The following is a 60,948-nucleotide window of genomic DNA, read 5'->3' as shown; positions in this document are numbered from 1 at the left end:
TTCCTCACGAGGGTTGCGGGGGTGCTGGAGCCTATCCCAGCTGTATGATTATGATTATGATTATGATTATGATTATGATTATGATTATGATTCATTTTCTACCGCTTTTTCCTCACAAGGGTCGCAGGGGTGCTGGAGCCTATCCCAGCTGTGTTATTGTTATTGTTATTGTTATTGTTATTGTTATTGTTATTGTTATTGTTATTGTTATTGTTATTGTTATTATTATTATTATTATTATTATTATTATTATTATTATTATTATTATTATTATTATTATTATTATTATTATTATTATTATTATTATTATTATTATTATTATTATTATTATTATTATTATGTTTAGTCTTAGTAGTACTCACGAAGACACCGCTGGCCTAGTGTCAGTATTCCCTAAAATGCCTTCCAACATGGATGACATTCCTACATCTCCCGAACGCACTTCCTTTGATCTAAACGTAGATGGACGGCTACTAGCATCAGTGTTTCTTTCAGGCTATGAATATTCAAGTACTTTATTCCGGCTGTTGAGTCAGGAAGCACGGGCGGTCAAAAAGCTAGCATTTGTGTGGGATTTGAAAGAAATCGCTTCCGGCCATCTCGGATAGTCATTCCTTGTAAAAAAAACAAAACTGACCTGCTGGCAATCAATAGCGAAATGTAACGGCCTTCACCTCCAAACTGTCTGGAGAACAGACAGCGCACAGACCATTAATTACTTGTATTAGCATCAATTTGAGGGAAATAACGTTGGCGCTTTTGCGCGAACGGCCCTCTCCCGCCCCTCTGCTCTCCACATCATCTGTCAGCGTCTGGAGGTTATCTGCCAAGTTGATGAACAGAGAGATTGGCTATGAAACACAAGGTGGGACGGTATGGCAATATGTTATAGCATGCCCAGAGCACAGCTCATCAGGAAAGAGAGAGGACGAGTGGCTTTGTTCCAAATGTCACCATTGCATATTTATGGGCGCTCTGGAGTGGCTCCTTGTATAAGCACCATTCACCATCTATCAAGTATTAAAAAAAAAACACACACACACACACACTACAACGTCACTTTGACAACTTGGTGGCACACTGACAAAAGCGAACAAAAGACCTCGTCGGCGATCGAGCCACAGTTTGTCACCAAATCAGGGCTTTGAAATGACTTGATGATGTACACTAATAATACATTAAGGACCCAAATAAGGACAAATGCGGGGTAAACAAAGAATAACAGTGACTGTAAAAGTGACTATAGGGGTGCTACTTCATATCTACAGGGCTCTAATCATGGTAAAAACTCTGTACAACTACGAATATATTCTGCTTGTTAAAATCGAATACTACTTTGCAAAAAATTCACTTACCACTCCAAATTGTCCATAGGTATGAATGTGAGTGTGAATGGTTGTTTGTCTATATGTGCCCTGTGATTGGGTGGCCACCAGTCCAGGGTGTACCCTGCCTCTTGCCCGAAGACAGCTGGGATAGGCTCCAGCAACCCCAGCGACCCTTGTGAGGAAAAGCGGTAGAAAATGAATGAATGAATAATTATGGACTGGCTCAGTAGCCAGCCCATAGACTGCTACTTGCAGTAGCAGTCTATGGGCTGGCTACTGAGCCAGTCCATATTGTTATTCCTTGTGGTGTTTACCAATTTTTATTATTCTTATATCTTAATCTTCCACTTTTTGTGCGCGTAATGCGGCCAAAACCGCAAGAAGGACCCCCACACATGTTACACCGTCGGAATCGTGACGCTCGGGACTACAGCGGTATTTATTTTTTGGAACGTTTCGTGTAACCATGGCGACGCTATTCGCGATAGAAAAAAAAATCGGCCACTAGATTAGGTACACCATTCTATTTTTAGAACAGCCGCATTCCAGAGAAAACGAGAATTTACAGACTTTTCACAGCCTTGTAGCTCAGCCATACGACCACGTAGAAACGTGGTTGATGGCTCATTTTTTAGATAAACTTCTGAACTCTCTCTGTGGCTAAATGCTAATTGCTAGCATGTTAGCATGTTAGCATTTAAGCTAATTTACTCATGTTTAAAGGCAAATACACCCATGGCATGATGCAGGGAGGTTCTAGGACAACCCTGGCAGTTTCTAAACTTGAGGCTCTCTTGCTAGGTGCTAGCATGGACCCGTTAGCATGTTAGCATTTAAGCTAATTTACTCACGTTTAAAGGCAATTGCACACATGACATGATGTAGGGAGGTTATAGGACAACCTTAGCAGTTTCTAAACTTGAGGCTCTCTTGCTAGGTGATAGCATGTTAGCCGTTAGCATGTTAGCATTTAAGCTAATTTACTCATGTCTAAAGGCAAATACACACATGGCATGATGTAGGGAGGTTATAGGACACCCTTGGCACTTTCTAAACTTGGGACTCTCTTGCTAGGTGCTAGCATGATGACTGTTAGCATGTTAGCATTTAAGCTAATTTGCTCATGTTTAAAGGCAAATACACACATGCATGATGCAGGGACGTTATAGGACATCCTTGGCACTTTCTAAACTTGAGGCTCTCTTGCTAGGTGCTAGCATAATGACTGTTAGCGTGTTAGCATATAAGCTAATTTACTCACGTTTAAAGGCAAATACACACATGGCATGATGTGGGGAGGTTATAGGACAACCTTGGCAGTTTCTAAACTTAAGGCCCTCTTGCTAGGTGCTAGCATGGTAGCCGTTAGCATGTTAGCATTTAAGCTACTTTACTCATGTCTACAGGCAAATGCACACATGACATGATGTAGGGAGGTTATAGGACAACCTTGGCACTTTCTAAACTTGAGGCCCTCTTGCTAGGTGCTAGCATGGTAGCCGTTAGCACGTTAACATTTAAGCTAATTTACTCATGTCTAAAGGCAAATACACACATGGCATGATGTAGGGAGGTTATAGGACAACCTTGGCACTTTCTAAACTTGAGGCTCTCTTGCTAGGTGCTAGCATAATGATTGTTAGCATGTTAGCATTTAAGCTAATTTACTCACGTTTAAAGGCAAATACACACATGACATGATGTGGAAAGGTTATAGGACAACCTTGGTAGTTTCTAAACTTGAGGCTGTCTTGCTAGGTGCTAGCATGTTAGCCGTTAGCATGTTAGCATTCAAGCTAATTTACTCATGTCTAAAGGCAAATACACACATGGCATGATGTAGGGAGGTTATAGGACAACCTTGGCACTTTCTAAACTTGAGACTCTCTTGCTAGGTGCTAGCATGACAACTGTTAGCATGTTAACATTTAAGCTAATTTACTCACATTTAAAGGCAAATACACACATGGCATGATGTAGGGAGGTTATAGGACAACCTTGGCACTTTCTAAACTTGGGACTCTCTTGCTAGGTGCTAGAATGATGACTGTTAGCATGTTAGCATTTAAGCTAATTTGCTTATGTTTAAAGGCAAATACACACGTGCATGATGCAGGGACGTTATAGGACATCCTTGGCAGTTTCTAAACTTGAGGCTGTCTTGCTAAGTGCTAGCATGGTAGCCGTTAGCATGTCAACATTTAAGCTAATTTACTCATGTTTAAAGGCAAATACACACATGGCATGATGTAGGGAGGTTATAGGACAACCTTGGCACTTTTTAAACTTGAGGCTCTGTTGCTAGGTGCTAGCATGACGACTGTTAGCATGTTAGCATTTAAGCTAATTAACTCACATTTAAAGGCAAATACACACATGGCATGATGTAGGGATGTTATAGGACAAACTTTGTAGTTTCTAAAGTTGAGACCATCTTGCTAGGTGCTAGCAGGGTAGCCGTTAGCATGTTAGCATTTAAGCTAATTCAGTCATGTCTAAAGGAAAATACACACATGGCATGATGTGGGGACACTGTAGGACTGCCCCAAACTTTTCAGGACCTGAGGCTGTTTTGCTACGTGTTAGCACGGTAGCCATTAGCATGTTAGCATTTTAGCTAATTTACTCAAGTTTAAAGGCAAATACACACTTGGCATGATGTGGGGACACTATGGGACTGCATCAACCTTTTCCGTACTTGAGGCTTTCTTGCTAGGTGCTACCGCGGTAGCCGTTGGCGCACCGGGCCCGAGGTTCACAGCGCAGGTGGCCAGTCCATCAAAATTTCCGCGGGAATTTTCTAGTTTATTTTATTATTATATTATTTATTATATTAGAATTGTTATTATATATTTATTATTATATTATTGTTATATAATAATAATAATAATAATAATAATAATAATAATAATAATAATAATAATAATAATAATAATAATAATAATAATAAATTATTAATTCATTCATGTTTTGATTTATTATATTATTATTATATCATATAATTTATATATATATTATATTTATTATTATAATATTGTTATATAATAATAATTATTATATTATATTATATTATATTATATTATATTATATTATATTATATTATATTATATTATATTATATTATATTATATTATATTATATTATATTATATTATATTATATTATATTATATTATATTATATTATAGATTCAAGATTCAATAATAATTAATTAATTCATTCATTTTCTACCGCTTATCCGCACAAGGGTTGCAGGGGTGATGGAGCCTATCCCAGCTGTCTTCGGGCGAGAGGCGGGGTACACCCTGGAGTGGTCGCCAGCCAATCACAGGGCTCAATAATAACAATAATAATAATGTATTTTATTATATTATTATTATTATTTATAAGAATTTATTTTATTATTATATTATTGTTATTATTATTATTATTAATACAAATATTTTATTATTATTAAATAAAATTATTATACTTTCCAGTCCGGAAAATACAGTATTTTGATAGCATAGTTATGGATTGCATGAAAACAAAATGACTTAACACATTTCCCTGATGTTGCAGTTAATTTAGCTTTAGAGCACTAAGGCGGTACAACGTTCCTACCAAGTCGACATTTCAAAATTCCATACTTTTTCCGGACATAATTTGTATGAATTCAGCCTTGGCGGAGGCCTCCATTCAATATAATATGCTATATTTCATGTATGCCACTAATACCCAAACATCCTTTCATATGTTAAAGAGAGATGGTGCAAGATGGGTGGAGGGATGATGCTGGAAAGAAAGGAGCAAAGAAAAGAGCACTGAGCATTCCGTGGAGAAAACCTCAGGAGAATTGTTTCCTGTGTCGTGTGCAGCACAGGACAGCCAGCCGGGCTGTCTGCCTGCACCGATCCTTGGGGAGAGAACGTAGCTCCAGGGTGGTAGCTGAGGCGCGATGGTCCCCTGCATGAGCTGACCCCTTGGGGAACGCCGAGTCGACAGAATTGGATGTCTGAACTTCACTACTGAGGCTTGCCGGGGAGAAGAAGACCAGCTCGGGATAAAGTGGAATTCTTCCTTATTTTAATGACATTGCGCCAAGGGGGTGGGGGGCTGAGACGAAACTGTCAGTTGTCAAAGCTGAGTCATTAAATGGTTCTGGTGCCATGCGTCATTGGCATGGCTGGAATCAGGGTCAAACCCCCCCCAGCCTGATGGTTGCATGTACTACGTACCACATAGTAGTATTTTCCCCTTGGTTATCTGATTTGACAAAACCCCCAGACCTTTGAACTTGAGGCGCCCCTCTCCTGGTGTAGGTACTGTCTCCTGGTATCTTTTGACACGCAGAGATACTGCCTCAATTATTTTAAAAGTTAACACAGCAGCATCAGATTTGTTTTATTTTTAATTTTTATGTTGACCAGTGCAGGGTGTACCCCACCTCTTGCCTGAAATCAGCTGGGATAGGCTCCAGCATACCCCTGCGACCCTAGTGAAGATAAGCGGTATAGAAAACGGATGGATGGATGGATGGAAATTGGTAATACTATAAGGAAAATTAGTAATAACAATAATAATAATAATTTAGTTATTATTATTATTATTATTATTATTATTATTATTATTATTATTATTATTATTATTATTATTATTATTATTATTATTATTATTATTATTATTATTATTATTATTATTATTATTATTATTATTATTATTATTATTATTATTATTATTATTAATGCACTTTACATCAAATAAATGATCTCAAAGTGCACGTATAGCATTGAATGATGGATGGAGCTGACCTCAGCTATCTTCGACCGAGCTGGGAGACCCGAGTTCAATTCCACCCTTGGCCATCTCTGTGTGGAGTTTGCATGGACATGTTCTTCCCGTGGAAGAAATTTTCAGAAAAATTGCAAATTAATTTGTTCTTTTTTTCACATAATAACACAAAAAAAATAATAATTAAATATTACGTATGCTACTGAAATGTTTCCTCATAATAGTACAGCGTTATTTTCGTAAACTTACAACTTTTTCTTGTTAGATGACAACTATTTTGAGTAATATTTTGAATTTATTCTTGTAAAATTACTGCTGATTTTTCCATTTTGGCTGCAGTTTTCTTGTTAAATTATTTTATTAGAGTGTATTTTTTTTAGCCTGAACAGGAAAAGCGGTAGAAAATGAATGAATGAATGAATTTGCCACTGTTAGCTAGCCTGTTTGATTTGTCAAAATACAACAAAAGTGGTGCTTTTTAGTTTATTATTTACAAAAGAAGTTTCGTTTCAGAGCCGACCCGTGTAAAAATGTATGTTCATCCGGCATAGGCAAGAGGTTATGTTTTGATCGCAATTAGCTGGCATAATTTGGTGTTCTTGCCTGTTTCCTGGTATCTCTCGACACAGTACTGTTGTCTGTCGTATTTAGCAAAAAGTTTTTTGTCGAGCTTTGTCGAGCATTTTATTAGAAGCTGCCGGGAATTAAGGATGCAACCTTTTTAGTTTTATCACTTCCGAGCCATTACCCGAAGATTCCCCGGGTTTCTCTCTATCTATTTTTCTGTCCACGCCTGTTTTTATATGAAAACACCCTCAAGCTTTTTCCATTATCCTCTCCATATCAAGCTTGACCTCCAGAGAAAACCTGGCCTCGGAGGGGTCACCGCCGCCCAGACGCAGTTTGCCTCATCTTGCACCGGCACCAAGCCCCACCTGTGCCCCCGTCCCTGCTTATTGCTTTAGGATACAAGACCCCCCACCCGCCCCGATGATGCCGCCCCCTGCACCAGCACCTTGCGCCACCTCTCCTCACCTCAAGCCCCCTCCCCCAATCGATTCTTTTGGTTCCCTATTTCCCACCTACAATGGCATCTCCAGTCAGTGTAATCTTTCTATTTCACGAGGTGGTCTCTCGGGGGGTTAAGGGTCCCGGAGATGGAGCAGAGATTTGTCTCTCAATTGATGGCGCTGCTGTTGCTGCTTTCTGTCTAGCAAGTCTTATCCTGGGTGGTAGCCGTGCTACATGGTTATTATTTTTTTTATCTTTAAAGACCACAAACTCATCTATCAATGCCACAGCAATTGTGGAAATAAGCAAAAATTTATGTTTTTCAAATCCAGCACACTCTCTGCGACGTGAAACTTGAACCTATTTTGGCATGGCTAGCGACTAGCACATTAGCTGCAACTTGGCCGCTAAAACACACTCATTGTTCATTCTGTTAAGTCCAAATGTCCATTTATTACCTGAGCTGCGAATGCTAATTCGGTTAATCAAACAAGCCGGCTAATGAAATGTTTCCAGTTACAAAACACACTCACGCATCGAAACAAATGTTGCAGTTTTTCAACGTTTTTTGAGCAATGTGTACGCTTGCCGATATGAAAGCTAACCAAGTTGATGGCTGCTTCAGCTAAATCCAGGCTAATTTTTTTCATGCTCCTCAATAATGTAAACAAACAAAAGTTTCAGTGTACAGTGTCTAAGAAAGCTAACCAAACTGGTGGCTGCTTTGGTTAACCCCTCAAGCTAGCTGGCCTGGGCGAACATTTTCAGGCTCCGATTAAACAAACAAAGCTAAAAAAAAAAAAGCTGAAAAAAGCAAAGCCGCTAACAAAAGCTAACCACGCTAGCTGCTGCACCAAATTTGTTGTTACTTTGGCAAATCAAACAGGCTAGCTAATCTGGGCTAATTTTTTTCATGCTCCTCAATCATGTAACGGACACATTTTCAGCGTACAGTGTCTAAGAAAGCTAACCAAACTGGTGGCTGCTTTGGCTAATCCCTCAAGCTAGCTAGCCTGGGCGAATATTTTCAGGCTCCGATTAAACAAACAAAGCTTTAAAAAGCAAAGCCGCTAACAAAAGCTAACCACGCTAGCTGCAGCACCACATCTGTTGCTACTTTGGCAAATCAAACAGGCTAGCTAACAATGGCAAATTGTTCAGCCTCCAAAAAAACACTCTAATAATATAATTTAACAAGAAAACTTCAACCAAAATGGAAAAAGCAGCAGTAATTTACAATTAATTAATAATAATAATAAATATAATTTAGAATAAAGTCAAAATATTACTCAAAACAGTTGTCATCTCACAAGAAAATGCTGTAAGTTTACGAGAATAACGCTGTACTATTATGACGAAAAATTTCCGTTACATAATATTTAATTATTAAATATTTGTCTTATTAAGTGAAAAAAAAACAAATTAATTTGCAATTTTTTTGAAACTTTTATAGTGGGAAATCAAAATATTATGGGACTAGAGTGGTAATAATATATAAATGGAACATTTACAAAAATATTGAAAGTTAAAAAAAATTATAATACTATGGTCATAAAGTCAAAATATTCTGCAAATAAAGTTGTTATATTGCAACAAAAAAAATGTTGACAGAAGTTCATGCCTACTGGTGATATACTTTCTTACTGATGTCACAAAACTGAGATACAGTTTTCTCAGTTTTTGCATCCTTTCATTTTCCAATATTCGGCCTTCCGTGGGAAAAATATGGATACCACTGATGTAAACAAAACAAAACAAGCAAAACTGATTTAGTGTAAATTATAAAAGCCACAAAGATTGTTTCACATTTAAGAACAGCTAAAGAGGTAGCATTATTTTAGACTTAATATATCACGGCTTTAAAAAAAAAACACACGCAATGCTTATACTTGCTAAAAGCCTACAAATGCTAAATCTAATATATCGACTGCGGGACTAATTGGTCAGTAGAAGCAAAAATATAAATCCAACTGAACGCCGCGCCGTTTTTTTCCCCCGCTTTTTGAAAACACTGTAGTGTTTTAGCAGCAGAATGCTACCCTCCATCATTGATGCGTAATGTGAAGTAATGTCATGTGATGCAGACGAGTGTCAGCGCATACTATTAACGCCCTCCTATTATATCCTCAATTATTAACAAGCGTTTATGGATTTTCAAGCGCAAAACTCCGGACACTGCTACATGTATTATATTGTGTATATTTTGAAAAACGCTATACAAATAAAATGTATTATTATTATTATTATTTTAAATCACTGGATTTCACAGCTTTTGTGCAACATAAAAACATACAGTGTGCATAATGACATTTAACATGGCACTTTGAATAAGCTCAGATATTACAGGTTGGTTTGAATGCTTACAAAATAACATTTTTTAAAACAACACTAAAAAGATGCTTGATGATAATAGATTGTCATTGAACTTAAATAAAACTAAAATCATGCTGTTTGCTAACAGCAGAATGGACACATACCAGCAAATACAAATAGACGGTGTGGACATTGAAAGGGTGAACGAAAATAAATTTCTGGGGATCACAATAGATGAAAATATGATCTGGAAACCTCATATTACAAATATACAACATAAGGTGGCCAGAAATATTTAAATATTGAACAAAGCAAAATTTGTTCTCAATCAGAAAATCATCAGAAATCATCGCTGATATGGTTCATACTTCGGTATGTGACTCAAAATAAAAAATAAAAAATAAAAAATAAAAAATAAAAAATAAAAAATAAAAAATAAAAAATAAAAAATAAAAAATAAAAAATAAAAAATAAAAAATAAAAAATAAAAAATAAAAAATAAAAAAAAAAAAATAAAAAATAAAAAATAAAAAAAAAAAAATAAAAAATAAAAAACATTTTTAATTTAAAAAAAAACTTAAACTATATTAGGAAAGCAGGAAGTGAACAAATGTAACAGTTACTGATTGTAAAAGTACCAGATGGAGGGGTAGGATTTAATAAGCTTTGCTTCTCCTACTCCTTTTGGACATGTGGAACTGTGAACTGTGATTATATGATGCACTCAATTGTAATCTGATGCATATTCAAATGAAATAAAACCATTACCATTACAATTTCTCCCTAAAAACCACAAGTAAAATAATAAATCATAAACCACCATCGAATATTCATTAGATGTGGCTCCTAACCACTCTTGTTTATGACTTAAGGACTTGTAGCAGTGACCCGCGTTGGACACCGAGCCAGATAGCAAATTAACCTCTAGCCTCAGCGGTGCTAGCCATGCCCTGCTAACAAGAGACCTGTCGAGACACACGAGTACGTCCTCCCTCCTTCCCTCCTTCCCTCCCTCCGTCCTCCTCCTCCTTTATCTTTTCAACCCCTCCTGGACATCATTTTTCATGTACCGCCGGAGCTGTGTGACCGTGGTGTTATCAGACGTTACGCTCACTCTTAACCCTTTGCTGTAAACTGTCTGGACGTAGCAGTAATGACAATGACGGGAAAAAAAGTCAAGTAAGACCTCAAGGTTGCTTCAAATATAATACTGGACATTTGTTTCTACATAAGTAAGGTGTCTATTTGAGAGGAGACCTTTGTTCACACCCAGTATATACCCGGGTAGCTAATTATTGAAGGTTGGGAAGACGTCGCCCTTGCGATTGGTTGAGACGTGACATCAAGTAGAGTGGAGGCCACCGCTATAAATATATACCGGCTTTTTAACTTCAGGCAGCACAAAAAACATAAAGAAAAACACATTTTTGAAATTCCCACTCTCGGCCATCTTTGTGTGGAGTTTGCATGTATACTGTATTGTGTAAGTTACTAAAAACAAACATTATTTAAATGTGTATAAAAATAAACAAATACTAAAAATAATAATGTATAGTATTTATATATTAGTATATTATTATAAATTATTCTGAATCAGACAAAAATGTGTATTCATGAAATTGTATTTTACAATATATTATGATACATTTCCTTACAAAATATCTAAATAAAATTTAGAAAACTATTTTGATAAATTAATACAATGTTATATAATGACCAATTGTTATTAAAAAACAAATAATTAATTTTGATTAAATATTAAAAATTATAAACATGTTAAAGAAACATATTTACATTTGTTTAAAAAATAAATTTAATTATTTAAACTGAAAATGTGATCATTTTTTAAATTATTAATGTATATATATATATTATATTATTATAAATTATTTGGAATCAGACAAAAATGTGTATTCATGAAATTGTATTTTACAATGTATTATGATACATTTCATACATTTCCTTAAAAATATCTAAATAAATGAAGGATTGATGGATGATTTGAAATGACTTGTTTCAAATTTCTTTAAAAACTAGTTTGATAAATTAATACAAACAAATAATTAATTTTGATTAAATATTAAAAATTGTAAACATGTCAAAGAAACATATTTACATTTGTTAAAAAATAAATTTAATTATTTAAACTGAAAATGCAATCATTTTTAAAAATTATTAATGTATCTTGATTTCAGCTGCACGCCGGTCGAGTGGTTAGCGTGCAGACCTCACAGCTAGGAGACCAGAGTTCAATCCCACTCTCGGCCATCTCTGTGTGGAGTTTGCATGTATACTGTATTGTGTAAGTTACTAAAAACAAATATTTTAATTTGTATAAAAATAAATAAATACTAAAAATAATAATGTACAGTATTTATATATTATTATAAATTATTTTGAATCACGACTCTCGTGCCATCACACTGTATTGCTGCCGTGTAATCCTTTTTGACCCCACTTGGCCGCCGTACGGCTCCTATACTCCATGCTGGCGTCGTTTGGATAACGTTTAAAGGATACAGCAAGGTAATGCGACGGCTTCGTCTTCAGCAATAATGAAACGTAGAGTGTAGAATCGTGTATAGTCCAATTTGACTCTATTACTAACATAAGAAAGCCCTTCGCCTGGATTTAAGTCCTTATTTTGTGCAGTACCGAGTTCCATTATTAGCCGGTTTAGCCGCTAGCTAGCTAGCTATTAGCAAGCACCTTTCACAGCCACTACTTTCGGCCTCACTCGTAACATGTACACATGCCGCTCACTAGAAACGAGCTCTTTTAAACACTGCGGTCTTGGTAAAGGTAAAAATAAAATGTAAAGGTAAATAAAGTGTGTGTATCTGAAATGTTGCAGCTAGTTTGGTTAGCAGCGTTAGCGGCTAATATTGGTAACCGGATGTTAGCTAGCCTGGTTACAGGAAGTAGCCGCTTGTGTGTATTAAACCGTATATGTGGAGTTGAATAATAGCATTAGTAGCTACTTTTCCTGGGCAGTTTCTTATATTTTTAACAAACGCAGCAGCTAATGTGCGCATATCCGAATAATGGTAGAGAGCAGCAGCTCACAGGCCCTGTCAAGCGCCATTGTGGTTAGCGATAGCAGGTGGTTAGCGGAAGTAGCTCTTCGTGAAACGTTTACATTCCTAGCAACTACCATTGTTAGCCGACTTATCATTTAACATTTAACATTGTGTTTTTCTGTGTAGAATTCCTAACACGAAGTAAGGATGAGTCTAAGAAAACAGACACCCAGTGATTTCTTGAAGCAGATCATCGGCAGGCCGGTGGTGGTCAAGCTGAACTCGGGTGTCGACTACCGAGGTAATTATCGTTATGATAATTATGGATTGCTTTCGAAATAAATAATCTACAAGAGTGATACTAATATTTGTACAGGTGTCCTGGCCTGTCTGGATGGTTACATGAACATCGCCATCGAGCAGACAGAGGAGTATGTCAATGGACAGCTCAAGAACAAATATGGGGATGCATTTCTACGAGGAAACAACGGTAAGCATTCAATATTATGGAGTTTTTACAAACATAATGTGTAGAACGTACTGCAATGCACTGCAAATATTGTTTTGCTTATGTAATATCATTTTTACAGTACTAAGTTAAAATAACTATTCCAAATTTTCACATTAATTAACCTATTAATATTTATATTACATAATGTAGCATTTTAAAAAATAAAATATTGTTAAATACTAGAATAATTAAAAAAACACGTACTGTGCTGTTTTCTGACTACTACTACTACTAATCATTCAAATTATATGTAAAAGAAAAATATGTTAAATCTATTCAAAAGAACTATAATGCATATTAAAATGTTAGATGTTTTTCAATTTTCAATCATTTCATAAACTTCTATTCAATTTCGATAATTTTAATAGTTTTTTTAATTAATTCTAATTCCTAAATAATTCTTTAAATTATTTAAAAATAATTTAAATATTTTTTATAATTCTCTCAGTACATTTATAATACCATCTTAATTGCCGCAAATATTTTAAAAGGCTATTCAGAATAATCAGTCATAATTCATAACTAGTCTTTCAATAATTTCTTAATTTAACTATATTTTGAAACAAATTATAAAATTACTGGCCATACATTTCCAAATAATATTCAAGTTACTGACCCTTTATATATATATATTACATTATTTTATGACTCATCCAGAAAAAAAATAATTTCAATAGCACTAAAACTGTATGTTTGAGTTGGAATTTGTGGCAGTTGGTGAGTTTCTATTTATATAATTTTTCTCACAAAATGTTATTTAAAAATGGTTTTAAACCTGTTTAATTTCATTATTCAGTTTATTTTAAGTCATCAAACACCCTCAATTCGGGATGTTTTGTCACCGCCATGTTGCTCACTGACTTTTGTCTTTGCTTCATGTCTTCACAGTTCTGTATATCAGCACACAGAAGAGGAAAGTCTAGCCCATCGACTTTTTTTTTTTCTTCTTCTTTTGGTTCTTGTGAAGATATTGTGTTTGATGAATCTTCAATACTGAGCATTTTTTTTGTAAAAGTGAAAGTTGCTAATAAATCCTCCTGAGTTTTGACTTAGATTTGAGTTTGCTAACATTTTTGGATTCCTGAAAGTCATTTAAATAAGTACAATCGTTTTGTTTTTGTTTGCAATTGTGGAAAATTCTTTACTTCCAGGATCAAACTTGACTGTTTGAAGTAAAATTTTTAGACCTACAAGTGTAAAAATAAGCTAAGCAACATACCCCATGGGGCACGTGAAGACGTGGCATACTGTAAGCAGTTTGACGCCATGCCTCTTGCGTCATTTAACATAGGCGTGAAGTTAATGTTAATCATCTGCATACTCTCCATTATGGAGGGAAATTCATTAGTGTGGTAGTGGTTCAGGAAGAAGAGCATGTTGTGGCTACAGATGCAAGTTATCACCACCACCAGTGTGTGACTAACTGGTTCACTTCATTGTGAAGTTCTCAAAAAAATCTCATTGAATATTATTATTATATTATATAATATATATAATAATAATTATTAAATAATATATATATAATATATATACTCTTCTGCCGCATTATAATGGCAGTTTCCTGTTCTATGGTTATCACCTTTTTTCATTTTTGTTGGTATTGCATGTGTAATCCTTTCTAGTGCTATGTACAAACATTAAATGTATATTGCAATAATTTCAATAGTAAAACAGTACTTAGTATTTTTTAAAATTACCTCCTAAGATGAAATTCTTAGGAATAATATCTTAATCTTCTCCACAGCCGGTGGCACTTTAGCGGCGCATTAATGAAACAAAATCATTCCAAGTTTCTATCCCTGGAGCGAGCAATAAAGCCAGTTTCTACTACTGTTTTAACCACAAGGCTTCAAACAGATAATATTGTGTGTGTGTATAAATTTGTAATTGATCTTGATAAGAACTTGCTTGCACGGAGAAACTCATTACTGGATGACCTTTTGTGTTGCGCTCATTTCATGGCAACCGCAGAAGAAAATATAGAAGCAGTCTAGCCGCATTTGTACATCAGATAAGATTTTTGACACGCCACCCAACGCTTCCGTGTTGTAATGCTTCACTTCATGCTACAGTGTTCGGCAAGGATCGCCGTGGAAATGCTGCACAATGCGGGGGAAGTCCGTCACTTATGCGGCCATTCAAATATCCCATTAGCTCCATGCACAATGGGAGCGTGGCTGCAGGATGGCTGCCACCTGCAGTCTGTATACAGGTCTGTGTACACCGATCTGTCAATCAACTCCCACGAGCCCGCCCCCTCTCTCAACTGCTGTACACCCTTGGATGCAAGAGTGGATTTTCTCTTATAGTGACCGTTGTTTACTAAACGGCAGAGAGGACCCGGCTTCTATTAGGTTGGATTTATATGGAATACAAAAGTAAACAGTCATTTTGGCATTATGCATTTTTAAGGTGAATGTTATTAATATTTTATTTTATTAATATAATTTTATAATATTAGTAAAAATTATTAAATTTATAAAATGTATTATATTAATACAATTGTGTTATATTAATAACATTGATTAATATTTAATAATTATTATAATATAATATAGACAATATTTCACTTTGAATAATTACATTTATTTTTCAAACAAATGTAAATATGTTTCTTTAAAATGTTTATAATTGTTAATATTTAATCAAAATGAATTTGTTGTTTTTTAATAACAATTGGTCATTATATAACATTGTATTAATTTATTAAAATTGTTTTTTAAAGAAATTTAAAACAAGTCATCTCAAATCATCCATCAATCCTTCATTTATTTTGATATTTTTCAAGGAAATGTATCATAATACATTGTAAAATACAATTTCATGAATACACATTTTTGTCTGATTCAAAATAATTTATAATATAATAATAATAATAATAATGACAAAAATAATAATATATAAATATTGTACATTATTATTTTTAGTATTTCTTTATTGTTATACAATTTTTTTTACAAATTTAAATATTTGTTTTTAGTAACTTACATAATACAGTATATCATTATGTAATAATTGATGAATTTATTTAAATATTTTTCTAAAAACAACTAGTCATAGTGCAATATAATGTTAGTTAAATTTTTTTAAATGAATAAAATTTCTCAACATATATTTAAAAATAATATTTTATTCATAAACATTTTTATGTTTCATTTTGTCTGAAAAAAACACACGCATGCACGACTTGTAAGGCTTTCCTTTTCATAGCTGTCTCAGGTAATGGCGGTTATGACCAAAACTTCAAATAATCTGAGATTTCAAGAAAAGATCCTCTTTCGCATGATACAATGGCGTTGAAAATGTTGCGACTGTTCATTTTTTCAAAGCATCATCATTCAGCTGGAGACATCTTTTATGGGATTCGTGAACAAGAAAGCTGTATGTTACATAGCACAGCCATTGATTCTTCTCTTTTTGTTGAAAACACCCATTATAAATAAAGCTTTTTCAACCTGTTCATGCACACTCTGGCCCCTTGCAAGGAGACAAAGGGCTGCCAAGGTCAGACTTGACTCGAGGATGAAGGACACGTTATTGATCAGGCCCTACAGTTGTAAAAAAACAGAGCAAAGGGAGGGAGGAGCTATAGAGGAAGATGTCTGCATTGACTAATGTGTACACACTGCGATGCATTATGGCGCCCGGTGATGGCGTTCGTACAGGCAAATATTTACCCACTGGAGCCATAACTGAGCCGCTGGCTGTTGCACGACCTGCCGGCGAACCCAATTAGTGAATAGGTTTCACACATGTGACTTGACATCACGCTACTTAAAAAAACAACTAAACAGATGCTTCATCACCGACACCGTTTTTTGTCTGATGTCATTTATGTCTATAGCTCCTTGTATAGTGTACATTTGCACAAGTTATTTATTTTTTGCAAATCGTATGCATATTTTACAATTAACAATTAAAATAAAAATGTAATTTATATAATTAATTTATCAAAAATTAAATTCAAAATTATTTAATTGAGTAATTTTTTTAAATAATACAAATAATCCTAATAGATATTAAGATACATTAATAATAATAATAAAAAAGAATGCATTTTTTTTTTTTACCAGAAAGTGCATTAGAAGGAAGTTGAAAAAAAAATGGAAAAAAACAACATTACAAAAATTGACGCCCTAAAATTTTGGCATTTTATGCCATTTTTGGGTGCTCCTGGGGCCCCTGTTGAGTGTGTGAGGTTTCCCCTGTTTTTGTTTTGACCAGAAAAGTGCATTAGAAGCAAGTTGAAAAAAATTAAATAAAACGACATACTAACCCCTTATGTTTTTTTCAAAAATTGACGCCCTAAAATTTTGGCATTTTATGCCATTTTTGGGTGCTCCTTGGGCCCCTATTGAGTGTGTGTGAGGTTTCCCTTGTTTTTTTGACCAGAAAAGTGCCATAGAAGCAAGTTGAAAAAAAATGAAAAAACGGCATACTAACCCCTTGGGTTTTTTTCAAAAATTGATGCCCTAAAATGTTGGCATTTTATGCCATTTTTGGGTGCTCCTGGGGCCCCTGTTGAGTGTGTGTGAGGTTTCCCTTGTTTTTTTGACCAGAAAAGTGCATTGGAAGCAAGTTGAAAAAAACTGAAAAAAACGACATACTAACCCCTTACGTTTTTTGTCAAAAATCACCAAATTCAAAGACTGGCATTTATACCATTTTTGGGTGCTTCTGGGCCCCCTGTTGAGTGTGTGTGAGGTTTCCCCTGTGTTTTTGACCAGAAAAGTGCATTAGAATCAAGTTGAAAAAATGAAAAAAACCACAGACTAACCATTTACGTTTTTTTCAAAAATTGACGCCCTAAAATTTTGGCATTTTCTGCCATTTTTGGTTGCTCCTGGGGCCCCTGTTGAGTGTGTGTGAGGGTTTCCTTGTGTTTTTCACCAGAAAAGTGCCATAGAAGCAAGTTGAAAAAAACAGAAAAAAACGACATACTAACCCCTTGTGTTTTTTGTCAAAAATTGACGTCCTAAGATTTTGGCATTTTATGCCATTTTTGGGTGCTCCTGGGGCCCCTGTTGAGTGTGTGTGAGGTTTCCCTTGTTTTTTTTTTTTACCAGAAAAGTGCATTAGAAGCAAGTTGAAAAAAACTGAAAAAACGACATACTAACCCCTTACGTTTTTTGTCAACAATCACCAAATTCAAAGACTGGCATTTTATGCCATTTTTGGGTGCTTCTGGGCCCCCTGTTGAGTGTGTGTGAGGTTTCCCCTGTGTTTTTGACCAGAAAAGTGCATTAGAATCACGTTGAAAAAATGAAAAAAACCACAGACGAACCATTTACGTTTTTTGTCAAAAATTGAAGCCCTGAAACTTTGGCATTTTATGCCATTTTTGGGTGCTCCTGGGGCCCCTGTTGAGTGTGTGTGAGGTTTCCCTTGTTTTTTTGACCAGAAAAGTGCATTAGAAGCAAGTTGAAAAAAACTGAAAAAACGACATACTAACCCCTTAGGTTTTTTTCAAAAATTGACGCCCTAAAATTTTGGCATTTTATGCCATTTTTGGGTGCTCCTGGGGCCCCTGTTGAGTGTGTGTGAGGTTTCCCTTGTTTTTTTGACCAAAAAAGTGCATTGGAAGCAAGTTGAAAAAAAATGAAAAAAAATGACATACTAACCCCTTATGTTTTTTTCAAAAATTGACGCCCTAAAATTTTGGCATTTTATGCCATTCTTGGGTGCTCCTGGGGCCCCTGTTGAGTGTGTGTGAGGTTTTCCTTGTGTTTTTCACCAGAAAAGTGCCATAGAAGCAAGTTGAAAAAAAAACTGAAAAAAACGACATACTAACCCCTTACGTTTTTTGTCAACAATCACCAAATTCAAAGACTGGCATTTTATGCCATTTTTGGGTGCTTCTGGGCCCCCTGTTGAGTGTGTGTGAGGTTTCCCCTGTGTTTTTGACCAGAAAAGTGCATTAGAATCACGTTGAAAAAATGAAAAAAACCACAGACGAACGACTTACGTTTTTTGTCAAAAATTGATGCCCTAAAATGTTGGCATTTTATGCCATTTTTGGGTGCTCCTGGGGCCCCTGTTGAGTGTGTGTGAGGTTTCCCTTGTTTTTTTGACCAGAAAAGTGCATTGGAAGCAAGTTGAAAAAAAATGAAAAAAAAAACGACATACTAACCCCTTACGTTTTTTGTCAAAAATCACCAAATTCAAAGACTGGCATTTTATGCCATTTTTGGGTGCTTCTGGGCCCCCTGTTGAGTGTGTGTGAGGTTTCCCATGTGTTTTTGACCAGAAAAGTGCATTAGAATCAAGTTGAAAAAAATGAAAAAAACGACATACTAACCATTTACGTTTTTTGTCAAAAATTGACGCCCTGAAACTTTGGCATTTTATGCCATTTTTGGGTGCTCCTGGGGCCCCTGTTGAGTGTGTGTGAGGTTTCCCCTGTGTTTTTGACCAGAAAAGTGCATTGGAAGCAAGTTGAAAAAAAATGAAAAAAACGACATACTAACCCCTTACGTTTTTTTCAAAAATTAACACCCTAAAATTTTGGCATTTTTTGCCATTTTTGGGTGCTCCTGGGGCCCCTGTTGAGTGTGAGGTTTCCTTTGTTTTTTTGACCAGAAAAGTGCATTAGAAGCAAGTTGAAAAAAACTGAAAAAAACGACATAAAACCTTACATTTTTGTCAAAAATTGACGCCATAAAATTTTTGGCATTTTATGACATTTTTGGGTGCTCCTGGGGCCCCTGTTGAGTGTGTGTGAGGTTTCTCCTCCTTTTTTGACCAGAAAAGTGCATTAGAAGCAAGTTGAAAAAAAATCAAAAAAACAACTTACGTTTTTTTCAAAAATTAACACCCTAAAATTTTGGCATTTTATGCCATTTTTGGGTGCTTCTGGGGCCCCTGTTGAGTGTGTGCGAGGTTTCCCTTGTTTTTTTGACCAGAAAAGTGCATTAGAAGCAAGTTGAAAAAAAAGACTAAAACGACATACCTTACGTTTTTTTCAAAAATTGACACCCTAGCATTTTGGCATTTTATGCCATTTTTGGGTGCTCCTGGGGCCCCTGTTGAGTTTGTGTTAGGTTTCCTTTGTTTTTTTGACCAGAAAAGTGCATTAGAAGCAAGTGGAAAAAAACTGAAAAAAACGACATACTAACCCCTTACGTTTCTTGTCAAAAATTGACGCCCTAAAATTTTGGCATTTTATGCCGTTTTTGGGTGCTCCTGGGGCCCCTGTTGAGTGTGTGTGAGGTTTCCCTTGTTTTTTGACCAGAAAAGTGCATTAGAAGCAAGTTGAAAAAAATGAAAAACACAACTTACGTTTTTTGTCAAAAATCACCAAATTCAAAGACTGGCATTTTATGCCATTTTTGGGTGCTCCTGGGGCCCCTGTTCAGTGTGTGTGAGGTATCCCTTGTTTTTTTGACCAGAAAAGTGCATTGGAAGCAAGTTGAAAAAAAATGAAAAAAACGACATACTAACCCCTTACGTTTTTTTCAAAAATTAACACCCTAAAATTTTGGCATTTTTTGCCATTTTTGGGTGCTCCTGGGGCCCCTGTTGAGTGTGAGGTTTCCCTTGTTTTTTTGACCAGAAAAGTGCATTAGAAGCAAGTTGAAAAAAACTGAAAAAAACGACATAAAACCTTACATTTTTGTCAAAAATTGACGCCATAAAATTTTTGGCATTTCATGCCATTTTTGGGTGCTCCTGGGGCCCCTATTGAGTGTGTGTGAGGTTTCTCCTCTTTTTTTGACCAGAAAAGTGCATTAGAAGCAACTTGAAAAAAAATCAAAAAAACGACTTACGTTTTTGTCAAAAATTAACACTCTAAAATTTTGGCATTTTATGCCATTTTTGGGTGCTCCTGGGGCCCCTGTTGAGTGTTTGTGAGGTTTCCCTTGTTTTTTTGACCAGAAAAGTGCATTAGAAGCAAGTTGAAAAAAATGAAAAACACAACTTACGTTTTTTGTCAAAAATCACCAAAGTCAAACTGTGGCATTTTATGCGGTTTTTGGGTGCTTCTGGGCCCCCTGTTGAGTGTGTGTGAGGTTTCCTCTGTGTTTTTGACCAGAAAAGTGCATTAGAAGCAAGTTGAAAAAAATGAAAAACACAACTTACGTTTTTTGTCAAAAATCACCAAATTCAAAGACTGGCATTTTATGCCATTTTTGGGTGCTTCTGGGCCCCCTGTTGAGTGTGTGTGAGGTTTCCCCTGTGTTTTTGACCAGAAAAGTGCATTAGAAGCAAGTTGAAAAAATGAAAAAAACGACATACTAACCCCTTACGTTTTTTGTCAAAAATCACCAAATTCAAAGACTGGCATTTTATGCCATTTTTGGGTGCTCCTGGGGCCCCTGTTGAGTGTGAGGTTTCCCTTGTTTTTTTGACCAGAAAAGTGCATTAGAAGCAAGTTGAAAAAAACAGAAAAAAACGACATAAAACCTTACATTTTTTTCAAAAATTGACGCCATAAAATTTTTGGCATTTTATGCCATTTTTGGGTGCTCCTGAGGCCCCTGTTGAGTGTGTGTGAGGTTTCTCCTCTTTTTTTGACCAGAAAAGTGCATTAGAAGCAAGTTGAAAAAAAATAAAAAAAACGACTTACGTTTTTTTCAAAAATTAACACCCTAAAATTTTGGCATTTTATGCCATTTTTGGGTGCTCCTGGGGCCCCTGTTGAGTGTGTGCGAGGTTTCCCTTGTCTTTTGACCAGAAAAGTGCATTAGAAGCAAGTTGAAAAAAAAAAGAATAAAACGACATACCTTACGTTTTTTTCAAAAATTGACACCCTAACATTTTGGCATTTTATGCCATTTTTGGGTGCTCCTGGGGCCCCTGTTGAGTGTGTGTTAGGTTTCCTTTGTTTTTTTGACCAGAAAAGTGCATTAGAAGCAAGTGGAAAAAAACTGAAAAAAAAACAACATACTAACCCCTTACGATTTTTGTCAAAAATTGACGCCCTAAATTTTTGGCATTTTATGCCATTTTTGTGTGTGAGGTTTATTAGAAGCAAGTTGAAAAAACTGAAAAAAACGACAGACATTTCAAACAAGTCATGATACATTGCAAAATACAATTACATTAAGACACATTTTAGTCTTGTTCAAAATTATTAATAATAATATAATATTACATAAATACTGTACATTATTATTTTTAGTATTTGTTTATTTTTAGTAACTTACACAATACAATATATTATTATGTAATATTTAATGAATCTATTTAAATACTAAATAAAACAACTAGTCATAGTGTAATATAATGTAAATTTAAATTAATTAAAAGAAAGAAATTAAATTTCTCAACATACATTTAAAATACTATTTTATTCTGCTATTAATTCATAAAAATATAATATTGTAACAATCAAATTTTGTATCTTATTATTATTTGTTTTGTATTTCAGAATTAGCATTTAGCACCTGTCCAGAAGCGTCAGTTAGCTTAATCAAGCAAAGTGCAGACATCGGAAAATATTGTACTAATAATCAATTTGGTGGTTAAGCTACATACACAAACATCAATCAATGACATGTATTCTATTTTCAAAAGCGAGCATTTATTATCTTTGTGCTGGGAATGTGCAGCAGGTGTGCCTAATGTTGTGTCCTGCATGCATCATCCACTGCGGAGGTCTGTCCACAAAGGTGAGCGATGGAGGCGAGAGGACAAAGGAGGTAAGGCTAGGTGACAGGAGCTGTAAAAAAACAAAAAAACAAAAAAAAATGCAATGTAAAGACAGTTAAGGCTTGCAGCACCACCATCTGCTTGAGCTGCAACACTACACGGCGACGGAGGGAGGTGTGTGTGTGCCTGTGTATGGGGGGCGGGGGGGGGGGGGGTTGACTTTGACCCTGACTGATCACTGCAGCATGACCGTCTCGCCTTTTCACATCAGACAAGGACAAATGCTTGCCTTTTGTCTCATCATTTCCATCAATGCAAATGTTAGGAAACACAGTAACATTAGCAGGCATTTGGGTAATTGTGCGAGGATGCAACTCATCCAATGACAGCAGCCGTATTTCGGTGGTTAGCCTGGCAGCAAAACAACAAATTACTTCTTTTTTTTCTTCTTCCCCCCCTCTCTAAACATATTACAGTTCTGGGCGGCTGCCAGACACTCTGTGGATTACTTTGCACGGCAGACAAATTGGCAATCTGCGTGCCAGAGTAATGGAGGCTAATTGCTTGAGTGCAGGGTTAGTTTGTGTTTCAAACAAATCTCCAACGGGTCGCAGGCAAACCTGAGTACGCGTCATTATATATATATATATATATACAATAAAAATAGACACAAAAATTTGGTGTTTTTAACAGTTTAAGGTGTATTGTGTTCTGCGTCCTTGTGGTGTATTAGATCTGTGATCTTATCGTGTGATCATAGTTGTATGATTGCAATTATGGAATACAGGAAATTAATATTCGGTTCATTTCAGGAGAAGGAGTAAGATACTACTACAGCAGTTATATGTTTAACAAGGATACAAAAACGCTACAGTTGAATGATGCCGACTGTAGATAGCTGACTGCTCGGCTATTTAAAACAAGTTCTGGTTTATACAGTACCCAAGCAAATCATAATGTGTAAATATTGAGTTATACATCTTATTAACCAGCTGTAGAACATTGGTAAGTTTCAGGAAAATATATGTTCCCAACTGAAAAAAAGGTAGAAAAACAGCGTTTTGTGAAGATAAATGTCGAGCGACCGGTCCAGGGTGTAGCCTGCCTCTCGTCCAACCTCTTCTGGGATAGGCTCCTGCATACCCCTTGCGAACCTAGTGAGGATAAGCGGCATAGAAAGTGCATGGATGGATGACTGCATTGTGTACAGCACTTTGTAAACTAGTTGTTGATAAGGCGCTATACAAAGGCGCTACACAACTAAATATTGATAAATAGATTATTAAAATTCAATATTTTGCAATAATTAGTTGTGTGCGTTATGTTCTTTTGCCGAATCGGGCTCAAACAGTTTTGTGAATGGGCTTCTCTTCTTGCTGATGAGACTTCTCCTGCCTGCTTTGCATCCACCATCACTCACTCACTCACTCACTCACTCACTCACTCACGCTAGCTAGCTAGCACGCAACATATGAAGGCTCAGCAAGAGCTACAATACTGTTTGTTCCCGGGCTTCCTGAAGGGCGCGCGGTTACGCTCCGCTCTGACCTCACCATCTGCATCACGCCCGCCACCACTCGGAGCCAGGCTGCATGACGGAAGCCTGAGAATAGCTTCCTCCCGGATAAGAAGAAGGGGAAGGGTCGCATTTCTGGTGAAGGTCGAGCGTCCTCCAGGCTAAATAAAGAGCTTGTGGGGGGGTTGGGGCGAAGGGGGGTGGGGGGGGGGGCACAGGGCTCCAAAACAAGAAGCAACTTTGGAAACGAATCAATCATGGCGTACATTCTCATTGCTCATTCATCCATGTAGGTCACTGACATGTACCTGGATGACCTTTCACCTCCGTTCATGCAAGTAATGGTAATGGTAATGGTTTTATTTCATTTGAACATGCATCAGATTACAATTGAGTGCATCCCATAATCAGTTCACAGTTCCACATGTCCTAAAGGAGTAGGAAGAAGCATAGCTTATTAAATCCTACCCCTCCATCTGGTACTTTTACAATCAGTAACTGTTACATTTGTTCACTTCCTGCTTTCCTAATATAGTTTCATTTTTTAAATTTTTCTAATTAAAAATGTTATTTATTTTTAATTTTAATTTTTTTTATTTTGAGTCACATACCGAAGTATGAAAATAAAATAATAATAATATAATATTTTTATTTTTGTAATGAAAAATTCTAAAAAATAAAAAATTATATTTATGTATTATTTATTATGTATTATGTATTATGTATTGTTTATTAATAATTTGTATTTTTTAAATTTTTAAATTGTTTAATTTATGAATTAAATATTAAATATAAAATATTAAATATAATTAAATAATAAAAAAACAACTATTCATACCTATGGACAATTTGGAGTCGCTAATTAACCTAGCATGTTTTTGGAATGTGGGAGGAAACCGGAGTACCCGGAGAAAACTGACACAGGGAGCACATGCAAACTCCACACAGAGATGGCCGAGGGTGGAATTGAACTCGGGTCTCCGAGCTGTGAGGCCTGAATGCTAACCACTCGACCACCGTGCAGCCAAAAGCAAAACAATTGTGTCGATATGAAAGTTATGCTTGAAAAGTAGTTTAGTAAGTAGTAGTTTAGTAAGTAACTAAAGAATGTGAAAAAGGTATCAACTTTTCTGATGAAGAATAAAATCAGTCGGGTTCTAACCCGGACAGGAGAACATGATCTTTGGCCAGAAAAGCTGCGTGTGCATCGTAGCTTCGAAGCTAGCACTAACATCAGTACATATTATAACCGCGCTAAAGAGCGGGTTTGATCCTGCGGTTACCAGGCCGTTTGTGGCCGTTTGTGATCTTGCTCAAGGGTAAAGAAAAAAAAAAGCCAGACTGGAGAATTACGACTTGTCAGGGCGGTCGCAAGGAGAGTCAACACACACATTCGTTTTGCAAAAACATACACACACACACACACACACACACACACATATATATAGTATGTAATCTGGACGTGGGCCAGCATACGTGTGTGTGTGATCATGTATATGACAACATATTACGAGGCAGACCAAGGACCTTGCTTTCTGGCAGGAACAAGAGACCATTAAATTCAATGTGACACCAAACACCCCCTATACACACCTCTGTCACTGCCACCCGACTTTTTCCGGGGTGTGTCACTTTCACACTTTTGACAAGCCACATAGAAATTGCATAGGAAATCCTCCTGAAGGTCCTGAAGCAGCAAAACAGGCCCAGGCCATCACACTACCACCACCACCATATTTTACGTTGCTATGATGGGATACAGGCCTTCAAAAAAAGTTCACAGCAAGTCTTCCAGGTCCTGAAGCAGAAAAACAGCCCCAGACCATCACACTACCACCACCATATTTTACTGTTGCTATGATGGGATACATGCCTTAATGAACCTTTCTTATAGTGGAGTCATGAAAACTGACCTTAACTGAATTGAGTGAGGCCACTCCTGGGAAGGATAATATCTCTCACTGTGGTTTGTTGGAGTCCCAAATTATTTCTGAACTACACGGAAAATTGAACATGATCAATGACTGGTAAATTAGTATTATTATTATTGTCATATTTGTTGTGGTTTTTGTGTGCACGGCAACTCAATGTCGTCTAGGTAAAAAAAAAATATCATAATTACTGTTATTTTATTGTTTGAAGTGCATATAAAAACGTATTTGTATTTCATATTTTATTGATGTATTTAGATATTTTAAGTCTATATATACATATATATATAATTATATAAATTAATAAAATTAATATTATATTAATTTATTAATAAGATTATTTTAATCCTGAAGGAAAAACATCATATTTCTATATTATTATTTTTAACGTATTATTTCAAACCCAGTTCTTCTTGAAGAACCCAGTTATTTTTGCGTGGACGGCAAATCAACGTAGTCTAGTTAAAAAAAATATTATAATTACTGTTATTGTATTGCTTGAAGTGCATATAAAAACGTATTTGTATTTAATATTTTATTGATGTATTTAGAAATTTTAAATATATATATATTAATATATAACATATATATTAATAAAATTAATATTATATTAATATATTAATAAGATTATTTTAAAAAACGTCATAATTTCTATATTATTATTTTTAATGTATTATTTCCAACCCAGTTCTTCTTCAAAGCCTGATCCCCTTGTGCTATCTAGTGGCCAACATCAGCAGTGCACCCCATCCTCCAGCATCCTGTACTGAGTGAGGCCTCCCTGTTCTTGTCCTTTATTATAAATTGACCTGGATAGGTTTCCTTTGCCGCAGCATAACAAACAAGATATCCCTGTCAGCCCCGCCCCCGCAGCAATTCCCATACCCACCCTTCACCCCCCCAAGCACCACCCCAAAAATGGGTCCCCTTTTATAAGATGCCTGTTTGAAGCTGTGCAGAAATGAAAAATTAAAAAGACCTGGGTGCTTTCAATGTGCCTGCTCGATGAATAATTAAGAAATATGCATTTTCCCGGATAATGGAGATGGGAATTTCGATACATTCGGATGTCAGTTCATTGAAGAAGGCATATATTTATCCGAGCGTGTGTGCTTGTACATGACTTGTATCCTTATTCCTCAGCGCCTGGAGACGGTAAAAATATTCACAGCGACTTTGTTGCCGTGTTAAACTTATAGACAACGATTTTTTAAAAAGGCAGAAATCGTACACAAACGGGACACGTGCAACATTGGGGGTCCTCGACATAAAAACAATAAACAAGATGATATCGGCGTGACCGGTTTACGTATTAATGCCACATCATCAACACCACCGCCGAGAGGATCGATACCGCACCTCCTCTACAAGGTCACTCAATGAAAACATGCTGAAATTGAAATGAGAAGATTCTAGTTATTGGAGAAAAAAAAAATCAAACTTAATGACTTATTTACACTTGACGCCGGAGCTGCATCACGTAAAAAATGATTTCTTTTGACTGACATATTTGCTATTGTGGTGGTGGTTTGCATATTAGGTTCATATTCTAACCCAATGTTGTTGTTTTTTTAAGATGTGATATGATTATGTAAACACAGAACCTACCAAAAACAAGATTAGAATCGTCTTTTATCAGAAAAGTTTATACCCTTTTCACATTATTTAGTATTCAGCAGTAGAAGTAGTTTCCGGGAAATATCGGTTCCCAACAAAAAGAAACAAAACAACATTTTGTGAAAAGATACTTTTCAAGCATAACTTTCATATTGACACAATTGTTTTGCTTTTGGCTGCACGGTGGAAAGTGGTTAGCACGCAGGTCTCACAGCTAGGAAACCCGAGTTCAATTCCACCCTCTCTGTGTGGAGTTTGGGTTTTCTATCCGGGTATTCCGGTTTCCTCCCACATTCCAAAAACATGCTAGGTTAATTAGCAACTCCAAATTGTCTATAGGTATGAATGTGAGTGTGAATGGTTGTTTGTCTATATGTGCCCTGTGATTGGCTGGCCACCAGTCCAGGGTGTACCCCGCCTCTCACCCAAAGACAGCTGGGATAGGCTCCAGCAACCTCCACAACCCTCATGAGGATAAGCGGTAGAAAATGAATGAATGAATGAATTAACATTTTTAATTAAATTAATCAATTTCCAAACTAATTAATCACCATTTGCCACAATGTGCCCGTGACAGTTACTATGGTACCCATTATGTTATTGTATGGTCATATCACCTCGTACTTCGGTGACAAAAATAAAATGAAAAAATTAAAATAAAATAAAATAAAATAAATGAGATCGAACGCCTGTGACCCACGTGAGAATAAGCGGTAGAAAATGGATAGATGAATGTATAACATATTTGAACAAAGTATTGGTATCAAATCTGTAATCAGTGTTAGCCTGAGCGAGGCACTGTGTCACTACGCCAGAAAAGTAGTTCTTCAGTGTTAAATCCTACAATAACAATATGACTGTAGCTTAGTTAATATTAATAAAATGCTAGGTTAATTGACTCCAAATTGTCCATAGGCATGAATATGAGTATGAACGGTTGTTTGTCTATATGTGCCCTGTGATTGGCTGGGATAGGCTCCAGCACATGGCATAGAAAATTTGAGTGTGGATGCCAATTGTAGCGTTAAAGCTAATGTTAGAGTGTGTCCACGTTCGAGGTCCAGTCGTAGAGCAAATGTATAACGCATGATAAATCATAGTAATATAGTGCGCTATGTAGCAGCGCTAGCGGGCCACATAAAGTCTATTTAAGGATGAATTCCTCCTCCTCCTCCTCCTGCTCCTCCCTACTCCTCATTGGTTTTTATTTGTCCCTTTGCAGCCATGAATCACACTCGGCTTTCTCCGTGACTCATCGCTGCTTTAACTCCTCAACATGAAAGTCTGATGACAACTTTATGACCATTGTGTGAGTGGGAGTGGGTGGGTTTGTGCTAATTAAATATGAGAACCATCTCAGGCCAAAAGGGAGGCAAAAGCTCACAAGTCCTAAATCAGGACAAGGCTTTTTGTGTCACCGTGATCCTTACTTTCGTTTCCTACCCCCTTTTGCATGCCTCCTTATCCTTGTTTCCTTGCACCTCACCTCATTCTTCACCATCTGTCCTTACCATGCGTCCTTCTCCCTGCTACCTTTCTGTCTCCTTAACCTCGTTGACTTTGCATCCTTACCTCGCTCCTCTGTCCTCCTGTTGCATCTCTCGTCTCCTTATTTCCTCTCCTAAGTACCCTCTCTCATGTCCTATTCCGTCTCCCTGCACCTTTCCTATGTCCTAACCTCCTTGCCCCTGCATCCTTACCTTATTTAATTCCATCATCTTTTCGCTTCCCTGCATCCTTCCTGACATGTCTCCTCGCCCCTCATTCCTTTCCTAACACCCCCCCCCCCCTCGGTGACTCGGTGACCATCCTGCAGAGTCCAGGGTTCCAAAAATAAAAGTCTGCCTCCCCAGTGGGCGGTCAAGGCCAGGCGAGTTGGCAGCAGCAATGAGCTTCCACCCTGGCAAATGGTTCCTCTTGACTTCTGCGCCCTCTGTTGGTGGCTGATGGTACTACAATTCCACTCATGTATGAGTTGTTGTCAAACATGCTAAGCTACAGTTTCATTTCCTGATTTTGATGAATAACGGCTTCATTTATGCTACAGAGTAGAATAAATGTTGACATAACACCAACAAGGCAGAGGACCCAGGGCGACACGGCGACACGTATCGCCCCCTGAATCACAATCCCGTCTCTGGATACGTTATTTATTTGTTAACCGCAGAAAATACAGCAACTTTATGGTTTGTTTCCTTTGGAAAGATTTTTGTGTGATGAATGGAGTTGAGTTAGCCCCCCCCACTCCCTTTTTTCACACAAGAATACCGGATGTCCACTAGGGGTCAGGCTGACACCAAGTATGGTAAGTATGGTTATGCATGAACCAACTCATAAAATAAAATAAAAAAAAATACATAAAAATAATAATAATATTTTTATTTTTTTATTATTGTTTATTATTCTATATATTTTTAAATATTTTTTATTATTTAAATATGAAAAAATAAAAATAACCAAATTAAAATTCTGCATATAATATATACAGCATTTAATCAATATCCTTTTTAAACAACAATTTTAAATAAGCTTAAAATAGCTTTTTTTTAAAATTGCACATATATAAGTTACATAATACAATGCCAATATTTTACATCAATTAATGAAAGAACTATATAAATATGTTTATAATATGTTCTTTATTCATAGACTACATACAATGCACTTATCATTGATACCTAATTTGTATTATTCAGAATAAATATATACTTTTTAGCATCTATTAGAGTTTATGTACGGTACAAAATGAAATGAATAAAATTGAATTAAAATTAAATATTTTAATAATACATTTTAATAAACAATAATAATAATGTTATAATATTATTATTAAATAAATAATATTATTATAATATAATATAATAATAATAAAAAATAAAAATTCCCTGTGAATGTGCAACCATTCCAGGGTGTACCCTGCCTCTCTTTAATCAAATTAATTAATTCCTAAACTAATTATTCACTATTTAATCACTATTTGCCACGATGTGCCCATTTTAGTTAAATGACAGGAGAAATATGATATAGTATATGATATATATTTCTATGTATTAACAGCTCCAAATGAACTGGCCCCAGTGCCCCCAGTATAGTACATACTGCCACTTCCACTGGATGCCATGTTTATTTTATTTTATTTTTTATTATTATTATATTATTTTATTATCGTTTTTTATGTTATGAGATAAATATTGGGGTGACTTCTTACATTCTCACTTCTGCTCCCGGAACCAGGCAGGCCAGCTAATGTTGTTGCTTAATGGTTGATGCCCCCCCCCATTTGGAAGGTGTGAATGCTAGATGGCGTTACTAGCGTCTCCTCTTCTGGTGACGCACGATCCACCTCGTCAATCAAACGGGTTATGACGGCCCTTTTTGGGAAGCCCCGAGTCCAACTAATTGATTCAGTGGAACTCCATTTTACAGTAAAAGCTTTGAAGAAGGGCGGGGGGGGGGGGGGGGGGCAATTAAGTTGATGCCATCCACCAAACTCTATCCAATTAGCCAATTAAGGCTAATTACAGTTTTAGCGTTGGAACAAGACGTCCCATAATGAGCCATTTATCACATGACTTCCTCATTGGCTGCGGCTGTAGAGGACACACGGAGGAGGCTGGCATCATTGTCCTCCAAATGCATAATGTACAGGTGGGCCTTTTGGGGGGGGCAAAATTTTTGGCTGATGCAAAAATTGGATACATTTTTTCTACCATTCATCCTGCTCAGGCACATGGAGAAGCTGGAGCCTGCCCCAGCTAACTGCTCAAAGGTTAACTGTGTGTTTGTTATAATGGTTCCTTGTTAATTATGTAGCTGTTAGTCTGGAAATGGACAGTTATACGATATATAATACAGTTAGAGTTATAATAAATATATTATGATAATAATAGTTCAAAAGTGAAATGAAGTGACCTTAGACTTGTATAAGGTTATTAAAAATATAATAAGTATGTCAAAAAATGTTAAATTAAGTTAATAAATGTGTTTGTAAAGAAAAGTAATATGTAAAAAAAATACATAATGTAATGTAAGATTGTTAATTATTATTTTTTATTTTTATTTATTAAATAATAATAATAAATAATAATAAAATAAAATATGGTTAATTATAATAAATAACCTAAATAATTTTCTTGTTTTATTCCAGAAAATGTCAAAAATTTAATTGTGTTTTGGATACATGCAAAAAATGCTAATAATGTAATAATAATACAAATAAAAGTACTTAAAAAAGTAAAAAAAAAAACATGTTAAGGGTTAAAACATGATAAATAAATTATCCCAAATATTAGAAAAATAGGAACAAAAATGTAAGTACTACACATAAATAAATAATTAAAAATAATAATAATAAATACAAATATAAACTGCATTTCCTGCAGTGAATCGAAATAGTACATACTGTAAATCCAGGACTATACCACACAACATCGATGCCCTCTAGTGGCGGTGAGCAGTCATTGTTTTCTTCTTACCTAAGCGCTTTTAGGTAATTCCATGACATCGTAGATTAAATTAGTTTTTGTTTTTTTGCAGAAAAAATCTGATATTTTAGAACAGATTTTCTCAACATGCCAGGTTATCTTTATGAAGCGTGATTCCAAACACGCCAAATAGTGATGGTGACGCCGTTAGCATGCACACGAGCAAGCACGCAGGGGCGACGCGGGGTCACCACAAACTCCCCCGATGCCCCGCCCCCTATTGTACCAGCGCAAACAACTTACTTTGGAGCGGTGTAAGTGAATTTTGGTGGCTGTGTGCATTATTTAAAAGGGCCGGAAATTATTTATCTAATTTTCATTATTCATATTTCGACAAGGAGCTTGTCCGCAGGGAGCAGGTCTCATTTTCAGCCTCCTATTTTGTAAACAGCCAATCACACTGGCGACAGTTCCTCTGATTTAAAGAGACAGGCCTACTTACCCGGAGTGATGCCTACCTTGGATTCAAATGGAAAACGCTGATCAATTTTTCATACTCCTCTGTGCGGCATCTCGCGTCCCGCTGCCTGTTTTCCCGCCCGGGATGGACAACGGGGGGCAGGGGGGGGGGGGGGGGGGGGGACGGTGACAAGAAAGGAATACAGTAAACAGTATTATTGTTTCTTTTAGGGTTTCAATTCCTTGTCAACAGACCTGAAAGTCCTCAATTAGTAAGTAAACTGTACTGAACTGTAGAGTAAAACTCAATAAAACAATAATAAAGTAAAACTACTCACCCATTTATTACGAGTCAATGCATAGATATCCTGTTTATGACTTTCTCAATATGAATTTTAATATTATCAGAGCACTGTAGACATCAAATAACATGCTTCTGGTACACTCCTATTATTTATTCTTTACATCACGTTGTGTAACAAGAAACTCCAGATACCTGTTAGCTCGCAAGCCGGCAAGCTAACAAGCTAGTGAGCTAGCCTCAAATTGATTTCTTCTAAATTTAAGAAGCCAAAAAACGTACCACTTCCACACAAAAAGGGAGGAGAACTCTTTTTTTGCTCTCATGCAGTGTTAAGGTCATGTCTCAATTTCAGGTATTGGACTACATGCACCAATGTACAGTAGATCTACTCAGTATATACTGTAGTATACAGTATAAGTATCAGCAAAAAGTACAGTGGATTGTAGGAACTTGAAAAGTGAAGCAAATTTCTATTTTTACAAAAAAATGTTCAGCATTTTTTTTTCTTAAAAAGTGTAGGGGTGTTATTTCATATCTAGAGGGCTCTAATAATGTTAAGTGACATATTTAGAAGGTTTGAAAGATGTTTTCTATGCTCTAACTACAAAAATATTTGATTTAATAAGAATCATATTTTGTGGAAATTCTCGATAAATGAAGCAATCTCGATAAATGAGGGATGACTTGTATTTCGAATGATGAAATGCAACATATAGTCCCTCAAATATGGTAAAGCTGTTATAATGACAGTATAATGTTGGGTTCTTTACCCTTTAAATTATTTTTGCAGCCCAGAAAACTTCCTTTCGGAGTTTTGGAAGTCCGACGTAGCAACGTAGTAGATAGACGGGCTGAGTGGTCGGGTGAGACAACCATGTGTGTGTGTGTTTGCTCGGCGAAAAGTGCGAACAAAATCGCTTTTCAAAGGGAATAATGTAAAACAACATCATGTCATCTGTGTGATATATTTATATATTTCCTTTTCGCTGCTGACATTAATTTTGAAAAGGGGCGTTTTAAAACGTCTGCGCTTAAAAGAAACACGAAAGACACGAAGCGGCGCGGGTGTCAAAATGGCGGTGAAGAATTGATGAGGACAGAGCGCGCTGGCGTCTTGGCGTTCGCCGGGGCGAGCGCGTTGACGGCGAGGATAAGTGGCGTTCGTTTTTTTTTTTTTCAAAAGGAAAAAGTTAGGCGCCCGTCGTCACGGTGGCAGGCGTCGGTGACTTGCGGATCAATTTTAATGTCTTTGTCACTCTCGTTTCCTTTTTCTTTGTCTTCGCCGGCTCCTCCGCCATCCAAACAGACACATGTGGCGCACCAGGACCCCAAAAAGGGTGTACACACGGAGACGAAAGGGGGTGGCGACTGTCTTTATAAAAGATTCATCACAAATGTCTCTAATCCACTCCTGCATTGTCAAGACGATGTTATAAAGCACACATTGGAAATGAATTCTTCCCTCACTGACGTAAAGTCATTTCTGGAGGGTGGAAAGGAGGGGGGTGTAGCCGTGGCGACTGGGTTGCTGTGTGGAGGGCGGTGGATGGCGGTACCCGAGTGTGACACCGGTGTGAGCAGAGTAGCAGCACTCAAGAGTCTGGACTGCATTATGCCGATGTCCTGTCCCCGGCTGGATCCCAGCTCGCTAGCTAAGTACAAGCTTGTGGGCTCTTTGCATTCATGCCCCCCTGGAGCCAATGGATGGCGCTGTGGTGCCGACAAAGATCGCTTGTCTAGTTTTAATTAATACGCAATCAGGAGATCAGGAAGACCTGGGTTGGAATCTCTAAAAAAAATATTGTTTAAATTATAATTTTGGAATGTGGTCCAGGTCACTAAAAAGCACTGGAAAAATAATTCAAAAAAGGTAATGCAAAAAAATAACAACAGAATTTTTCGTTGCAATGTTCACACCTAACAGCTTTAGCTAATTTAGCAAATTCGTCCACAAGTCCACAAATGGCCTCCCAAGAGGGACAGCTTTTGAAAAAAATCTTGGGTTGGACGAGTTAGCTAAATTAGCTAAGCTACATCAATTTCTGAAACACTGGGTAAAATTGGCCAATGATGTATTGCATCATTACCAGCACTGGAAAAATAATTAGAAAAAGATAATGCAAAAAAATAACAACAGAATTTTGTGAAAAAAAAAAGAGATTTCATAGGGCCCTGTTTGTGTTGCAATGCTAACACCTAACACTGGGTAAAATTGGCCAATGATGTATTGCATCATTACCAGCACTGGAAAAATAAGTCGAAAAAGGTAATGGAAAAAAATAACCAATGAATGGCGCTGTGGTGCCGACAAAGATTACTGGTCTCTTTTTAATTAATACACAATCAGGAGATCAGGAAAACCTGGGTTGGAATCTCTAAAAAAAATATTGTTTAAATTATAATTTTGGAATGTGGTCCAGGTCACTAAAAAGCACTGGAAAAATAATTCAAAAAGGTACTGCAAAAAAATAACAACATAATTTTGTAAATAAATAAAAGAGATTTCATAGGGCCCTGTTTGTGTTGCAATGCTCACACCTAACAGCTTTAGCTAATTTAGCTAACTCGTCCACAAGTCGAGATCGCTGGTCTATTTTTAATTAATGCACAGTCAGGAGATCGGGAAGACCTGGGTTGTAATCTCTAAAAAAATTATAATTTTGGAATGTGGTCCAGGTCACAAAAAAAAGTCCACAAATGGCCCCCGGGCCACACTTTGAACAACCCGAAGCTAAGGCTCTTTTTCAGTGGCTCATGTGGTATAGCAGGTCGTAGAGACAGCAGAGGTTTGTAGGCTCCATCCTTGTTCGCCTCACTGAGTCACTATTGTCGTGTCCCTGGATCCAGTTCGGCCTATCATGATAATCAATTAATGGAGCGCTAAAAAAAAAAAAAAAATCCCAGAAGATGATAGATGTGGAGGTGCAACAGAGCCTTCATCCCGACAGACACTGACTGAGGTGTTTGAACGGCCAAGTCAGTATAAAACCAAATATTGCAAAATGGTGCGCGCTCACAGACAATGTCGCTCGCCACATTGCATTGTATGCAGTTTTAGGCAGTCCAGCTGGACAGTTTTTTCTTCCTCCCAGGCCAGTTTGACTGCATAGATTGGCTCCTCTTAATTGCCTGAAATCCAAAACTGCCAGTCACTTCAGCGAGGCGGCCATTTATTCCTCACTGCGGGCACTGATTGGTAAAACAATATGAACGACGCGCCACCACGAAGGTTCATAACGTTAGCTTTAGCTGCAGGCTTGCCGGCCATCAATATCACACACGCTGCTGGAGGATATCACCCCCCCCCCGCCCCTCCACCTGCTCCACTACACTTCCAGGATTTGAAGCGGAGGTCCGTCGCTGCTCCGCTCTCCGCCTTTCATCTTCTATCAAATCAGCCGCCGTCGTCCCACAGCCAAAGTGACACAAAGTCTCTCGTGCTTTTAGTGGCACTTTGGATGAAAAAAATCACGCCTTTCTACTCTTGGCTCCCAACCCTCAATTCCATATCATGTCTTACTTATTTATTACTTTGTGGGAGAGATGAGGAAGTGACAGAAAGGTGCCCCCCCACCCCCGTCCCATACTGTACTAAAACAGGCGCACTATTTTGGTCGCTCAAGGTACAAGCTTGGTATCACTTTAACAATCCATGTATTATTGTGGTTGTCATTTCATAATGTCATATAATGTTAAGAATTTGCAGTAATTTTCAAGAGGAAAGTCAAAATATTAAGACAAAAAAGTTTTAATTTGACAAGAATTTTATGTAATTTTATATACAACATAATATAAAGTTTAAATATTAAATAAAATATATGTAATATTATGAAAAACAAAAGATGATACTTTCGGAAAATTAGAATAGTTTTAATGTTAGGGGAATAACATCAAAATATGATGAGAATAAAGTAATAATTACAAAAATGAAAATTGAAATAGCTGTGGAAAAAGTACAACCACAGAAATAAAGAAAGCATCATTACCAGCACTGGAAAAATAATTCGAAAAAGGTAATGCAAAAAAAATAACAGAATTTTGTAAAAAAAAAAATAAAACAGGTTTCATAGGGCAATGCTAACATTGGGTAAAATTGGCCAATGATGTTTTGCATCATTACCAGCACTGGAAAAATAAGTCAAAAAGGTAATGGAAATAACATAACAAAATTTTGTAAAAAATAAAAGTGATTTAATAGGGCCATGTTAGTGTTGCAATGCTAACACCTAACACTGGGTAAAATTGCCCAATGATGTATTGCATCATTACCAGCACTGGAAAAATAATTCGAAAAGGGTAATGCAAAAAAATAACAGAATTTTGTAAAAAAAATAAAACAGGTTTCATAGGGCCCTGTTTGTGTTGCAATGCTAACACCTAACACTGGGTAAAATTGGCCAATGATGTATTGCATCATTACCAGCACTGGAAAAATAATTTGAAAAAGGTAATGGAAAAAAATAACAGAATTTTGTAAAAAAAAAAATAAAACAGACTTCATGAGGCCCTGTTTGTGTTGCAATGCTAACACCTAACACTGGGTAAAATTGCCCAATGATGTATTGCATCATTACCAGCACTGGAAAAATAAGTCAAAAAGGTAATGGGAAAAACATAACAAAATTTTGTAAAAAATAAAAGTGATTTCATAGGGCCCTGTTTGTGTTGCAATGCTCACACCAAACACTGGGGAAAATTGGCCAGTGATGTATTGCATCATTACCAGCACTGGAAAAATAATTCGAAAAAGGTAATGGAAAAAAATAACTGAATTTAAAAAAAATAAAACAGATTTAATAGGGCCATGTTAGTGTTGCAATGCTAACACCTAACACTGGGTAAAATTGGCCAATGATGTATTGCATCATTACCAGCACTGGAAAAATTATTTGAAAAGGGTAATGCAAAAAAAATAACAACAGAATTTTGTAAAAAAAATAAAACAGGTTTCATAGGGCCCTGTTTGTGTTGCAATGCTAACACCTAACACTGGGTAAAATTGGACAATGATGTATTGCATCATTACCAGCACTGGAAAAATAATTTGAAAAAGGTAATGGAAAAAAATAACAGAATTTTGTAAAAAAAATAAATAAAACAGACTTCATGAGGCCCTGTTTGTGTTGCAATGCTAACACCTAACACTGGGTAAAATTGCCCAATGATGTATTGCATCATTACCAGCACTGGAAAAATAAGTCAAAAAAGGTAATGGGAAAATAACAACAGAATTTCACTGGTTTGTGTTGCAATGCTAACACCTAACAAAGAAAACTCAGAAGCAACAACTCCAACACAACTTTTTTTGCGTCCACCCCACAAGCGGCACCCACTTAGGACGCCCCCCTTCGCCTCACCACTAGAATGTAGCGTTCCGCTAACCCCTGCGTCTTAATAATCTCCGCCTCCTTGCATCTGTGCACATCTGCGTCCCCCAACTGGCGTGTGATTAAAGAGAGATGAGCGGCGCTGTTAGTTTACGAAAGAAGGGGGCGAAAAAGACATAATGCAGTTTGTGTGTCACCATCAATTTGGCGTACGCGAAAACTTTCAAAGAGCCGATGAATAATTGGAGAGGAGTGCGAATAAAAAAAAAAGGGGGACGAGGGGTTGTCGGCAGGCTGCGGAGGAGACGCGGGGCCAGAAGAGATAGTTGCGTTGTGTGTGTATATGTGTATGTGTGACATTGTTATTCATCCGAGTCTTTGTCACATGTTGGGAGATGCACTCCGTCTCCCACGGGTGGGCTTTGACACGCCGTAGTTCAAACAAAGTAAACAACTGTTTTACTCTGATGCACACTTTAGTCTTGCTGGAGGCGACGTTGCCTGCCTGCCTGACTTCCTTCTTCCTTCCTGCCGACGCGACGCACTTGTCCCCCTGGCAGGGGGAGCACTCTTCGTGAAAGATCTCGCCTTCTTCTGCCAGAGAGCGACGTCTTTTTTTTTTTTGTGTTATTTACATGAAACGATACGAAATATAGAAGGACATCTTGCGAGGGAACACAGTGTGACACGGAACAAAACCCCCCTAGTCTTTGTTCTTATAAAGACGCTTGGGGAGAGTATTTAACGTTGCACGTTTCAGGGAGTACGTCTGGGAGGTAAGATGGTGATGACATATTTAACCGTTTGCTTGAAGTCAGGAGCGGAGACATTCGCTGGATCGGTTAGGATACGGCAAGTTACTTGCTAATAGGTAGTACTGTACTTCCTAGTACTTCCTCAAGAACCTTTTTGAGGGGTCTGGGTCTTGGACGGTAATGTATTGTCCTCATTATTTGTATTTTAACATCAAAATCAAGAATTTCTACCAGGATCAATACAGTGTCTACCTAACTTCTAACAAGACCAGTTACAAGGCCAGTTACGGCCAAAACTAAGTTCAAGTAATCAAATTTGTCAAAAATTTAAAACTTACACTAAGTCTTTAATTAAATCCAGTTTTTCTTTCCAAGATTTAACTTGGTCCCAATTTGGTATAATTTTTGCAAAGTGTTGGTTTCAACTCATCAAAGTCTTGGACTTCATTCGGTTTCAGCTCCTCAAAGTGTTGGTCTCGACTTGGTCTTAACTCCTCAAAGACTTGGACTTCATTCAGTCTCAGCTCCTGTAAGTGTTGGTCTCGACTTGGTCTTAACTCATCAATGACTTGGACTTAGTTCGGTCTCAGCTCCTCAAAGTGTTTGTCTCAACTTATCAAAGACTTGGACTTCGTTCGGTCTCAGCTCCTCAAAGTGTTGGTCTCGACTTGGTCTCAACTTATCAAAGACTTGGACTTTGTTCGGTCTCAGCTCCTCAAAGTGTTTGTCTCAAGTTATCAAAGACTTGGACTTCGCTCGGTCTCAGCTCCTCAAAGTGTTGGTCTCGACAGGGTCTCAATTCCTGAACATCTTGGCCTTGACTCGATAGCAGCTCCTCAAAGTGTTGGTCTCGACTTGGTCTCAACTCAAAGACTTGGACTTGACTTGGTCTCATCTCCTCAAAGTGTTGGTCTCCACTTGGTCTTAACTCATCAAAGACTTGGACTTCACTCGGTCTCATCTCCTGTAAGTGTTGGTCTCGACTTGGTCTTAACTCATCAAAGACTTGGACTAAATTCAGTTTCATCACCTCTAAGCGTTGGTCTCGACTTGGTCTCAATTCCTCAACATCTTGGACTTGACTTGATCGCAGCTCCTGAAAGTGTTGGTCACGATTTGGTCGTAACTCCTCAAGGTCCTGGACTTCACTCGATCTCATCTCCTCAAAGTGTTGGTCTTAACTGGGTCTCAATTCCTGAACATCTTAGCCTTGACTCGATCGCAACTCCTCAAAGTGTTGGTCTCGACTTGGTCTCAACTGTTCAACATCTTGGCCTTGACTCGATCGCAACTCCTCAAAGTGTTGGTCTCGACTTGGTCTCAACTGTTCAACATCTTGGCCTTGACTCGATCGCAACTCCTCAAAGCGTTGGTCTCGACTTGGTCTCAACTCATTAAAGACTTGGACTTCACTTGGTCTTATCTCCTCTGAGTGTTTGTCTCGACTTGGTCTCAACTCCTCAACATCTTGGTCTTGACTCGATCGCAGATCCTCGAAGTATTGGTCTCGACTTGGTCTCAACTCATCAAAGACTTGGACTTGACTCGGTCTCATCTCCTGTAAGTGTTGGTCTCGATTTGGTCTTAACTCATCAAAGTCTTGAACTTCACTCGGTCTCATCTCCTCAAAGTGTTGGTCTCGACTGGGTCTGAATTCCTGAACATATTGGCCTTGTCTCGGTCTCATCTCCTGCAAGTGTTGGTCTCGACTTGGTCTCAAGTCATCAAAGTCTTGGCAAATTCCTGGTCTTAACTCCTGACAGTCTTTTCTCAGATGGTCGTGTTGCAGACGTTAGTGTCCACTTACAAACCAGAGCAGATCTTGTCTAACTGTGGACAGGCCCAGTAGGGAGGAGACCCCCAGATAGACCTAGGGAAAATAAAATGTGTTATAAAATGTGCTTTTCATACAGAACAGTAACCTAAGAAGTCCCCATTTTTCCAGGACTGTGTGAAAGGGGCTGTAGACTCAATAAACAATAACATACTAAACACATGGATGGCTGGAAAATGAACCAATTTTCCTTGTTTTTACTTTTACTTTCAAATGCAAATTGGCTCCATAATATGTGGCTAAACTTCATTAGCCGCATTGATTTTTCGGGCGGCGATGGCGGTGCCGTGATAGGCCCTGTAGGCAAGCGAAGGCACAAAGGTTTTGTCTCGATGCGAACTGCTCGTATCTGGAAGCTCCAGGCTAGCTGCGTATGCGTGAGAGAGAGAGAGAAAGAGCTATAGCACATCTGGAGAGGTAACATTTACATAAGCTTCTCTTTGTACGCGGGGACCCTCATTAACATTGCCGTGGCTTTGAACTCGCAACAGGAAGGGAACGGAGAACGCAAGAAAGGTCGCAGAGTCTTCGTGTTTCCTGTTTTTGTCGGATATTTACCGGTTTTGGCGTGAAAAGTCGACAACGACCTACATGTATTTTACTTGACGGTTTGTGGCATTGAAGGTGAGGAGGTCTTTGAAGACCTTTTTTGTTCTTAAAAACCTTAGCTCGCCGGATGGTTATTGGACTGTTTTAGATCAAGGGGCGCCAATCTTGTTCTCAGTATGAGCCACATCGCAGTTATGGTTGCTCTCCGGAGAACTGCAAAAAAAATAGAAATGTTAACATTTATTTCATTAACCACGTTAAAATGTTTAGCGTCATTAAAGGGGACCTAATATGCTCATTTTTCTTTGTGGACTCCTATAGAGCAGCTACACACAATAACCAACGCAGAAAGCTTTCTAGATCTTCCAAAATCTGCACCTATTCCAGCTCCATCTATCCATTTTCTATGCCGTTTATCCTCACTAGAGTCGAACCCAGGTTTTCCCAATCTCCTGACTGTGTGGCCTATACATGCTAACCACTCGACCACCGTGTGGCCGTGTTCAAATATGTGTAAAAATTAATTAAAAAATTCGCAAAAATTTGTATTTTAAAGAGAAAATGTTAGGCTATGTCACCTATAAACAGCTTCAGATGGAGGTTACGTTTTCCTGAAATATATAAAATTTCTTAGCATATCTATCTTCATGGGGTTGGTTTAAGACACCAAAGTAGACCCTCATAATTTTTTTGGACGTCTGAGTATGTAAATCTCAGTGGAAAAAGTTTGGGCACCCCTTCTTTGGACGCATTAAGCAGACATCGTTGAGGGAACATCTCCTCTTTGCCACCAGGCAGCTTGCTCGGTCCATAGCCACGTTGTTGTGTATACACAGTATCTAACACGGTCTGCTTTACATTTTTAAAAAGCAACACACACACAAACACACACACAACATGTCGCCTACAATCACATGGAGAGTATTACCATCAATTATTCAAATGATCTCTCGTGTGTTAGCGGTCTAAGGCTAGCGTTGGTTGTAAACAAGTGTAATTTGGTGCAAAGCAAGCACAAATACCACATGTCCTGGTGTCATTTATCTATCATTTATTTATTTAGGGGCCTCCCCAACAGGCAGCCAGAGAGAGGATCCGGGTTTAAACTACTTGGGACACAAGATCGGGATTACTACCGAAAAGGACTACGTAGTTCCCAATTTTGGTCAAAGTTAATTCATGGTGGTGGTTTGTGCTTTTTGTTCCCCAACAAGAACACTGATTTTTTTTTTTGGTTTTAAATCTATGGATTAAGAATTCAGTTTTACAATAATTCATTTCAATTTTCCATATATTCTGTTTTTGATTCGGAATAATAATTATTGTGTTTTGGCACTGAGTTTTTTAGGTTTCTAGATTTTCATTCATTCATTTTCGCGGGGGGTGCTGGAGCCTATCCCAGCTGTCTTCGGGCGAGAGGCTTGGGTACACCCTGGACTGGTGGCCAGCCAATCAAAGTGCACATATAGACAAACAACCATTCACACTCGCATTCATACCTATGGACAATCTGGAGTCGCTAATTAACCTAGCATGTTTTTGGAATGTGGGAGGAAACCGGAATACCCGGAGAAAACCCACGCGTGCACAGGGAGAACATGCAAACTCCACACAGAGATGGCCGAGGGTGGAATTGAACCCTGGTCTCCTAGCTGTGAGGTCTGCGCGCTAACCACGAGACCGCCGTGCCGCCCGTTTCTAGATTTTATTTCAATTAATTTTATTTCATAACTTAACGCACAGACCTCACAGCTAGGAGACCAGGGTACAGTTGCCTGGGTGGGAAAAGTGACTGCTTGGTTTCTAGCTCTGCATGACGCCCTTTCACTGGGCCCTGCCACAGCTTTGATACTACCGATGAAGTCGTAAAAATTGGTAGGTCCACTCCATCCCCCAATTCCGGAGAAGCAACAAGGCTAAGGTCAGGGAAAAAACAGCTTTTAAGCTCAGTGTAAAAGGGGCTATTGGACGTCACTCGAGCAGAAGCGCCTCCGGCCCCACGGAGAGGGGGGCCGGGGCAGGATTATGACAAACAACCATCCGATTTTCTCCTTTTTTCTCCCTCGAAATCCTCTCCCAGTATGATTAAGGGTCAAGCATGCCACCTCATCTCCAGGCCTTCATTATATAAAAAAAAGGGCCTGGGGTTGTGGAATGGGGGTGGTTGGGCGGCAGGGAAGAGAAAAGTGAGGACAGAAACGCCAACCCTGGCACATGGGCGCTAATGAAAGCCATGAATCACGTTGCGGTCTTTTAAAAGACGATTTTAGCGGCATCATTAACTCTGCACAAAAGGCCAACAGACAGGTCGTCCCACCAGTGTGCCCCTTGCCCCGCCCCATCCTGTCACCCACCCCTAGCGCTCTCTGCCTTTCATATCCCCTGGAGCCGCCCCTCATTAGGGGAGACACCCACACGGTACCGGCTTGACTGCGTTGGATTTAACGGACATCTGAGGCGACCGCCGGGATATGTTGAATTATCCCGAAAACAAAAACACGTCTTTTCCGGAGTTACAAATACTTTATCTGGGAAAGTTGGGAGCAAAGTCCAAACAAAAGCTATTTTGGTTTCAGAAAAACATATTTGGAGTGAACACGCTCCTCTTAACCTGCCACTTCCTGTTTGAACAAAAACAACTCTTCCCCCGCAGACGCCCTACAGCAGGTGCCTGTGGGTAGTCTTCAGGGGCGGTGACCTTTTCACACAGCCTCAGGACAAAGTGACTCGCCCTGGAGCGACACCCCCTCGCGCCCCCCTTGCCCCCAAATCCCTTTCCAGCCCTCTATCCGTCACTTACTGACTTTAGCTAGGACCTGTTGTTGCTGATGTACCGATACTCCACGCTAGAGCCCCTCCGTGCTTCAGGGAGCGGGGGCCGGGGCCTCATTAGGAGCTCCATGATGAAATGAGCTGAAAGGCCCGAGCCTCGAACGGCGGCAGGCAGCAATCACGGCAGCCTGAACTGGCACGGCTCATCTCAGCGTCCCCCCAAAGGCGTTAAATCATGGATAACCTTCTACCGCTCTCCGAAACCAACTCACCACCGCCAACAAGTCTACGCCTCGTTCTCTACATTTTTCCCCAGCTCTTATTCCCCGCCTCACTTCCTCCTTCCTCGGCCTATTACCACTACTCGCCGCATTGTACTTTCACCGCTTCGCTCGCGAGAGGCATCAAAGTTTAACGTCGACAACTCGCGGGCTCTCGGTCGTTTGCGTTGGCTTTGTGTTCTTCTCTCTCTGATTGTTTTGTCCAAGGTTTTCATCATGCGGTGCAATTCCACTTCACTCAACGTCTGTCCTTCGTTGACTCCAACGCCAACTAACTCTCAACTTTTCATACCAACTGCAGAACCTGCCGAGGTTTAACTTAGAAACTCAACCGTACAATGAAAACCCCTCAACCAGGGGTCTCAAACACGCGCCCCGCAGGCCAAATGTGGCCCGCAGAACACTAGTTTGAGGCCCCTGCCTTAATATGAAAGTTTCATGTTAGTGCGGCCCGCGCAAATTTGATATGGATGCTGCATGTACCCAGAAAAAATTATTACGTTTGATTAATGTTCATGTTAAAGGTTAAATAACTGTTAATAGTTATCCTCCCTATCCGTGTGGAAGTGGTAAGTTTTTGGCGATTTAAGTTTAAAGGAAATAACTTCAAGGCTAACTTGAAGCATAAATTCTCCACACAGAGATGGCCGACGGTGGAATCGAACTTGGATCTGGTCCAATATTCATTCATTCATTCATTCATTAATTTTCTACCAATTATCCTCACAAGGGTTGCAGGGGGGTGCTGGAGCCTATCCCAGCTGTCTTCGGGCGAGAGGCGGAGTACACCCCGGACTGGCGGCCAGCCAATCACAGGGCACATATAGACAAACAACCATTTTTCGGGCGAGCCAGCCAATCACAGCGCACATATAGACAAACAACCATTTTTCGGGCGAGCCAGCCAATCAGCCCACATATAGACAAACAACCATTTTTCGGGCGAGCCAGCCAATCACAGCGCACATATAGACAAACAACCATTTTTCGGGCGAGCCAGCCAATCAGCCCACATATAGACAAACAACCATTTTTCGGGCGAGCCAGCCAATCACAGCGCACATATAGACAAACAACCATATTTCGAGCGAGCCAGCCAATCACAGCCCACATATAGACAAACAACCATTTTTCGGGCGAGCCAGCCAATCACAGGGCACATATAGACAAACAACCATTTACACTCACATTCATACCTATGGACAATTTGGAGTCGCTAATTAACCTAGCATGTTTTTGGAATGTGGGAGGAAACCGGAGTACCCGGAGAAAACCCACGCATGCACGGCAAGACGGTCGAGGGTGGAATTGAACCCTGGTCTCCTAGCTGTGAGGTCTGCACGCTAACCACTCGTCCGCCGTGCCGCCCTGGTCCACTATATTACGCAGAAAAAAAAAATCCAACAAGAAGAAGCGACTCGGTTCCCTTCGTTCATCGTAATGAGCCGTTCAAAAGATTCAAAACGATTCGTTCGTGAACGTCACAATGCTATTATTTGACTTTATTCTTGTTTCAGTTTTTCTCAACAATAAAAACAAACAGACACAGGCTGAAAAATGGTCTGAGTTGTGTTGTTCAACCCGTGCGCATGTTTCAATGTTTTGGCCGACCTACCTCGCCACTGACACTTCGATGTACCGCAGTCGCAATTCCCCACGCTGCGCTGCAGAGCTGACAGGCAGGTGTAAGCGCCTGCAGGTATGCAGGAGCGTAACAGTCTGCTCTGCACGCAACCCGCCAAAAGAATCAAAGTGACGCCTCTCTGGCAAACGGTGGCATTTGATGTCCTATCAGAGCGCGGAGTGGGGGTAGCGGTAGTAGAAGGGTTGGTGGGGGGCGGGGGGTGGGTGGGGGGAGATCGTATGGGGTGATTTCTAAATGACTGCAGAGGATACGCATCTACGTATAAGTGCCCCCAAAGTCTAAAAATGTGGTCCCGGAGCAGTGAGGCGTAGAAGCAGGTGACAGCTAGCATTATACGGCCTTTCTTGGATATAGCGTTCAATTATTCAAAGCCACTTAGGATGCTTGAGTGTCGGCGATGAACTACACCTATGGAGGACTCGGGACGGCGGCCGTTACGTACATTCATTAAATCTTGGCTTGCTATTTTATTATAATTAGGAGTCTGCTTTATTTCTGCAGGCAACACCCCCCCACCCCACCTGTTCCCCTTGCCGCCACCTATGCTAACTTTGCACCTTGTATTAAAAGCATAATTCTATGTTAAAGCTAGTTTAGGGGGAATCCTAATGTTATATTAATCAATGCAAGCATACATTAGCATGCAGGGGAATGCTTTAATGTGCAAAAAAGCGTAATTATTATTATTATTATTATTATTACTACTACTACAGGTTAATAAAACTTTGGCTTTCTTAATTTTTCATACTGGTTAGTGCACGTGTAAATATTTAATGAGGTCTTTATGCTCCAGATATTCCAACAAAAAGGTTAATAAGCCCTAAGATGGAGGATATGGTATGATAATCGCTGTACGGTCGCTCGTCCCACAAAGGGAAGCAAGGTGTGGCACCCAAGGATCCCAAAGAAGAAACTGGAAGACAAAAGGAGAAAAATGATGCCATAAATACAGATGAATAATATAGTTGACCTTATTCAATTCTATTGGCCGCTCAATGGAATGAATACAAACTACTGTACTGTAAATCTATTGGAATAAATAGATATTATCATACATGACATGACTTTTATTATATTTTAGTAACTTGTCAAAGTGGTTTTAACATTAGCATTCATTTTTCTTCATTATTATCATTATTTTTCTTCATGATTGGCTGGAATAAATCATGACAGTCTTAATGTGAGATGTCATAAATGAAGTTTATATATGTTATGTTTATATATGTTATATATAGTATATATATTATATATGTATATATAATATATATAAATATAATATACATATATATACATATATAATGTATACATAAAAATATATATAATATATATTTAGAATATTATAAAACAAGTGAGCAGAATTATTAGTATTTATCTATATATATAATATATATATAAAATGTATATATAAAAAATATAAAAAATATAGAAATATATATAATATATTTATAATATATAATTATAATATAATAAAACAATTGAGCAGAATTATTATTATTTATCTATATATAAAATATATATATATATATATATATATATATATAATGTATAATATATGTATTATAGATATAAAATATATATCATGTAATATAATATATAAAATATATATAAATGTATAATATATATATAATATATATTAATATATATATACAAAATATGTATAATATATTATAGATATATAAAATACATATAATATAATATATAATTCTAATATAATAAAACAAGTGAGCAGAATTATTATTAATCTATATATAAAAAATATATGTAAAATCTATAATATATATATATATATATATAAAATATGTATAATATATATATATTATAGATATATTATATATATATATACTATATTATAATATAATTTCATTATAATATAATAAAACAAGTGAGCAGAATTATTATTATTTATCGACATAAAAGCATGGCCAAAAATACTAAAAACCTCCACATGGACATCCGACGGGAGATGGGAAAAGCCAAAAGGTCATCTTCCTTGAAGTCATCTCCTGAAAGCGTATAGCTCTTGCTTTAATTAACACTCACTGTGCGGTGTGGCGTTGCAATACCAAATGAATATTTCAGAGGCCTCGCTTGGTTTTTAAAGGCCGCCACCATTTCAATAGAGCTTAATCGAGTGACGAGACATTCCCAGCGACCACCGCGTTGCATGAAAAATGCACAAGCCACTTAAAACCAATGGCCAGTCACGAGAAGACACTCGGCCCCTCAAGACAAAACCGGGACTTGAGGAAGCGTAGGCATATTTTCAGCACACATCTGCTAGCTAGATTAGCCTAAAATGGTTTGATGGTGAAACATTAGCTCTCTTTTTCAAAAGTAATGCAGAGTTAATAATTCAAACAGGTCTCATTCTGCGCCGTTATTAATCGTCACGGCGATTACGGCCCATTTGAACCCGAACCTTGAACGCCACATGAGCTCATTACGAGCAGACAAAGACAAGGAGTGACGGACATCAATTTGATAGCTCGTCCACTTCCAAATGAAGCAAAACAAATATTGCACTCTTGGGACGGTGGAACTTCAAAGACCGAAGATACTGCTGATGACTGGTAGAGCTGGTAGAGCGCCGACGAGCTCATGTATTGGTTTCATCATACTGGAGACCTTCATCTTCAGTTGGATGTTCAATTTCATTCAATTTTCAAGAGTTCTTCCGCAGACGTAGGCCAACACGTTGCAAATTTGAAGACAATCAGAGTCAGTACCGACTAGAACTCGCATCAATTTCAACATCATCCAACATCGAGTTGGATGTCCTTCAAAATCAGTTGGGTTCTTCCAAAGATCAAGAACACTTGAAAGTTTGATCAGCAGATCAGAAAAGTGTGACTGGTAGAGTGCTGATAGGACCATGTAGGGATTCAAACTTCAACCTTACTGTGGATATCTTAACCGACTGGTATTGGATCCCATTCAGAAACAATAGTTCTTACTGAGATTAAGGACAACAATCAAACAATGATTCTTCTTCTTGTTGGAATTTTGTTCTGCACAATATTGTGGACCAGATCCGAGTTTGATTCCACCCTCCGCCATCTTTGTGTGGAGTTTGCATGTTCTCCCCGTGCATGCGTGGGTTTTCTCCGGGTACTCCGGTTTCCTCCCACATTCCAAAAACATGCTAGGTTAATTAGCGACTCCAAATTGTCCATAGGTATGAATGTGAGTGTGAATGGTTGTTTGTCTATATGTGCCCTGTGATTGGCTGGCCACCAGTCCAGGGTGTACCCCGCCTCTCGCCCAAAGAAAACAGTTGGGATAGGCTCCAGCGCCCACTGCGACCCTTGTGAGGATAAGCGGTAGAAAATGAATGAATGATGTTTTGTTGTTTTGCAAATTTGGAGTGGTCAGACCGGAGCAGGAGGGGATAGAAAAGAAGAAAAAAGAAACCAGACGGGGGAGTGCATTTTTAGACAAAATGTCTAAACAACGATGCCACAACGATGCTACTCCGGTTTCCAATGTGCCCTGTGATTGGCTGGCCACCAGTCCAGGGTGTACCCCGTCTCTCGACAAACAACCATTCACACTCACATTCATACCTATGGCCAATTTGGAGTGGCCAATTAACCTAGCATGTTTTTGGAATGTGGGAGGAAACCGGAGTACCCGGAGAAAACCCACGCATGCACGGGGAGAACATGCAAACTCCACACAGCGATGGCCGAGGGTGGAATCGAACTCGGATCTGGTCCACTATATTAAGCAGAAAAAAAAATCCAACAAGAAGAAGAATCATTGTTTGATTGTTGTCCTTAATCTCAGTAAGAACTATATTGTTTCTGAATGGGATCCAATACCAACCGGTCAAGATAACGACAGTAAGGTCGAAGTTTGAATCCCTACATGGTTTTATCAGCATTCTACCAGTACCAATTTGGAGTCGCCAATTAACCTAGCATGTTATTGGAATTTGGGAGGAAACCGGAGTAACCGGAAAAAACCCACGCATGCACAGGGAGAACATGCAAACTCCACACAGAGATGGCAGAGGTTGGAATTGAACTCAGGTCTCCTAGCTGTGAGGTCTGCTCGCTAACCACTTCTCCACCGTGCAGCCTTCAAAATAAAACAGGATTCTCCCAAAAACATAAGACTAAAGTATTGAAAGGTTTATGAAGGCTTTGGACTTTGTGCTTAGCTAACTTATCCAGTTTGAGTTTGATACCCTCAAAATCAACATGGTACATCCCGAGGTCAACAATAATAATAACCTTTATGATGTCCTGCCTAAAATGACTAGATGGGCCTTTTGTTGGCTCGTGTGCAGTTACGTTGAACCCGGTAGTCCCTGATGAGTGCCTGTTCATAAAAATTAAAAGTAGGCATTTATAGCATAATTATTCATCATATCAGCCGTTTATTTACTGCACCTCCTCCCCTCTCTGGTGGCCCTGATGAGGCGGCGTAAGCCCACCAGAGTGGGGAGGAGATATCGGTACATGCAAGAATGTTTACAGGGACGCAGCATTATTAAAGCATGCGGCGAAGCCTCCTGCGCTAACTGCTGAAATATTAAAGCCAATAAGTCAAACACATCTTGGGTGGTCTAGGGGTGGAGAATCGGGGGGGGGTTACTGAATGTACTGTCATATCATCTGTACATCATTAAATTGTAAAAGTGTATATTTCATGCTCACTTTTACACTGCATAAACAAACATTAGCATTAGCATTTTTGAAATCGTAATAAATTGTAGGGCACTTTTGAGGTGTTCAGTTCAGTGGCCGATGGTCTTTGTTTTGAGTTGGACTCCTATAGATTAGCTACATGATAACCCGCACAGAAAGCTTTTTGGATCTTCCACAATCTGCACCCATTCTTACTGTCTTTCCGTGGATTTCCAAAACAATCTGTTTTAATTTATTCCGACCATGGCCCGCCTCCTGGCAGCATTTGCATTTGGAAGTGAACCCTGAAAGACGTTTGGGACGCTCTGTTTCAGAGAGCTTCATACATAGACTTCCTTATATGGGTATGCCCAGGTCCAAAAAGCTGAGTGTGACCAATCACTGCAGAGGGTCACACTTAGCTTTTTGGACCCGGGCATACTCATATAAGGTGTTTCAGAGCGCTTTCAGAGAGCTTCTTACATAGACGTCCTTATATGGGTATGCCCAGGTCCAAAAAGCTGAGTGTGACCCTCTGCAGTGATTGGTCACACTCAGCTTTTTGGACCTGGGCATACCCATATAAGGTGTTTCAGAGACCTTGCAGAGAGCTTCTTACATAGACTTTCTTATTTTTATTTTCTGTTTATAAAAATAAAAATAATTGCTGATAAAATAAATAAATAAAATGGAGGGGTAGGATTTAATAAGCTTGATTTAATTTCGATTTCTCATCAGTTCATTCAATGCTTTTTGTCATGGTATTGCACATGCTAACAGGTGATGAGCGAGCGTAGCAACCGCGTGATAAAAACCGAGCAGTAAAACTAACATTTGACTTTGGCACACAGGACAGAAGCTTCCATCTTCATCATCGCTTTAATGAGCCCAACCTCTTTAGCTTTGCATCCGCATCTGGTTCAAAGTGTGTTAACACGCTTCGCCCGCATTAAGACGCCCCCCCAAAGACCCGCCGCATCCTCCTCCTTTGTCTCTAATGGAGGAGTCGAAGACAACGAGAGTGAGAGTGATAAGATGCAGAGAAGTTAAAACGGGGAGGGGACGGGGGGGACGGTGATATGGAAAAGACAACAACTGACATCTCAGGGAATTTCACAGCGATGGCTAATCCAATGTGATCAGCGGAAGATTTTAATATTTAAATAGGCAGCAAAGGCACCAGAAGTTTCTAATTAAATTATAACTCATGCTTGAAAAGCAAAAGTGCATGTGTTGTGGGAGCCTGAATAATTCACCCAGCGCCCTATATCTCGTCTTTCTGTTAACCTGGAGACAAATGGCACTTGTGAGGGCTTTTAGATGTGTGTGTGTGTGTATGTTGGTGATGGTTGGGGGGGTTCGGGGGGGGGGGGGGGGGGGGGGTCTACTGGCACTGTCAGAAACAAGAGCAACACAAGCTTGTTAAAGGGCCTCACCCATCAGGGCCCAAATCCAAACAGACTGGCCCCACTACTGAACAAACCTCGGAATTCATTTGCTTAATTGATTCATTATTAATCAACGTAAAGGGCCACCCGACATTGGCACGCTGTAAAAAGACGAGGAGAATAAAAGGCCTCTTTCCGAACTACGTTAATGAGCTGCCAGGCCAACTACAACCGTGATCTGGATCACTGCATCATCATACCTGCTTATTATTATAATTAATTATAATCTCGCTCATAGCAGGTTTGGCAACTTTTCGGATTAGGATTGAAGGTTAAGGAACAACAACATTTTGTTGCAAAAGCAAATAAAACATTTTGACTCTGTGGTGGTGTTATGCATTGAAGTAACGGGAGCCTAAAGGAGTTTTTAGAGGCCCAAATCTGTTGGTTAGGATTAGGATTATTATTATCGTCAGGGGATCCCTGCATTCTGTTGCTAATCTCAGTGGCAGGGGGGGTCTGCACTCAAGCGATGAATGTCTAAGACAGGGGCGGGCAAATATTTTGACTTGTGGGCCGCATTGAGTTAACAAAATTGTCCGGGGAGCCAGAACACAACACTATTTTATGCTTATAATTTTCCTTGAATTATTTGTCTAATTTTATCTGTTAAAGTGTTATATTATAAGGTGTATGTTCTTATGTCCCTTTTTTCAGGAGCACTTTAAACATCAGAACAAAAAAAAAAATAATAATAAAAATATATATATATATATAACATAAATAAATAAAACATCAGACCACATTAAACTATGTCATTTAATTTTATTTATTTATTTTTTTTTTTTACTAAATAAGACATCTGACTTGCAAGTCATGTTGCCAGTTTGTATGTTAAAAGTTGAAATACTTAGAAAGCAACTGGCGGGCCGGATTCAAACGCTTGGTGGGCTGCATGCAGGGGTGGGCAAATATTTTGACTTGTGGGCCGCATTGAGTTAACACACACAAACACACAATTTTATGCTTATAATTTTCCTTGAATTATTTGTCTAATTTTACTTGTAAAAGTGTTATACTATCAGCTGTTTATCAGCACTTTAAACATCAGACCAAAAAAATATATAAAAAATGATAAATAAATAAATAATAAAAAAATGAATACAAAAAATAATAAAAAACATCACACCACATATTCAATATTTAATATTTAAATATTTAATTTAATAGTACATTTTTTTGTGTTTTTTTTTTACTAAATAAGACATCCGACTTGCAAGTCATGTTGCCAATTTGTGTTAAAAGTTGAAATACTTAGAAAGCAATTGGCGGGCTGGGTTCAAACGCTTGGTGGGCTACATGTGGACCCCGGGCCATAGTTTTCCCACCCCTGGTCTAAGACCTTCTCAGAGAACCAGTACTTCTCAGAAAGTACTGGTAAATTTGACTATAAAAGTTCATTGCAATGGAATGGAAACTAGACGGTTCATAAGTGATCAAAATCAGTCGTTTAGGAGTCAGGATTCAAGGTTAGGGTTATGCTACGAGAACCACTACAATTTGTTGCAAGTTCAGTACCGAGGCGGGTCTTGGAACTCAAGTTAAAAACGGTTCAGACAGCCCAAATAATCCAGTTTGGCTTCAGAAATTCAAAGTTAGGATTTAGAGTTAACGTTGCCGATGAATCACTACATTTTGTCGCAAATCCAAATATAAAATCCTATCTGAGGCGGGGGTCTGTACTCAAGTTAAAGAAACATAGATCTTCTCAGAGAGCTAAACCCGTTGGATAGGGGTGAGGATTATGGTTTAGGAGTTTTGGTTTAGGAACTACTGCATTTTCTTACAAATAAGATGAAAAGTTGGAAACAGGAAACTGGTTAGGACGAGGGGTTAAGGTTGACGGATAAGTGGTTTGGATTAGGGGTTAGGGACTGTGTTGCGAACCCGGATCAAGGTTCCTTTTCATGGAAGAGGTCCGCGCTCAAGATAGAGAATGCTCGAGGGCTAAGACCTCCAACATCGGTCAGTTAGGGTTTAGAGGACTAAAAAAAGTATCAGAAAAAGTTTATTAATTAATACATCCTTGAAGGATAGATGAGATGTTCACAATATCCAGCAGCAGCGTGAAATATTAAGCATGGACAGCATTCATATTAATGGCAAAATTACACATAACGTCTGAGAAATGAAATTAGAATTCCAGCCAACATGGACGGTGTGTTCTCATGTCAAGCATATAAATCTACTTATGGCTCCAGGTTAGAATATCTTTTTTAAATTCATTATGTATTTTTTTTTTCTCTCCGCCAGGTATGTTCGCTTTGGGCTACTCGACCCTTGAGGCATGATTAAAAAAAAAAAAATTGCATTTTTGATGGGAACTAATTAGGTTGGTCCCTCACCTGAAATTCCGGCAGACTGTTGCGTCTTCCCGACTGAAGCTATAAGTTATTGAGAGGCACCAACTGTTTTTCCCTCGGAACAGGAACACGAGCATGGAGAGCTGCCAGTCTAAAAAACAAAACAACAGTACACTGATGACAAAATAAAGAGCTGTCCCCTAAGTACATAAAGTCAAGAATATTATTGACTATTCTTCGCTAGCTGTCACTGGCTGGACATTACAATGTTAGCGGCTAGCTTACTAGCGAGCGTTATCCACCTAGCGTCTGGTCTTTGGACTCCAAATGTGACTTTTTACCACAGTGACGTTTTATTTTTTTAAACAAACAAGCAATGAGGTTAGTTTGGAGCTAGTTTTTGCCCCACCGGAAAGCTACAAGTCCAACCAACTGTACAACCAACTGCCAGTCTCAAACAAAACAACAGTACATTGATGACAAAATAAAGAGCGGTCCGCTAAGTAAAGTCAAAATATTATTGACTATTCTTGGCTAGCTGTCACTGGCTGGACATTACAATGTTAGCGGCTAGCTTACTAGCGAGCGTTATCCACCTCGTGTCTGGTCTTTGGACTCAAAATATGACTTTTTACCACAGTGACGTTTTATTTATTTTTTTAAACAAACAAGCAATGAGGTTAGTTTGGAGCTAGTTTTTGCCCCACCGGAAAGCTACAAGTCCAACCAACTGTACAACCAACTGTTCTTCCCTCTGAACATGGAGAGCTGCCAGTCTCAAATAAAACAGCGGTCCGCTAAGTAAAGTCAAGACTATTATTGACTATTCTTGGCTAGCTGTCACTGGCTGGACGTTACAATGTTGGCAGCTAGCTAACAAGCATGCGTTATCCACCTAGCGTCTGGTCTTTGGACTCTAAATGTGACTGTTGTGTTTTATGTTTTTTTGTTTTATTTTTTTTTTAAACAAACAAGCCATGTGGATAGTTTGGAGCTAGTTTTTGCCCCACGGGAAAGCTACAAGTCGAGCATGGAGGGCTGCCAGTCTCAAACAAAACAACAGTGCATTGATGACAAAATAAAGAGCGGTCCGCTAAGTAAAGTCAAGACAATTATTGACTATTCTTGGATAGCTATTACAATGTTAGCAGCTAGCTAACTAACGAGTGTTATCCACCTAGCGTCTGGTTTTTGGACTCCAAATGTGACTTTTTGTAAAAGTGACGTTTTATTTTTTAAAACAAACAAGCAATGTGGTTAGTTTGGAGCTAGTTTTTGCCCCACGGGAAAGCTACAAGTCCAACCAACTGTTCTTCCCTCTGAACAGAAACACGAGCATGGAAAGCTGCCAGTCTCAAACAAAACAGCGGTCCGCTAAGTAAAGTCAAGACTTATTGACTATTCTTGGCTAGCTGTCACTGGCTGGACATTACAATGTTAGCAGCTAGCTTACTAACGACCGTTATCCACCTAGCATCTGGTCTTTGGACTCCAAATGTGACTGTTGTGTTTTATGTTTTTTTGTTTTATTATTTTTTTTTTTTAAACAAACAAGCAATGTGGTTAGTTTGGAGCTAGTTTTTGCCCCACGGTAAACCTACAAGTAGATATCACATACATGAGGTATAAACTGACATTTCAAGTAACTGAACAACTTTACTCCCTAATTAAAACTGTGCTGACTTGGCTGGGGGTCCGACGGGGGGGCGGCAGCCTGAATTCTGGGGTTACATTTTCGGGTGTATGTTTTACAAGTTTTTCAAGCACTTCGGAGAAAACTGAACCAAATATTCTCGCTTCTGTTGTTGTGTTCGTACTCTGGTCTTGGTCTTCTAAAGCCCACCCTATGACCCCCACCCTTCCAAGTCAAATTCAGACAGCGTCCACCCCCAGAGTTCCTCCTCGGTTTCTGACACCACATGAGATAATCTTTTTCAAATAATGCAGAGTAAGTTTGTAATTGTTGCCATGGCAAAGAAAGACCTTTCAAGAAGCTGGTGTTTTCCGAGTCGTAGCCTTGATTAAAGAAAGCACGACGCTTCAGTGACAAGCCTGCATGATTAATTCATTGCAAACAGTGGAATTTGGGTATGTTACTTTGAAAAATGTTCAAAACTGGCGGCCTGTAATAAAAGCACCAGAGAAATTCCCCCTCATTAAGATTTCATCGGCAAAAATTCTCTTTCATATGAAACAGCCAATATAGGCTGTCAGAATCAATCAGGTGTCCACAGAAAGGGAGACGACACGCTGAAAGGATGGGGAATATGTCAGCTGTGGCGCTCACTGCCTCTTTCGGGCTGTCACTTTGCCTGTGTTGCCTTTAAGTCCACAATGTTGGGAAATGTGGCGGCTTTCAAACACTTGTGTGGAAGGGAGGGGTGGAGAGGGGGGGGGAGGCAAAAGAAGGGGAAGAAGTGGTTTCTGTCGCAGAACCTTTGGCTGACAGGAGCTCCAACCACAAGAGGTTGGAGGGGGGAGTTCATTTTATCATCGGCCTGCTACTACCACTGATCCGTGACAAGATCCCTGCCTAGCTAGAGTATCTGTGACGATCTGCGCTAACAACCATCCATGACAAGATCCCTGCCTAGCAAGAGTATCTTTGACGATCCGTGCTAACAACCGTCTGTGACAACATCCCTGCCTAGCTAGAGTATCTTTGACGATCCACGCTAATAACCATCCGTGACAACATCCCTGCCTAGCTAGAGTATCTTTGACGATTTGCGCTAACAACCATCCATGACAAGATCCCTGCCTAGCTAGAGTATCTTTGACGATCCGCGCTAACAACCATCCGTGACAACATCCCTGCCTAGCTAGAGTAGCTACAGTAACTTTGACGATCCACGCTGATGATCCGCGCTAGCAACCATCCGTGACAACATCCCTGCCTAGCTACAGTATCTTTGACGATCCGTGCTAACAACTATCCGTGACAACATTCCTGCCTAGCTAAAGTATCTTTGACGATCCGCGCTAACAACCATCCGTGACAACATCCCTGCCTAGCAAGAGTAGCTACAGTAACTTTGACGATCCACGCTGATGATCCGCAATAGCAACCATCCGTGACAACATCCCTGCCTAGCTACAGTATCTTTGACGATCCGTGCTAACAACCATCCGTGACAACATCCCTGCCTAGCTACAGTATCTTTGAGGATCCGCGCTAACAATCATCCGTGAGAAACATCCCTGCCTAGCTAGAGTAGCTACAGTAACGTTGACGATCCGCGCTAACAACCATCCGTGACAACATCCCTGCCTAGTTAAACTATCTTTGACGATCCGCGCTAACAACCATCCGTGACAACATCCCTGCCTAGCTACAGTAGCAACAGTAACTTTGACGATCCGCACTGATGATCCGCGCTAACAACCATCCGTGACAACATCCCTGCCTAGCTAGAGTATCTGTGACGATCTGCGCTAACAACCATCCGTGACAACATCCCTGCCTAGCTAGAGTAGCTACAGTAACTTTGACGATCTGCGCTAACAACCATCCGTGACAACATCCCTGCCTAGCTAGAGTAGCTACAGTAACTTTGACGATCTGAGCTAACAACCATCCGTGACAACATCCCTGCCTAGCTCGAGTATCTTTGATGATCCGCGATAACAACCATCCGTGACAACATCCCTGCCTAGCTAGAGTATCTTTGACGATCCGCGCTAGCAACCATCCGTGACAACATCCCTGCCTAGCTAGAGTAGCTACAGCAACTTTGACGATCCGTGCTAACAACCATCCGTGACAACATCCCTGCCTAGCTAGAGTAGCTACAGTAACGTTGATGATCCGCGCTAACAACCATCCGTGACAAGATCCCTGCCTAACTAGAGTATCTTTGACGATCCGCGCTAACAACCATCCGTGACAACATCCCTGCCTAGCTAGAGTATCTTTGGGGGGGGTGGGTTCATGTTTGTGATGAGATTCCGCCACGATTGAACGATCCGCTGGGGAAGTACGTACTTCCAACTTCGAACCACGACAGCATTTTATTCCCATTATGTCAATTTCCCCCAGATTCTGGGTTTAACATAGGCTTAATCCATTAGTCACGCTAACATAATATTTTTTTTTCTTTTAAAAATGTTTTTCCTCTCTGCTGGAAAAAACTGCAATATAACTATAACTGAAGTATAAGTTACAGTAATGAATGTTGAGTCCACTTTAGAGTAGCTACAGTACAGTACAGTACAGTACAGTGTGTAGTAGGCTCGGCAGTATTTGTGCTTGTGTCATTACTTTAGCTTTTATACTGTATCTGGCCTACTGAGCTAAGATAATAAAATATATCTAAAAAAAATTGTACTTCCCAGATTTGAATATTATATAAAAATCCAAAAAAAGACATCTTCAGCATGAATTACATATTAAATACATAGCAAAAAATAATGACACTTCATCAGTTCCTTGGAACTTTAGAGGAATATGTGATTCCCAATGAGGATCGATGACGTAATCACACCGTTGTTATTACTTGGCTTATGGAGCCTTATGGAGCCTGCAGCTCCAGGAAGGTTCTATTACAAGTCCATGTCGTCCTAATGGCACCGTGCTGGCCTTTAATGGTGCCAAAGTCGGAAATAAGTTGAGGTCATTTTTAGAAAATGCTGATCCCTGATTGAGGAAAAAAGCAGGTGAGGACCGTAACGACCTCTCCGGATGATCAAAAATGTCCCGAAGACCAAGCCCTCCGCCCAGATCTGGATCAGTGAGTTCCTGGGTTGTTGCCATTCGTCGGCCACCCCCTGGGTACCAAAATTGGTGTAACCTTGTCGCTAACGTGCTGTGACACTCCATCACACGCCTCTAGCCATTACCTCAGTCGGGGGGGGGTGAGTCCTGGGGAATAAGCTGCTTTACTAAAAGCAATCATATAGGTGTGATAAAACACTTTTAGAAGCCGTGAGGCCAATAAAAAAAATTATTTTCACAAATTTTCTGGAAAATTTCCCATACTTTCCCATACTCAAATAGTATAATGTCGGGGTGCTCATATGTTTTTTCCACTGAGGGCCGCATACTAAAAAGTCAAAAAATTATGGGGGGGGCTGATTTTGATGTTTGATTTTATAAACCAATCCATGTACAGTAGCTATATTTTTTTTACATTAATCTTTTTCTCTGAATATTCTGACCTTAGTTTGCATGTTCTCCCCACGCAATAAAGAGTGGATGGAGAGATGGATTATGACGTTATACAAAAATATTTTGACTTCATATTCTAACATTTTTCCCAACTTCATTGCACATATATTCTTTGTTTTTTGCTATTTTTTATCATAATATTACAACTTAATTCTTGTAAAATTATATATCACTATATTGACACTTACTATGGTACCCATTATGGCATTGGATGCTCATATGACCTCGTACTTTATGTGACAAAAAAAAAATATTAAAAATATATTTAAAAAAAAAACTTAACTATATTAGGAAAGCAGGAAGTGAACAAACGTAACAGTTACTGATTGTAAAAGTACCAGATGGAGGGGTAGGATTTAACGTCTTTTAATGTTTTTACGTCTTGATATTCATGTTGGTTAACTTCTTTTTACATTTGTGTAACAGTTAAGAATGTTAAAACAATTTTTAACAAATGTAAAAAAAAACAGTTTTATGATGTGGTTTAGGACAACTTTTAAAATTTACAAAAGCATGTTTTTCCAAAATTTTCAATCAAAAGGTATTTTAAAAAAATCAGATTTCGGCAATTTGTTATGAAAAATATTGATGTTAACGTTGGTTAACTTCTTTTTACACTTGTGTAACAGTTAAAAAGGTGACTTTTTTTTACAAATGTTAAAAAAACAGTTTTAAAATGTGGTTTAGGACAATTTTTAAAATTTACAAAAGCATGTTTTTCAAAATTTTAATATTGGTTAACTTCTTTTTACACTTGTGTAACAGTTAAGAATGTTAAAAATTTTTTTTAACAAATGTAAAAAAAACAGTTTAACGATGTGGCTTCGGACAATTTTTAAAATTTACAAAAGCATGTTTTTTTTCCAAAATTTAAAATCAAAAGGTATTAAAAAAAATCAGATTTCAGCAATTAGTTATGAAAAATATTTATCACAAAAATTGGGATTTTGATATTTTTCATGGATGTCAAAATTAAAGTATTGTGTTATTTTTATACTTGCATGCTAGTTAAGAATGTTTGAAAAAGCAAGAAGTACACTAGCAAAGCAAATTACGCAAATTACCGTTTGTCATCAATGTCACGTCTTTGGAGTGTTTTTATTTATTTTTATTCACATTCCTGACATTAACACTGGACCCCGGAAGCAATGTGGGTCTTGCTGGACCGGCCAAAAATGTCCCCACCAAGCCACGTGTCGTCACAGTAAAGGCGACGAAGAAGAAAAAGAAAGCCGAGCTCACGCATACAAAGAACCGCTTCTCCTGATTAAGACTGACTTGCACCTCATCAAGCGTCCTCTCTCGGGAGACCGAAGGCCTCATTATGACAGACGGAGCAGCAACAATGACACTTGGCGCCGGGCCGGGCCGGGCCGTGACGCTTTTGCTAATGGACTCGTGCGGATCGGTTGGGCAAAGTTGTGGCGCGGCGAGAGCGCGAGCA

General features: G+C 38.5%; 1 protein-coding gene across 3 annotated transcripts; it reads left to right on the top strand.

Annotated features, from left to right (window-relative positions):
• Window positions 1-11,796: 11,796 nt before the first annotated feature.
• On the top strand, window positions 11,797-14,004 carry lsm6 (LSM6 homolog, U6 small nuclear RNA and mRNA degradation associated). Of its 3 annotated transcripts, none has more exons than XM_058078974.1 (4): window positions 11,797-11,945; window positions 12,626-12,740; window positions 12,816-12,929; window positions 13,839-14,004. In XM_058078974.1, exons 2-4 carry the CDS (start codon window positions 12,647-12,649, stop codon window positions 13,871-13,873), a joined length of 243 nt encoding a protein of 80 aa, XP_057934957.1. In that variant the 5' UTR covers window positions 11,797-11,945; window positions 12,626-12,646; the 3' UTR covers window positions 13,874-14,004. The 3 variants fall into 3 exon arrangements, with proteins under 3 accessions (XP_057934957.1, XP_057934960.1, XP_057934958.1); XM_058078977.1 differs by lacking the exon at window positions 11,797-11,945 and adding an exon at window positions 11,994-12,240; XM_058078975.1 differs by lacking the exon at window positions 11,797-11,945 and adding an exon at window positions 12,368-12,522.
• The last annotated feature ends 46,944 nt before the right edge of the window (window positions 14,005-60,948 follow it).

Source organism: Doryrhamphus excisus, chromosome 1, assembly GCF_030265055.1.
Source record: "Doryrhamphus excisus isolate RoL2022-K1 chromosome 1, RoL_Dexc_1.0, whole genome shotgun sequence".
Lineage (NCBI taxonomy): Eukaryota > Metazoa > Chordata > Actinopteri > Syngnathiformes > Syngnathidae > Doryrhamphus > Doryrhamphus excisus.
Note: the sequence above shows the minus strand (reverse complement) of the source record. Positions and strands in the feature narration are given on the sequence as shown.

Excerpts from the sequence above, each read along its gene's own strand:
- lsm6 (XM_058078974.1), top strand. The coding sequence starts at position 12,647 with ATGAGTCTAAGAAAACAGACACCCAGTGATTTCTTGAAGCAGATCATC. Across the intron at positions 12,741-12,815 it reads CTCGGGTGTCGACTACCGAG|GTGTCCTGGCCTGTCTGGAT; the intron begins GTAATTATCGTT and ends ATATTTGTACAG. Across the intron at positions 12,930-13,838 it reads ATTTCTACGAGGAAACAACG|TTCTGTATATCAGCACACAG; the intron begins GTAAGCATTCAA and ends ATGTCTTCACAG.